The following is a 72,089-nucleotide window of genomic DNA, read 5'->3' on the forward strand; positions in this document are numbered from 1 at the left end:
GAGGGCTGGTCATCAGAAAGACTGAGGCATGATTTTGGAATTTTTAGCCCTATTTCTATCCTCTTGAAGAAGGGAGAAGGTCTATAAATGGAGATAATGATCAATCAGGGCTACATGATATAGCCTCCATAAAAATCCAAAAAGTGTTTTCCAGGCTGGTAAACACATCCATATACCAGAAGGGTGATGTACCCCAACTCCACAGGGACAGAAGCTCCTGAGCTTGGAACCGTCCCAGACATTGCTCTAGATATCGCTTTACTGGATAGTTCATTTGTATCTTTTATCATACACTTTAATAAACTGGTAAATGTGAGTGGTTCCCTGAATTTTGTGAGCTGCTCTAGCAAATTACTCAAAACTGAGGAGTGGCTCATGGGAACCTCAGATTTATAGCCAACGGGTGACAAATTTGACTTGAGATTGGCATCTGAAATAGGGTGAGAGCAGCTTTGTGGATCTAATCCCCTTAACCTGTGGAATCTACACTGTCACCAGGTAGATAGTGTCACAAAGGAGTTAAATTGTAGAACCCAGCTGGTGTTGCAGAGAATTGCTTGGTGAGGAAAACCCCACACACATGAGTGTGGTAGTAGTGTGAGAATGAAGGAAAAACACAGAAAGAAGACTGGGTTTTTCCCAAAACATATGGTTAACATCTATAATCATGTGACTTTAAGTAAGAGAGGCTTCCCTCCATAATGTAGGAAGGCATCCCCCAATCAATTGAAGGCCTTAAGAGCAAGAAATGCAATTTCCCAGAGAAGAAGATAATCTGTCTCAAGATGGCATCATTAATTCCTGCCTCAGTTTCTGGGCTGCTGGTCTAACAGATTTCAGACTTGCCAGTCCCACAATTTTATGAGCCAATTCCCTAAAACAAATTTCTTTACATTATCTATATTCAAATCCAAATCCAAATCCAAATCCAAACCTCTATATCTGTATCTTATTAGTTCTGTTTCTCCAGAAGACACCAAATGGTATGGATTTGGGTGCCAAAAATCAGGGTGCTGCTATAACAAATACCTACACTACACAAGTGACTTTAGAATGGGATAATGGATAAAGTCTGGAAGAGTTTTGAGGTGCATGATAAAAAGGCTTAGGTTGCCTTAAGGAGACTGTTGGTAGAAATATAGATATTAAAGGCCATCCTGTTGGCAGGTCAGAAAAAAAAATAAGGACAGTTGGAGAATAAGCATCCAGTCTTCAAGAATACATATATCATCGTGGACAGAAAGTTGGTAGAAATATAAATGTTAAAGTTGTGTCTGGTGATGTCTCATATAGAAATTAGAAGCATTGAATGAGAAATGAGAAATGACATTAATGGAAAGTCACCTTTTTTAAATAAGTAGCAGAAAAAAATTGGCTAAATTGTGTTCTAGTATTGGATGGATAGTAGAACTTATAAGCAATGAGTGTGGACTTTTAGGTGAGATTTCCTAGCAAAGTATGGAAGATGTGACTTGGTTTATCCTTGCTACTTATAGTAAAATACAAAAAGAAAGGGTTAAATTGAGGGAGAAACTGGCAGTCAAAAGGAATTAAAACCCATGATTGGAAAATTGTCAGCCTATCCGTATTGCAATAGGTGAAAGTCTGTGCTGCAGGCAGTACCTAGAGGGTCGCGAGGCAAACTTCTGCTGGAGAGATTAGGTTTGTGACTCATGGATCCAATCAACCAGTTTAGTAGAAGCTAGGAATGGAGATGGGGTTGTCCAAGAGGGATTTTGGAGAATCCTTATACACATGAATCCTCATGACACAAACAAATAGACCACAAGAGTTTTTAAAATGTTATATCAAAACAATAAAATAAAACAAAAACTACCAGTTTGGACTAAAACAAACCAAAAAAACTGAAATGAAATAAAATGAAAGAGGCTATTGAAATTTGGGGGTTCTACAGGCAGGAAATATGGTGTCGGAGCTACTGGGCTATGAACATGTATTAACCTTCAAGAAAAGAGAAGAATGACTTCAAGGACAGATGAGATTTTAGATTTTGAGTTAAAGTTGCAATAGGTTAAGATTTGAGGGGAGGTTGGGAGAGGGTAAGTGCACTTTGCATGTGGGACAGATATGCATTTGGGGTATGGAGCAGAAGGAAAACTGTCCTGGGTTAAATAATGTCTCCGTATATGTAATAAGGTCTCGCAGAACCTCAGAATGCCACCTTTCTTGGAAATAGAGTCCTTGCAGCTGTAATTATTTAAGATAAGTTTATACTGGATTAGAGTGGGCCCTAAATCCTATTGGCCAAGTGACCTTATATAGAGAGGGAACTTTGAAAACCCACAGACACACAGGGAAGAAGGCCATGTGAAAAGGAAAGCAGAGATTGGCATAATCTACAAGCCACAGAATACTAAGACTTGTAGTCTTAAAAGAGCCTTGAAGAGAGGCATCAGTCTCCACCTGAGCCTCCAGACAGAACCATCACTACCGACACTTGGATTTCAGACTTCTGGTCTGACCTGTGAGAGAGGAAATTTCTGTTTTAAGCCACTTAGGTTGAGGCATTTTGTTATGGAAGCACTAGAAAGCTAATAGATTGTGTAACAAAATTTAGTTTAATTTGAGGCCATGAGCAATAAATTTATTATCCAATGCTTTCTCAGATAAAAGAAAGTAAAAATAAATTTCTTATACTTACTAAGTCTTGTATTAAGGAAAAAAAGAATTCATGAAAAACAAAATTTTGTATTCTTAGTATTTGCACATTCAATGAATAAATATAATATTTTTAAATAATAAAATACCAGTAATGGCCATGCCAATTTATTGCATTTTGATGAAAGATCTCTTTACTTTGAATAGAAATAACTCAACATGATGTCTTTAAATATTATTCACCTCTAAACTGTTTTTACCTATAATCAATCTTTTAATATATGTTTCTTTTATTAAGTCTATAAAATCTAAATATGTTTGTATAAACAAAGCTTAGCGCTTAGCCCCTTGCTGGAGGCACAGATGTCAAATGTTACACTTTTTAAATGAATGATTATGAAGAGTTTTAGCTGTATTTTTTTAAAAAAGCTAATCATTAATTAGAGCAGCTATTACACAAGTAATAGAAATAATTACTGATACCAGAATGTAATATATTCAATAGGACATAAGGTAATAGTCACTGGGGAACTAAAGAGGCACTAAGGCTGTATTTTCTATTCAAATGAATTAAACTTATTAAAAATATGATTCATAATATATTGCATTTGTCTCTGAGTAAGAAAAAGGGCACACTTCATTATCAAACTTTCTTTTTATCTTTTCCAATTACCCTGCAGCATTAAGAAAACACATTTTCTCTCTTTTAATTAAAGTCACACATGATCAGCTTTAACTGGTAAGCACAAATAAACCTTTATAACTTTCATGTTGTTTAGTGCATCTACAAATATCCAAAGCCTCTAAAATATTTTGTTGCTGATAACAGACTGTTAAAATAAATTAGAACACTATACAGGGTGATCTATACTTTTTTTTTCCTAAATATAGATGTAGCTAGGTACTGAATTCACCTTACCGTAATTTCCTCGATGTAACAACTTAATGTTTTAAATTTTCTATGCATTACTTTCTAAGTAGAAGGGTCTTATTTTGACTTTAAACTTTAATTTTCTTTTGTATAACTTTCTTTCCCCCCTTGGATGCAGAGTTTACCTTCATATTCATTGTTAAAAAAATACTATCTTATTAATCACTTATTATATATCGGGCATTCTGTTAATCTGGATAAACTAATACAAATCTTCCTTCAATAAATATGTTTAAAACATAAGTCAGGTCTATATTACATTATAAATTAGATAAATAAAGCATGACAGAAGTCCTGGAAGCTGAGAAGAGTTAAAATGTACTAGGTAAGTTAGAAATGTTTACATAGGAGGAGATATTTCAATTAACACATTTGAGGTAAAAAAAATGGCACTCAGGTGGTAACTACTGTTGTAATCTAAACAAGATACGACAATGGCTTGGACCAGAGAAGGTGATGAAAATTGGTTTGATTCTGAAGGTTGAACCAACAGGAAATACCAATGGAACATATATGGATGAATGAAAGAGAATCAAGTATGGCTTTTTCTTTTTTTTTTTTTTTTTGGCTTTAACATTTATTGTCCTTTACTGAAATTAGGAAAAGTTTGAGTGGGACATGTTTAAAGAGAATCAGAAATTATTTTTGTTCATGATATTAGGCTTAGAATACTTATTAGTTATCTAAGTTGAGACAGAGAGTGGACAGCATATTTATGAGTCAGAGTCCAAAGGAGATTTAAATTTTGGAGTCATCAGCCTTTAAATAGTATTTATTTTCTTAATGTTTATGTATTTACTTTTTGAGAGAGACAGAGAGAGAAAGAGAGAGAGAGAGGCAAAGACAGAGGGACACAGAGAATCCCAAGCAGACCACACCATCAGCACAGAGCCCAACACAGGGCTGGAACCAGGGAACTGTGAGATCATGACCTAAGCCAAAATCAAGACTTGGGTGCTTAACTGACTGAACCACCTGCGTGCCCCTTTAAATAGTATTTAAAACCATGAGATTGAGTGAAATCACAAGGGAGTGAGTCTAGATCATGATTTCTCCACTTTGGCAATATTGGTATGGCAGGCTCAATAATTCTTTATTTTGGAAGGGTGGCCTGTTTATTGTGGGATTTTAAACAATATCCCTGGCCTCTACCTACATTCCAGTAGCAACCCTTAGTTGTGGCAATCCAAAATGTTATCAGATATTGCCAATGTCTGTGGAAGCACAATTGTCTCCATTGAGAATCACTGCTCTAGCTGAAAATAACACAAAATGAAAACAGGACTCTAGGACTAACTTTTAGGATCTGCAGTGTTTATGAGGTCAGGAGACCTGGAAAAACCAGCACAGGATCTTCAGAGAGGCCGGAGAGGAAAAAGAAGAATCAAACAGGAACACTCCTCTTAAAGGCAAGTGAGGAATTTGCCACATGAAGAAAAGAGAAGAAAACTGTGTCAAAGGCTGTCGTTTGGTTAAGCAATAGCTGAGCTGAGACTTGCCAATTGTTTTAATAACATCCAGATGACTGGAAATCTTATCAAGAACACTTTTGGTAGAGTCGTGTGGGAATCTGGATATTTACATTATGCCAGATCACATCCCACAGATTGCATGAAGATCATGGAATCAAAAGTTCAAATTTCAACAGAGAGATCAGACTTAACCACTTGAAATCATTAGTTAATCTTAGCATCACTGAAGGTGAAGCTGACAGATAGCATGTTCCCATGAGCTGATGTTATCAATAAAGTATTATGTAATATTCTAGCTACAACGTTGGGCCCAAATTTAATAAAACTTCTATTTTGGCAAAAGACAGTTTGCAGAAATAGTGGAACTAAAAGAATAAGATAAATGACAGCATAACAAAGCAATTAGAGAAATTTAGAAAATGGGGCACTCTGCAAAACAGTTGGTATCAGCAATAATTCTATGACATGGATATAAAGGGTAAAAGGATACTCAAGAATAAAATAGGCTTAAGAGACATAAAAATGCAATTTTAGACCTTGTTTGGATTCTGACTTTTTAAGAAACCAAGCATGACAAAAAATTAGACAACTGTAAGTATTTGAGTGAACAGTGAATATGGGGTGCTAGAAAGAGCTATTTTATTTTATTTTACTTTTTATTTTATTTTATTTTATTTTATTTTATTTTATTTTATTTTTGAGAGAGAGAGAGAGAGATAGGGAGGGAGGGAGAGAATCCTAAGCAGGCTCCATGCTGTCAGCACAAAGCCTGATATGGGGCTGGAACTCATGAATCGTGAAATAATGACCTGAGCCAAGATCCAGAGTCGGATACTTAATCAACTGAGCCACCCAGGTGCCCCCAAAGAGCTATTTTTTTTAAGTTATTTTTGTTGTTAGGCTTAACAGTGGAGTGATTGTGTCACAAAATGTCAAGTATTTATTTGTGTACTAAAAAGCCTGCCTCCGTTTCTGGATGTTTGACTACTGACATCTTCTAGGCCTCACCATTCCCTCTTCCCTTTGGGTCTCACTTCTGGGAATGATGATAAGAAAACCAGAGTACTCCGTCTTTGGTCCTGGTGGAAAATTCAAAACCTGTAAGACCACGAACACTGGTAAGCACCCTGATCACAATAAAAGAGATGCTAGTCTCTTGTCCTTCTCCCCTCAAGCTATTTTTAGGCCAGCATGGAACATGTGTGTTCTCCCCAAAATGCCTTATCGTGTGATTAATAAACTTTTCATATACTTTTGATATGTGTGTGTATATGTGCATGCATGTGTGTGCTGTCATCAGTCTTGACATCCGAACCAAATTTTGAGTCGGGGGGTCCATCCTGCCTTCCAGAGTGTCCACAACAGGATATAGTGCTATGACATCTAAAATGTACTGTAACATACTAAATAAGAAAAAAAGGAAGGAAAGAAAAAAGAAAGAAAGAAAGGCAATAATAAAGAGATGAATAAACTTTAAGCCTTGCCACATGTTGCTAATATGCTTTAATTTCATGATTTTTAAAATTTTGTTTAATATTTATTCATTTTTGAGAGAAAGGGACAGAGCATGAACCGGGGAAGGGCAGGGGAGAGAGAGAGGGAGACACAGAATCTAAGCAGACTCCAGGCTCCAAGCTGTCTGCACAGAGCCCGACACGGGGCCCAAACTCACAAACTGAGAGATCATGACCTGAACCAAAGTCGGCACTTAACGGACTGAGCCACCCAGGCACCCTTAATGTCATGATTTAAGTAATATTAGAGCGATGGTGAAGAGGGTACCATCTACTTCTTTCTTGAGTTCAACAGACTTCACTGCTTTTCTTTGGGTACTAATATCTGTTCTCTCTACATCTACTGGGCATGTCCAAGCATATATCATCTGTTCTTGTTACCTTGTGCACTAATATTAGAACACTTCTAAGCTCTAATAAATCACCAATTGATTCCAATGCCCTAGTCCTTTAAGCATAATCCTGGCTTAACCTCTTTCCTAAGGAATGGCTATGATTTCTACAGGCCATAAGCAGGTTCGACTCTCTCTACCTATAAAGCTACATAAGTTTTTCATCTCTAACTAGGTTTCCCAGGCTAGAGTGAAAAGCTCTGCAAGATATTCCCTTCCCAGAATTCCAATCAAGGGAGTTGGAATAATCCCACTCTACCCCAGAATATTCATAGCTACCCAACGGTCTATTTGTCATCACCAGAGCAATGGAGTGTTAAGAGTCACTCATCACTCTCTCAGTCCATTATTTCCTCTCTCACTAGGCTTCTCTCCAAGTCTGGAAAGGGTTCTAAAGGTTTTTCCCAGCCTGTTAGGAAGTTGAGTCTTATTCTATGCTTTATGGTAGAACTCTGTATTATGAGTTTAAATTTTAAATATAGTATTAGACAAGGACATAATTTACTATGGGAGGCAGCAATACACCTAGAGAAATTTATGTTTAATTGGTGGCCTGAAGAATGGGAAAGAATAGCTTGAAATGTTCTTCTTCCTTATATACTGAGCCCACACATTTTGCATGCAAATTCTCGGACACTCTCAATCTCCTGCAAGATTACTATTCTTATATTCTAACTGATTTAAAAATTAAACTTTGATTCTTGCTTCCACCAATCCCAACCAAGTTTTGTAAATAAGAACTTTGGCTTTCACAAATAGTCCTATCCAAGACTGTCTTTCAAGATTTAACTAGATATCAACTACTTTATTTTCTGCCAAGGCACCCTCTTTTACCTCTTTTCTCAAAGCACTTCAAAAGATGCTTTGATCTATATGGTCCCAGGTTGTAAGGCAGCAAGAATTACAACAAATTAAAAATACATTGGATCTCATTTAAAAATCTATTTTTTTTTAATTTATTTATTTTGAGAGAGAGATAGAGTGAGTGGGAGGGGGCAGAGAGAGAGGGAGAGAGAGAGAAGTGCAAGCAGGCTCCATACTATCAGCACAGAGCCCTATGTGGGACCTAAACTCACAAACCATGAGATCATGATCTGAGCTGAAATGAAGAGTCGGACACTTAACCAACTGAGCCACTCAGGAACACCTCGAAATCTGTTTTTTAACATATACTCTTAGGCAATCACATTTCCCAACTATATTAAAATTTTAAATATTCACCAATCTTAACATTATTCATGTAAACAAGCCTGCAAGTATGTCTAGTAAAAAGATCCTTCAATTATTTCCTCACCCATATATTAATTTATTTATCTTATTTAAGAAAAAATTGATGTAGTACCCACTATTTAGATATCATTTAAAAATTTAAAGCTACAAAATTAAATGAAACACCTCTTTTTCCTTCAAGGAACTAGCAGTTGGGAGGAAAAATAGTTTAATGAATAGATAATTATGAAAAAAACATAGAAATAGATATATTGTATACATAGGGTTTTGTGGGGATATTGACTATCTGTAAGTAATCTAGCCAAGAGGAATTAAGTGGATCTTGACCTTGAATTTAAAGGCCCTTGGCCAGTTGGAAGGAGAATAGGCAATCTGGGTAAAAGCTTATGATAATCAGTGGTGGGTAAAACTATAAGAGGATAGAAGTAAGAAATCAGGCACAGAATGATGACGAGTAAACTGAGTCTTGAGGAACACCAGCAATTAAAAGTTTAGAATAGTAATCTTGCAGGAGATTGAGAGTGTCTGAGAATTTGCATTCAGAATGTGTGGGCTCAGTACATAAAGAAAAAGAGCATTTTAAGCCATTCTCTCTCTTCAGCTCACCAATTAAACACAAATATCTCTAGGTATACTACTGCCTCCAATAGCAAAGTGTGTCCTTCCCTCATACTATATTTAAAAATTACCACAATTATGACATTTTCCTCCTAGAAAATAAATTTTCTGAGAGCAGCAACTAAGTTTATCTTTAGTAGCAGGCACAGTACTTCTCACTAAGATATTGGCTACAAATATATTTCTTCAGCTAAAGAGAGAGAGAAGATGACATGAGATTCAAAGGCATAAAAAAAGTCTCAGATCATAAGTTAAAAATGTAATATAGATTTATAGTAGGTGAACATTGGTGCCTTTAACATCATTTTTAGGATGCTGATGGGGGTTGGCTCTGGAACGGAGGATTCAGAGCATTAATAGGAAGTGAAGACTTGAGATCTAGAATGTAGACATAGATTGTGAACAGCTATATGAGAATAAGATGGCGGAACAGTAGTGGGAGGAAGTTGGGGATAAAGGGAGGACTTAATTTTGCTTTGTCTTCTTTTTCTTTCTTCTTAAGGATAAAGACTTAAACATACTACAGTGCAGACAAAAAGGAGTGAAGCCAAATGGGTGTATTGAAGATATAAATTATCTTTAAACCTGAAGTAAACATTATCTTCTCAGGCTAAAGGAAAGGAAATATGTATTCAAGTGGAGATGAAAGTTTTTTTGCTATGATAGATATCACCTAAGAGCTTCACTATTCTCTATAAAGCATGTGGCAAGCCAATGATCAGAGTATTGTGGAGAATGGTATTTATAATATAGACTTGATGAGAATAAGAGGTTGAGGCATTTAAAAAATAAATCAAAAGAAATCTTGGTGGTACTAAATTCCGGTATGTAGTCCACATATTTGCTTTTCACAATTCTGTATAACTGTATATTTTCCTCCAATAGTGATTAATCTTCCAGGGCTAGTAACAGAGAAGATTGGTTGCAGTGTTGATTCAGGGAAGTCTCGATAAGGCCAATAGGTTGTAGAGGGGAGAAAGGGCAGAAGGTATTTTGATAATAAGAGCTACTTATATTTCAAGTAATCTATGAGTTTTGAGAACAGTTTTGTGACAGACATAAATTGGTCATTAAATTGTCCTTAAATTATCATAAACTTTCATACATATGACAGAAGAATGTTTCTGATTATCTGAAAGATGTGGTGGAAGGAAGTGTACTAACTAGATTAGAGAAGACAAGGTTTACAGTCGGACTGCCCAAAACTCACAAGAGCATGTGCATATGACAGAGATCCAGAAAAATAAATGATGATGGAGGGAACATCAAAATCCACTCCTCATCGTGTGGGTCATGTTTGCTGGCAGTAATTCCACAGTGGAGGACCAAAGGAGAATGTACTTTTGGGGAGGACAAAATTTCAACAGAAAGCAAGCGGTTGGCAGAGCTTTGCAGAAAAGGTGGGGAGTGACTGGGGAAGTTTATTTACAATGGTGTAAGGTTTCTTAAAAGTAGAGGAAAGGGTTGGAGGGGAATCACTACTGGAACCTCAAGGTATTCAGTGCTTTAAGAAGATGAGAAAGTGAGAGAACATAAAAATGATTTGAGTCTCCTCAAGGACTAAAAAGATGATGGGTGCATGTTTAATCAGTGACTGGATTCAAATATTATAATTCTGGCAGAAGTCATTTTGGGGACAGAGTTGATCTCAAATAATATTTGGCTTGTACAAATGGGTGACAGTAAACATGTTCGTAACCAGGGAGGTCCTATTCTAATGGGAGAAACTTGATAAAGGAGTAGACAGACCCCTTTTTACTATAAGGAATACTTCAAGGTATTCAGAAGAATAGAGAGAGTGTTGTTTTAAGTGACTGATCCTGAATTGAGAGAAGATGTGTAACTGTGTCCTAAGATTGGGGTTAGGGACCTGTTTTGATTAAGAACCGTACTCTAAGAATGCTGATTATTTGAGGAAGTGAATATCATCTACTATATATCATAAATAAGGAAATAAAGATTAAGACGATACAAAACCTAAGTTGTGAGGGGTAATAATGTTTTTAAATAATAAAACTTCAATGTTTTATAGTGAAATTTCTATCAGTTTCAGTGCATGACTTTGCAGTGTGTACTAGTCAAGGTTCTCTGGAGAAACAGAGCAAATAGGAGATAGATAGATGGATAGATGATAGATGGATGGATGGAGAGATAGATAGATAGATAGATAGATAAAGAGATTTATTTTAATTAATTAGTTCACACAATTACAGAGGCTGGAAAGTTCCAAATCTGGATTGTGGGCCAGCAGACTGGAGATTAGGTAGGAGCCAATGCTGTAGTTCAAAGCTGAGGGCTTTCTGCTACAGAATTCTTAATTTCTCAGGGGAGGTCAGTCTCTTGTTCTATTCAGGTCTTCAACTGATTTGGATGAGACACACCACATTATAGAAGACAATTTGCTTTACTCAATGTTGGACAATTTAAATGTCAACCTAATCTCAAAGCACTCTCATAGAAACATTCAGAATAATGTTTGATCACATATCTGGAACTGTGACCCAAGCAAGTTGACACCTAAAATTAACCATCACATAGCAGAATTAGTCTACAATCACTGATCATCCATGATCAATATAATCCCTGATGGTAGTTTATGGGTACTTGAGAAAAATGCTATCTTTTAAACATTTATAGAGTATACTATATACTTTATATATATATATATATATATATACACACACACACACATTCTATATATACACATACACATATGCATATAGTACACTATATACATATATACATGTATATGCATATATACATATATACTATACTATATACATATATACATATATATACATGTATATATACATATACTATATATTTATATATAGTATGCTATATACAATATACTGTATTCTTACTGTTATGATGTAGATAATTAAATTTTATCTTTAAAACTGTATTTTAAAGAAAAAGAAGACTGAAAATTTATAGGACCAATTAAGGAACAGGTAGTAGAACTATTACCCTTACCAGGTTTAAAGATAAAGAGACGCACCTGGTTTAAAAAAATGTGCAAGGTAAAATATCTAGGAAATTAGCAGAACTGAAACTTGAAGGTCAGCCTTCTGATTACAATTCTAAGACATTTACTACATCACCACAGTTGTGCCATAGAGATAAATGTAAGCATAGCAGGAATCAATTTGAAGAGTCAGAAGGTAGAGTCCCTTTAAACTTCGGCAATACTGTTCTTCAGTGGAGAGCCAGCATGTGGTAAGAACTGATTAACTTATAGCTGCTTTAAAGGTACCCCCAGGTTTCATGTCAGCAATGTACTATTTACTAGCCACCAATCTAGAGGTGATCTTAATATGGAAATCTTTAATTTGAAAATAAGGATGATTTCATATTACATTCCAAAGAACGTAATTGTCTTTAAATTGCCCTTCTTTTCTCAGAAGATTTGATCTCTGAAGCCTGAAATGAAACTTTAACATTTTCAATTAAGTTCAAGCCTTCAAGGTTTGGTTGAAACTAAGAAAATGATTTGTGAAACTCTTTTAAAACTCCCTCTGAAATAAGCTTCAAGCTAGTAAAGTTCTAATTCTTAACATTTAGACCAGTTTTAAAAGAGAAGTTTCTTAATGGTGAACTTCTTTCATAACATTCAAGCTATGCAAAAAAAAAAAAAGATATTTTTCTTTAATTATTTTAAATGTTTTATTTATTTTTGAGAGACAGAGAGACAGAGTGTGAGCGGGGGAGGGGCAGAGAGAGACACACAATCAAAAGCAGGCTCCAGGCTTTAAGCTGTCAGCACAGAGCCCAACGTGTGGCTCAAACTCATGAGACTTGAGATTATGACTTGAGCTAAGTCTGATGTTTAACTGACTAAGCCGCCAGTCGCCCCTAAGGTATTTTTTTTTCAAATTAATCATTAAGATTTTATGTCAATATTTGAAATTGAAAAAAAGGAAATGGCTTATTGGTTGCATGCATTGTTTGGAAGGAAGAGGCAGTAAAAACAAAGAATGAAAAAACATTGTTGCCTTTTATTATTTGATCTCTATGGCTGAATATACCACAGTTATGATATACATGATGTATTTTCAGTATTCTCCAAATTTTGCTGAGCATTTTGAGATATTTCCACATCACGCATCCCAAAAATCACTACTCTAATGCATTTTCAGTTTACTCATTTTCCAAGTGATAACATAGTTTTCTCCCTTTTCAGGAATGAACTGCTATTATGGGGCATGTTATTCAAAATGTTTAAAATATGAGAATATCATGTAATCATATTCATCCCATCTGTTATTTTTCCTGTTGTAACAGGAAATTAGACACTACCAGTGATCATGGAAGCCCACAGTCTGTCTGCTACAATACATAGGTCCCCTTTTATTGTTTCCATCTTTGATACTTCATATTGTGTATTAGGGGGGTACCTGATTGGATCAGTCAGTGGAGCATTCGACTCTTGATTTCAGGGTTGTGAGTTTGAGCCCCAAGTTGGGTGTAGAGATTACTTAAAAATAAAAAATCTTAAAAAAAAAGAAATCCAACCATTCCTTTTTTACAAAATTGCTATAGAATTGATGAATACTACTGAAAAAGGACATATTCTTGAAGATATTTCTTTTTCTTATTCCTATTTTTTGTGTTCTTTAATTATCCCAGAACTGATAGACATTTAATCAAGAAAATTATAGAGTATTACATAAGTATAAATTTATGACTTAAATGGAACAAATTTCAAAGGAGAATGAAAAAAAAAGATTATTTAATGATCATACTTGGACATCATGCTAGGTTTGCACCTGGCCTTCCTAGTCAAGTTTTGGATTTTTATAGACTCACAAAAATCTTAAATCTATACAATATTTTGAAAGAATATGAATATAAAAATATCATGAGACCCAATGGATTCATCTTATAATTAAGTCTAGAAGTGATTTATTCTTTCACATAGCTCCCTAATACCAAACTTGATGTGATAACAATTTAAGTAAAGATGAAATACAAGTTTTATTTTCTGGTGCAAGGCAGAGAAAAGTAGTGCACAAAAATTTATGTTAAATAGAAATACTCAATTACTTGTAAATCAACTGAAATAGCTATAAGAATATTAGGTATGTATTTTCAGATTTATCTTATATAGACTAGGATATTATATATTATGACGCAATTCATTCTTCTATAATTCTAGAAATTTCTTATATTTATCACTGGTAGAAAATTCATAAATTTTTGGAAATAAATTAACAAATGTGATTGCACAGGTTCTAAGCTCCAGAAGCCATCTGCCTGTTTCAAAAAAAAAATCTTTATGATTATTTATTATAAGATGAAGAGTTGTGTAAGAAAAGTAACAACATATTGCAAAGTAACTAATATCACTAGAATTTTGTTAAATAACTCTGACACCACTTCTTTCTGTGACTTCATATTTTATTCCTTTATATTTTGACTATTGTTCTCTGATGCCAGTTTGTACCACGCTAGCAGAACTCACCTCAGAAAGTCAAAGCCTGGATATTACTGTTCTTGTTTAAATTATCAAAGAGAGGTGACCTTGTACTTCTTCCGACTAGCATATACAAAATCAACCTGATAATGGATGTATGCTGTTTCTAAATAAGGTGTTTAATATTCAAATATTTCCAGTGGCTGGAATAAATCACCCATTTCATATCTTAATCTAGTACCTAATGGATGGCCATCCATATTGTGCTTAAATATAGATCTATTAGAGAACCAACGATTTAACATGTTAGTTAAATATTCTGGTCATGTTAGCACTTATTTTAAGAAAGCTTCCACCTAATATATTTGCACATTCTATATATTATGACTTTGAATTGGTGAGTTTTAGTACCCTGAGATGAGCTGAAATTTAAAAAAATTGTGAGATTTGAAGTTACGGTGACTCCAAAATGTTTTCAAAGTGAGAAAAATCTTGCAATGTGAACTTCCAAGCTTTAACATGAATACTGTCTCATATAATTAATATTATGCATAAATTAACATACAAATGAATATACTTATCATGCATAATTTATGATCTCTTCAAAATCAATGGAGACAGTTTACCACAATCACACATACACTAGTACATTAAGAATAAAGAAGGACATTAAAATGTATTTCTCAATAGAAGAGTTAGTTCTTAGTAGCAAGGGAGGGAAAAGAAAATACACACTCAAAATTGAGGCCTTAACCTACCTGTAAGCATTTTGACAAATCAGGAAAGAAAAAAAAAGAGTGAAAATGGAAGACCATTAAAAAAGAAAGAATGAGTACGTAAGAAAGGAAGGGAAAAATATAACTGACTTTATTGTATTCATTTTTAGTTTAAAAACCCATAAAAACTTCAAAGAGAAAGTCTTTGGCATAGTATTTTAGGAATCATTGATCCCTGTTTTTGCATATATGTAATCCCATTTTCTTACTTTCATTCTATTCTTTCATATATCCTATTTTCCCAGGAAAGTTGTTTATTGCTATTGTCCCAGTGTAATTATAAATAGCTCCCCTCAAAATAGAAAAAGAACAATAAATTATATGGTCACCCTAGACAAACAGGAGATTGACTACCTATGGTATTGTCTCCAGCACATTTCTTTAAGAAATATGTAGATATTCTTTAAGTGATGACTGTAGAAAAAGCAGTGAAAATTTTAAGAACAAAAAGAAAGGACACCATGTGAAAGTATTTTTAAGCTAATTCAAAATATGCTGGTTTACTTTTACCCTCATTTAGATCTTTCTGATCTCTTATCTAGATTATTGGAATTTATTTAATACTACCTCCAATTCATCTATTACATCCAATAATACAGATATGATTATATTAATTTTCTTCTTACTAAAAAAAGAAACAGGAAAGAGAGAGGGAAAGAGGAAGAAACAGAGAGAGAAATACTGAACCAAACCACTTAAATTGATATATAACATTGAAATTTTAAAGGTGGAAAGTCTTGGGTCACCTGGGTGGCTGAGTTGGTTAAGCACCTGACTTTGGCTCAGGTCATGATCTCACTGTTTGTGAGTTCGAGCCCCGCATTGGGCTCTGTGTGGACAGCTCAGAGCCTGGAGCCTGCTTTGGATTCTGTGTTTCTGTCTCTCTCTGCCCCTCCCTGACTCACACTCTGTCTCTGTCTCTGTCTCTCTCTCAAAAATAAATAAACATTAAAAATACATAAATAAATAAAGGTAGAAAGTTTTTCACAAATTCCCTCACCCATCACACACTCTAGCATGCTGTCCAACTCGACCACAAGTACCACTCTTGATTTTCTAAACATGTTGTATAATATCTCAACTCCATGTTGTCCATGCTTTGGGGCAGATGGATACCACAGATTAGTGTCCTTATCTCATGCCACTCTCACTGCCACACATGTACACACCAACCTCTTTACCTATCTTGCATGTTTTTTCCCTCTTCAAGGACATCTTAAATGTTAGCTCCCCAAAATACAAATGGATATTTAATCTTGCCAAACAGCCTGCACAGCTTAATATGAACTGTTTTGGAAGCAGGCCATATCCTCCTTGGAGTGGAGGATAGAAAAATGGGAAAGAGAAGAGTCTGAAATCCTGTTTATTTCATTAGAAAGACCCTTAATGGATAAAGAATACTGAAGTAGAAACCTTGATGCTTTGTGGTATTTTGGGGAAAATAACCACACAAAAATCATTTTAAAGTGAAAAAAAAAAAAAGGAATTAGTCATCATCTCCCCATACATTAACTTTCAAAGGAAGACACATCAATTGTGATTCATTACAAAACAGATATTTGCTTAAAAAGTTTTATTAGCAGAAATTATGCAATCAAAAACCAATAAAATGATATGAAAATATATTTCGTAAGCAAAACCAGGAATAATAAAATAGTTTTAAGAAGTAAAATGAATATGACATTTTGGTATTGTTTTCCTTAAAAGAATATTAATAAATGAAATTCAAAGTAGATGCTAAAAATGATCACATTATAAAAATTTAAGTATATTTAAGAAGAAAAAAAGAAAGTTAAAAACAGCTGACATATAGCAAAAATTTAAATGTCATTTGTGTTGATCAAGCTAGAACTAGTAGACTAACAGATAAAAGTTTAGTGTCTTAAGAAAATAGAAATTGATGTCCTAGTCATGAAAAGTCCAAAATATCTCCTCCTGACCTGAGAAGAGCTCAACTACAAGAAGTATTTTAAAAACCTACACTGGGGCACCTGGTGGCTTAGTTGGTTAAGTCTCTGACTCTTCGTTTTGGCTCAGGTCATGATCTCACAGTTTCATGGGTTCAAGCCCCACATCAGGCTCTGCACTGGCAGCACAGGGCCTGCTTGGGATTCTCTGTCTCCTTCACTCTCTCTCTACCCTTCTCCCTCACTCTCTCTCTCAAAATAAATAAACTTAAAAAAAATTAAAAACCTAAACTATCTATCTTGTAGCTTCATCATCTTAATGCAAGAAGAAAGAACATGGGAAAAATAATGTGCGTGACTTTTTATTGTAGGTCATGCCTGGAGGGAGCATACATCCATTATGCACATGGCCTAACACTCACTCACTCACATGGCCTAAACACAACATGTTTAGAAAATCAAGCGTGGTACACTGTGGTCGAGTTGGACAGCATGCTAGAGTGTGTGATGGGTGAGGGAATTTGTGAAAGACTTTCTACCTTTATTTATTTATTCATTTATTTATTTATTTTTAATGTTTATTTATTTTTGAGAGAGACAGAGACAGAGTGTGAGTGGGGGAGGGGCAGACAGAGACAGAGACACAGAATCCAAAATGGAAGTACCTCACTGTTTAAAGCAAGGCAACAACAATTATTAGGTGAATCTGGAAAATATAGTTTAAGTGTGATGTCAGAAGAAAAATAAATTAATTGAAGAATAACTAGTTCATCTTTTCCATAGTATATAATTTAATATGTAATAAGATTGACATGATAACTTAAAAATAAAAGATAATTTTAAAAGGATGAACTTATTATGTTTTTAGATAAATAAATTCATCTGTAGGAAGTCCTATAGATTAAGCTTTGAAACAAAGGTTTTATGCTCCTAAGTTTTAAACAATCTCTTTTATTTTTCACATTAATTCAGTGAGACGGATTGGGCTGTAGATTACCAGTAAAGAAAGGATAACTCCCCTACAAAAAGAAAATCTTACATTTCAACAATTATAGAAGCCATATGTGATCAAGGTGATAGTCCAGTTGACAGTGTGGCACCATAGTAATTCAATAGTTTGGTGGCATGATATAGGAGATGTTGTGATGTACTGGATATATGTATATCCCTTCAAGACTAAAGAATTTATTTCTCTCATTGCTGGCATATATCTGGCTGATAACCCTCTGCCAGTAGCCCTCCTTGAAAATTGCCTTGGCCATAAAGAGCTACTTTGGCTATGTCCAAACTTCTTTACCAAAGATAGCCTTCATTCAAAGATTGGTTGATGCAGGGTATAAAAGTTCAAAGTCCTTGCCTCATCTTGGAACATCTCTGAAAGGCCATTTCAGTTTGGCTGACACCTTTCTGATGTATCACATCCCAAATTATACCTTGGCCTAACACTACTTCTTCTTCTTATTCCGCAGGCAAGCACTCCTGGTGTCAATCTTCCCAGGGCCTGCTTCCTGGCAAACCCTTATTGATACCACTACTCAGTACAAGGAATGGGAGGAAAAAAAGTAGTATACAAATTGGAATTTTCCAGCTCATCACTCATTGGCCAGATAACAATAAGAAGCCCACCACTGTTATTAGTGCATTTATTCAAATTTTCACAAGTGAAGGTCTTGCGTGGTATATATGCATTATCATGCATTTGTTATACCTGTAAGAAATAATAATTAGAAGGATAATAGAATTGAGTAGCTGTTGCAGGGGACAATTGATGTTTGGGGGAAAGATCTTGAAAGACTGAGAGTGACTAATTATCGTCTGAAGACTAGGTGACAAACTAGAAGCCTTTTTTGGCAGTATATAAAGAGACTCCTGTTTCACACAGAGGACACATAAAGCTGAAGAACAGGCTCAGGACTTGATAATAACAGTAGAGCTAGAGAGAAGGTTGACCTCTCATACAGAGTATCTGCTATTCCAAAGTTACGGCCCTAGTTGTACATTTGAAAATCTTGACATTCCAGATTCTCCTGTACCTGCAAAAATAGCCAAATTCTCTCCGTTAAAGGCTAAAGCTTTTCTCTACTTAAAAAACGTGTGACTGATGAGATAATGTACACCTCTCAGGATCTGCCATTATCTTCTCCCCTGTCCACCAGACCAAAAACTAGAATTAATTTACAACATAGCTTGTCAAGCTAAGCTGCACTTGTTAAAGCAGACGAGGTACCACGGTGGGAGTGCAGAACCTACCCAACATATTCTGTTAGGAAATAGTCTTATATATATGTGATGGGATATTAATATCTAGATCAAGAGAGGTTATAATATAAAATTAAATAAGAGAGCATTAATGTACATGGGAGCATTCTCTTAGAATTCAGGTTTTACCACTCTGGCACATAGCCCAGGATATAGTACCTACGAGCGGCTAGCTGGCTTTTAGAACCTTGGAAACAGTGAGGACCCAGCATAAGAACTGGCAAAGTTTCCACAGCAGATTATACTAAAAGAAATCAAAAGGTTTAGAGAAACGGGCAAGTAAATATATACCGTAGGGCCACAGAACCCAAGAAATGAGTATGCTCCCTTAAATTCTAGATTTACTAAAACAATAGGAATGTGCATAAAGTAGTAGCATAAATATTTCTGAGAGTGTTGGCTCTCCTCTGTAGACCAGGGCTGACTTTAGAAAATGGTGCTGTAAATCTGGACTCAACAGGTAGTAATTGGGACAATGTCAGGATTCCAAAACTGTAGAGGCCAGCTGGACGTATCTCACTGTTTAAAGAAAGGCAGCAACATTATACCGTGAGTCAAAGTCAGAATGACAAGCAGGGAGCCTAACCCACAAACAGCTATGGTAATGCTTAGAAAAACAAAGCATCCTTAAGGGCAAGGTGGATGGGGAGTCAGCACACATTTACTCTCTACAAACAAAAGATAATGGATGGATAATCAGGAATATGAGAAGAGCCAGCCTCATATTCAAAATCATTTTATCAGTTTTCAGATCTGAGGCTGTTTTCCAATCTAGATCCCATTGACAGAGGAGAGGTTAGGTCTCCAGAAGGAAGGACCCTGCAACACCATGGCAAGTATACAAGGTAATAATTCCCCAGTCCTTCTCTCAGGGTATCTATAGGCATTTATTCAGCTAATTTTATAGTGAGGGAAAGAAAAAAAAGGATACCTTCAAGTCTGGGGACTGTAGAGCATAAGATCCAAGCTAACGTTTATACCATGCATAAAAAGCACTAACATAACTACTTTATTAGAATGGCAGCATATGAGAGTCAAGTAATAAATAGAGTCTTGGCCTAGGTCTGGGTTACAATGTATCTACTTGTTTGATGGATTCACCTGGTGATCATTTTTTTTTGTTCCTAAATGTATAATTGAAAGGGGTATATTTGGGGATTTATGTAATCCCCCAATAGCATGTTAGCCAGGGAGGTAAGACTATTATACTGGGGTGTGCCAAATGAAAGTCTCTGAAACTCCTCCACTCACTGAGAGACTAAACCATAAATTACACATCATAGGGGTATGACAGATCAGAGCCACTCCTAAAGAATATGAAAGCCATAGTTAATTCCTTATCTTTATTTATTTAATGAAATTGGCCAATACAACTTCATTGGCTCATTGGAAATGGATCATTGAAGATGACTCTAGGCTTTCAAAATCTCAACCAAGTGAAAAACTCCATTGCAGTTGCAATGCCAGCTATGGTATCCTGACACGGTCTTAGATACATGGTAAATGGCCACTTATCCAACCAATGTGTTCTTTATGCTCATGTCAGAAAGGCAAATCAAAATTCACTGTTCCTGAGGTTTAATGCATTCACTGTTCCAGGGAGTGAGGGACGGACCCTATGAAGCCTCAGGGACTGCAATATCAATGAAATTTTCAAGAGACTAGTGATCTAGACCATGCTAATACATGCCCTGTTAAGCTACATTTCTCAGCTGGGAGAAGGGGAGATTTTTGTCTCCCAGAAGACATTTGGCAATACCTGAAAACATTTTTAGTTGTTATAAGCGGGAAAGTATAATACTAGCATCTAGTAGATAGGATCCAGGGATGCTTTTAAACATCTAACAATGTATAGACAGAACTTCAAAATAAAAACTTACCTTGTCCAAATTGTCAATAATGCCAAAGTTGAGAAGTTCTGCTTTAAAGTAAAGCCAATTTTTACTCCATCTCACACTTCCCAACACTAAGAAGTATGACTTTTGGAAGACTTCATGTTTTCCTGAGAACAATTCTAAAAGGCTATCCTTGTTTCAGAACTTCCTGTGTGATTTGCCACACTTTTGTTAAACCTATGTGGCAGCCATACCTCTCTTTCTGCCTACCCTACTTTCTCCTCTTCCCCAACAGGACTTGATTGCAAGATTAAACCCTAACAACATTTCTGCTCATTAATCTCCATCTCAGAGCCTCCTTCCAATGAGATCTAACTGGCAAGAATACCTAGACTCAGGTTCATTGTTGCTTGTCTATTTAGTAGCTGAATGATCCTGGGTTTATCATTTAGCTTCTCTGAGCCTCTGGTTTGTCATGAATAAAATGAAAATAATAATGGTTTTATCATGGGGCATCTGGGTGGCTCAGTCGGTGGAGTGTCTGACTTCAGCTCAGGTCATGATCTGACGGTTCGTGAGTTCAAGCCCTGTATGTGCTGAGAGCACAGAGCCTGGAGCCTGCTTCAAATTCTGTGTCTCCCTCCCATATCATCAATGAGATAATTTATTATGCAACATTAAGTTACTAAATAATATTACTAGATTTGTATTATCTTTACATATATATATTTACATAAATATATATATATATATATTTGTTTTGTTTTGTAAAGTTTATTTATTTATTTTGAGAGAGACAGAGACAGTGTGAGTGGGGGAAGGGCAGAGGCAGAGGGAGAGAGAGATAATCCCACGCAGGCTCCATGCTGCCTGCACGGAGCCCAACATGGGGCTTGAACTCACAAAACAGTGAGATCATGACCTGAGCCAAAACTAAGAGTCAGATGCTTAACCTACTCAGCCACCGAGATGCCCCAATTTTGTTATCTTTTAACCAGTCTTTTGGTTGAGAAAGAAGCAGTGGGGAAAAACCTTGAATATTTCAAAGTATAAAGATTTTGTAAGTTTACAGTAATAAGACATATAGTAAATTTAGATTTAAAGAACACTGCAACTCTTATGAAAATTCACAATTTTGTTTCCTTTAAACTAGTAAACCAATCAATCAAATTCTTTATAAAGCTCTTTAAATTTCTGTAGCAATTCTGTGTTTTCAACTTTCTGTTTCTATGGTGACAAGTGCCCATTAGTTATTCAATCACAGAACAATGCTTTATTGTGTTTTTCAACCACAAAATAAGTCCTTTTTAAAATAGCTATTTACAAGCAGTAATTCAAATAATAAACTCTAAACTTTAATTTGTCAATCTCTGAAATTACTAGCCAGTTTTTAAAGGTTTTGAAATATACCCAAAACATGAAATTATATTTATTTCACAACTTATCTAAATCAAATGATTAGACATTGAGAAACTTAATATTTTGCCACTTGTAAGAAAAGTATATATCCCAAACATTGCTGGTTTACATAATTTTCTTTAACATGCAAACAAAAAAGTATATAATTGAATTTAATTAAAATGAATGATACTCTAATAAAAATAAAAAAAGTAAATGAAAGATAGAATAAATCTATTAATCCTATTAAAAATAATTACTAAACTCAAAAATTGAAAATAATGTTATAACAAAGATCACTATAATTTTAATTCCTTAATGAAATTTTATAAGCATAATGGTAACATTTCAAATAAAGATACCATTGTATTGTATTAATAGATATGATAACCATTGTATAAATGAATAAAATGAAAAAAAAACACTTTATTTTGGCCAAAGTTTTTCACCAAAATGATTCATTTTAATAGAATAAATAAATTTGATAAATTTTTAAAGGTGTATTGAAAGCACAAATTGCTAACAATAAATAGTTGAAAAGTCTAGTCATGAAATATAATGATTTAAAAGCTGTATTTTAAATTTTGTTAATAATCCTTCAATATTTTTATTTTGTTTGGTTTGGTTCAATTCTAAAAATACTAATTATACTGGCATCTATAGCTTTTCACCAAAACAACTGGATAATACAATTCTCTGGGCAGAGAGGAGATACTGGCAGAAACCTCAGTAATATTGACCTAGCAGAAAATTGAACCACAGTACAATGATGCTGTGAACTTTTATATTCCATCCTATAAAGAGGAAAAGAATATAAAGTTGAAAAATGACATCTGCTGAGAATTCCATTAAAAGTAAGGAGAAAATGAGTTAAGCACTTACTGAGTGGCAAATATTACTTACCAGACACTTAACTTAATTCTTTTTTCATTTCTTACCAATAGTCACCAATAATAATCACATAGGTGTTATTTCCATTTTAGACACAATGAAATCGAGGTTGAGGTAACTCAATGTTACCAGATCAAATTTTTTAGAATTGACTTGAACAATCTTGATGACTTCAACAGTCCATGCTGTCTCTATTAGACCAAGATTTTTCCATTTTAGGTCTTTTGATTTTTTTTATAAAAATAACAAATTATTTTCAAAACCTAGTTACAGCTGAGTACACTCATAAGGGGAAAAGGTGAAACAGTACAATACGGTGTGATACTGCTCCACTACCTGGGGCAAAAAAAGAACCACTTTTAAAGTAACTACATTAATATTGTTGTTCTGTTCTGACTTTGACCATTAGTTAAAGCTTGTGCCTTAAATAATTCATAAGAGAAAAGAACCCAGGACATTGTGCTTTGGTTAAAGGTAGCTCAGTTTTGCTGTTGTACGCTTGATGAGCTAGTGTTTGTATAGCATTAATATTGTATTCAGTGTAATATCACAGATGACTAAAATTCTGCTTAGTTTCACTTAGTTTTACAAACACTATTTTCCTCAGCACACCCTCAGGGTGAGACAAATTTGCCGACTGACTAGCATTTCTTCCTTCTCTGAGTTTTCAAGACACTTACACCTTAAACATCTCTACTTCCCTTGCTTTGTCTCTTCTTACAGCCATCTGTTTATATGACATCTTTCATACTGGAATTAAAGCTCTTTGAAGATAGGCAGAAATTGAAGTTTCTTCTCTTGCGTGATCTCTCACAAAAATCTAGCAGTGCCTTGAACAAAATGGGACCCTAACATATTGTTGAGAGTTAAATTAATTGAAATTACATATTTTGTTTGCTTTTAACCACAAATCATCATAATAACATATAACACCATTTATTCAGTGCATATGATACATTAGAAAATAACAATGCATAATAACGCAAAGCCTGTTATTCAAGGCTTTGTTGATATAATCTTGATGATGCTAATAAAAATGTTGCATTATTATGAAAACAACTTCTCAAATAATGCTTTGTCACTTAGCTTATTAACTGTAATTTGAGCTGTTCTCCACATGAGCTCATAACCAGTATCAGCTTTTACCATTGAGCCATAGAAGAGAAAAATCAGTAAAATTTAACTCAGAAATTTTATTCAAAATATTTATATCAAGTTATGACCGTTGGAAAAGATTTTATTTCTTTAAAAATACTTTCTTATTTTTCTTCTAAATGCATTTATTATTTTTTGGAAATATGGAAGGAAAGAAATGAGTCTCATAAATTTTAATTTCTTATTCAAATTTTGCCTAAAATTTAAAACAATATTGACTCTTTTTCTGCCTTCTATATTATTTAAATTAAAATGAAAGAAACGTGAAAAAATAGAATGGAATATAAATATTGGCCTTTAAAATTAGAAGATGTGCTTTAGTTTATTTTCTTTTACTCAATGATAATGAATTTAGTTAAATATGTATATTATATATAATGCATATATATTTGCTTCTTTTGCCAATTTAACACAGTTCATACAGATTGTGAAAGCAAAAAAAAAATGTAATGAAGGAGAAAGTGATTTACATGCTATAAAAATAAAGCTTACAAATCAAGTATTTGATTACTGATATCAGATATTTGGTTATTATGCCTTGTGAAACTACACAGAATTTTAGCCATCTATGATATTACACTGAATATAATATTATGCTTTACAAAGAGTGCTACACTTCTAAGTTTGTGTTAGTTTTGGGCTAATTGAAAAATCAAGAATTTGATTCGGAAAAAAATAGGTGAACAGTATTCATGTTTAGTTTAAAGCTGTCACCTTTTCATTTAGTTTTTCCTACTTTGCAAAAAAAAACAGGTATTTGTCCTTTACCTCTTTGTAGGAACATGTTCTACTTAACTATGAAAATCAGACGACTGGGAGCAACATGTTCCCTTTCAAATTTTGACATTTTATAATAGAGTTTGAGACTGATGGGAAATTTTGCTTTCAATTCTTTCTTAGAATTGAAAACATTATGCCTGAGTAATTTCATAATATTTATAAGATTACTCATTCTGTGAAATTAAATCATTGGGGAATATGTGTACTTGTGTATTCTTTTTTATTAAAAGTTTGGAAAGATATTAACAATGCAAAACAGTCAGTACTTAGTTCTGTCCTTGAGAACAGAAGATATTCATCTTTCTAAACAGAAAATGAAATAAATAAAAGAATAACTGATTATACAGAGACTGAGAATTCTTTAGAAGTTGGTCCTGCAGAGTGCCATTAGGAAGGAATAAATGAGAGACAGGGCTCTCTCCCAGTGCATTTACAATTTAAAGACCAAAACTCAATAAATGCTTATTTTTTATCTGGCCATGACTAGGGTCTTTTAAAATTGCTACTTACTTTAGGATGATTTCAACATTAAATCATTTTCAATACATCGGACTTCAACATAATTTATTTTCTTCTTACAGAAATAGAAGGAAGAAGACAGAGTACTAATTTAATGATTAACATCTGAACAGAATAAGATGTACTACTTCAGAAGGTATCTGGCAATTTGTCAACAAAGAATCAAAAAGGAGGTCATAGAGATAATGCTTTAGATAACCCATTTCTAGAGCTCAGAAGGGGAAAAAATGTTTCATTTTTTATAACTCAAAAGCATTTTGAACAAAAGCATCTTATTACTTTCAGTGCCAGACCCAAGTAGGCAGGATTGTCTCTGAACCAATTTCTCACAATGGTTATTAACATTTTATTGTATTGTAGAACTTCCAGAATGGCAGAGAAAAAGCATCCAAAAATCCACTTTTCCATGAGAGCAATGAGAACACTGGTAAAACTTTTTAAAATCATCCTTTTCAGGCCACTTGAAATAAAACAAATCTTTCCTGTTTACTCAAAAAAAAAGTCTAAATATCTATAAGAATAGTGACTTTGGGCCACTTTAACTTGATCCATTTATATATATTTCTCCTCAACTACACAATACTATTGTGAAAAGCAGAAAAATAGTAGCCATTGGACAGGGGCAGAATGACCATGGAACTCCATAAAAAGTCCTATTCCCAGAGAATTGTCACTACATGAGCTAGCTGGCATATAGTGCCAGAACCCTGAAATGTGCCATTCTTAAAGCTTGTCTTTATTTGACCTAACTTAAACCTTGTTAGGTTCAAACTTTTCCTTGTGGCATTTGTCAAAAGAAAAAAAAAATCTGTTGTAATTGTTTAACCACATAGCTGCCTGAGGCAATAAAAAAATCTAACCAAAAACCTCAGAGGGAAATCAGAGTGGTGAGATGAAGTTAAGGGTCTTACAAGTCAGGATATATTCCCGGTGCTCTAGAAAGACATGTGTTATGTCCAGTGCTTGGAGTATGCTGGGAAAAATTCTAATAAGACTCTAATTTCTCACCTCACCTCATTTTTTACCTATTGTTCAGGCCAATATTAGGGTTCTGAACAAACAGAAACTTCAGTCTATGCCTCAGTTGTGAACTGCCAGAGGATTAAACACATGCCCCAATTAAACACAGAGCCCCTTAGTAAAGTGTAGGAGACCTATTGATTCAGAACTGCTAAGGAAATCTTCAGCTGAGCTAAGAAAATAGAGGCTTTAATGTTTGCACATGACAAAGAACACTGACTTTACAGAAATTTTCAGGAATGTCACGAAATAAGCCACCAGCAAGAGTGACAACAACAAACAGTAGAAACAAATACTGGTTGGGGGGAGAGACATGGCAGATTTACAGACAAGAGTCTCCACATTATAAGGGGTGCTTGGGTGGCTCGGCAGGTTGAGCATCCAATACTTCATTTAGGCTGAGGTCATGATCCCAGGGATGGAGGTCAATAAATACTGAGGAAGCCCAGACATTGGACTTATTAGACTCCAACTTAAAAAAAAAAAATAGAAATATGTTCAGAAACTAAAAAATATCATGTCAAAATTATTTACAAAATGTGTAAGAAATGGCTCATCAAAAAAAAAGAATACCAATAACAGGATAAAAATATTTTTGTCAGAAAAGTCCCAGAGCCAAACAAAAATTCTGGAATTGAGAAAGTATAATAACTGAAATGAAAAATTCAAAAAAGGTACTCAACAGCAGATTTGTGCTGGTAGAAAAGGAGTCAGGAAACTTGAATATAGGTCAACTGAGATTAAACAGTCTGAAAAACAAAAAGGAAAAAAATGAAAAGAATGAAATAAAATGAGCATCAGAGACTTGTGCAACAATATCAACTATATCAACATGTGTGTAATATATGCAGAAGAAGAAAGGAGCAGAAAGAATATTTGAAGAAAGGGTAAAAAAAAATTTCCAAAATTGATGAAATTTCCCATTCATCCCACAATTCAACAAACTGAAAGTTAGATAAACTCAAAGAGATCCATAACTAGACACATCATAGTCAAACTATCATAAGCCAAGAGAGAGAAATTTAAAACCAACAAGAAATACTCATCACAAAAAAAGAGATCAAGATCAACAATCAATTTCTAACTGGAAACTATGAAAACAAGATGCCAGTGGAATAACACAAAGTGCTGAGAGAAGAAGAATGTCAATAAGAATTGTATATCCAGCAAAACAAATTCTTTAAAAATGAAGAAAAAATGAAGATATTCCCAGACTGTCAAAAACTAAGATAATGTGTCACTAGAAGACTTGCATTATAAGAAATACTGGAAAAAAAAATGTTTCGGGCTAAAAAGAAATGGCACCAAAGAGTAACTGAAACACACACACAAACAGAAAGATCATCAGAAAGGGACATTGCATACATAGATATAAAGTACAAGATATATGTATCTTTTAATAACTCTTTTCTTCCCTTACCTGTTTAGAAAAACAAAAAACTTCACAAAGCAATAATTGTAGAATTAATTATGTTGATGAGCTTATAAGATATAAATATATAATTTTTATGATTTTAATAGAAAAAAAAGGAAAGGGGAATAGAATTATTGGAGCAAAGTTTTTGTATAATGGTAAAATTAAGTTGGTATTAATCTAAACCAAATTGTTTAAATTAAGATGTCAGTTGCAAAAAAAAAAAAGAAAAAGGATGTCAATCAAATTCCAAGGAAATCACTAAATATAATTTTAAAATAGTATAGTAAATAAAAAACAAGAAATTTAAAATAATGTGCTACAAAAATATTTATTTAACCAAAAAAGAAAACAGTAATGCAGAAAATGGAACAAAAAGAGCATAACATATACAGAACAAATCCCAAAACACCTGACACAAAGCCTACCTTTTCAGTAATTACAAGAATGTAAATGGACTTAACACTTCAGTCAAAAGATGGACATTGAAATAATGGATGGAATAAATGTTCAACTATGTGCTGCCTATAGGAGACATATTTGAGGATTTCAGGCACAAATTGATTTAAAATACAATAACCAAAATGACCTGACAAAATAGACTTTAGAACAAATTTATTACTATAGACAAAAAAAGAAGACATTTCTTCTGATAATGTCTGATTATGGTAATAATAAGAGGATCAATCCCTCAGGATGACCTCACAGTTAGAAACACATATGTACATAACAATAGAGCATAAAAAATACATGCAGCAAAACCTGACTAAACTGAAACAAGGAAAACTCAAAAAATAATTGAAGACTTCAATTTCCACTCTCAATAAAGGTAAAAAAAAGAAAAGCTGAGCTGAAGACAAACAAGAAATAAGAGACTTGAAATACACTAAACCAATTTGATTTAATAGGCACCTACAGACTATTTCACCTATGTACAAATGGAATATGCTTTATGATAGACCATATTCTAGGTTGTGAAACAAGCCTGAATAAATTTTAAAAGGTTAAAATAATGCAAAATAAATTTCCAGACAATGGAATTAAATTTGAAATCAATAGTAGAGGGGACGTGAGACTTTTATAAATGTATGAATATTAAATAACATTTCTAAATAACTAACGGATCAAAGAAAACATCACAGGGTAATTTAGAAAATACTTTGAGATAAATTTTTAAAGTAGCAAAATTTATGGGACGTAGCAAATTACTTAGAAGTAAATTTATGGCTATAAATGCTTAGTTAAAAAAAGAAATGAAATGAATAATATGATCTTTTATTGGAAAAAAATAGCTAGAAAAAAAGAGAGTTAACTGTACCAAAATCAAGCAGCAGAGAGGAAATAATAATTATTAGAGTGGAAATAAAATTGAGTATACTAAGACAACAGAAAAAAGTCAACAAAACTGAAAGTTTGTTCTTTCAAATGATCCACAAAGTTGAAAAACCTTTATCTACCCAAAGAAAACAAGAGATTCATGTAACTAAAAATCAGAGATGAAAGAGAAAAAAACACTATTCATTTAACAGAAATAAAAATAATTATAACAGCAGACTATGAAAAAGTGTATGCCGACAAATTAGATAAAATTTGTCCATTACATAAAATGGACAAATTCCTAGAAAGACACAAACTACCACCATTATCTCAAGAAGAAACAGGAAATCTGAATAGAGCTATAATAAACAAAGAAATTGAATTAGTAACTTAAAAACTTGCCACACACACACACACACACACACACACACATCTCATTGTTAAATGTTTTCAATACGTAATTGTACTAAAGATATAAAGAAGAATAAACATCAATTATTCACAAAACCTTCCAAGAAAATTAGAGAGAACCCTTCCCAATTAATTCTATAAAGCCATTGTTATTCTGATACCCAAATCAAACAAAGAAATCACAAGAAGAGACAGTTACAAAAAATATCCCTTTATGAAGTCAGATGCAAATATTTTCCATAATATACTAGTAAGACAAAACTGGCATCATATAAAAAGATTATAAGCCATGATCAAATGGGATTTATCTCAGGAATGCAAGATGAGTTTAACATCTGAAAGCCAATCAATGTAGTACACCATAAGATAAAACTAATGACAAACATAAGATGATCTCAATAGATACACAAAAAATATTTGAAAAAAAAACCAATAATATATTTTTATCATAAAAACATCCAATAAAATAAGAACAGAATGGAACTTCCAAAACCCAATAAAGGCATCTATTAAAAAATTCACAACTACTAACATTCTTATAGTGAAGGACTGAAGTATTCCCCTTAAGATGGGGAGTAAGACAAGTACACCCGCTCTCCTGCTTTGAGTCAACATTGTCCTAGAGGTGCAATCCTAGACAAGTAGATAAGGAAAAGAAATAAAAAGCATCCAGAATGGAAAAGAAGATATAAAGCTGTCTCTAATGGCAGATGATGTGATAATGTATATACAAAATTGTAAAAGATCCACAAAAACCACTAGGACAGGGGCACCTGCATGGTTCAGTCAGTTAAGCCTCTGACTTCTGCTCAGGTCACAATCTTGAGGTTCACGAGTTTGAGTCCCGCATTGGGCTCTGTGCTGACAGCTCAGAGCCTGGAGCCTGCTTAGGTTTCTGTGTCTCCCTCTGTCTCTCTGCTGCTCCCCCACCTGTGCTCTGTCTCTCTCTCTCTCTGTCTCTCTAAAAAATAAACATTGCAAAAATTAAAAAAATAAAACTACTAGGACAACTAATGAAGGACTTCAGCAAGCTTTCAGGATGAAAGATCCACATACACAAATCAATTACATTATTGCAAATAATAAAAACTCCAAATAAAATTAAGGAAATAATTCTATTTATAATAGCATTATGAAGAATAAAGAAATAAATTTATCAAAAGAAGTACAAGATAGTACATTGAAAATTTTACATTGTTGACAGCACTTACAGAACCCCTAAATAAAAGGAAAAGCATCCTATATTAATGACTTGAAGACTTAATATTCTTGGGGCGCCTGGGTGGCGCAGTCAGTTAAGCGTCCGACTTCAGCCAGGTCACGATCTCGCAGTCCATGAGTTCGAGCCCCGCGTCGGGCTCTGGGCTGATGGCTCAGAGCCTGGAGCCTGTTTCCGATTCTGTGTCTCCCTCTCTCTCTGCCCCCCCCTCGTTCATGCTCTGTCTCTCTCTGTCCCAAAAATAAATAAATGTTGAAAAAAAATTAAAAAAAAAAAAAGAATATTCTTAAGATGGAGATATCACTGAAAATAATCAATAGACTCAAGAATTTGCCAAAATTCTTGCTGCCTTTAGGCAGACATTGGCAAGCTGATTCTAGATTTCATATGGAAATGCAAGAGACACAGAATAGACAAAAATCTTGAGGAAAAACAAAGTTGAAAGACCACATACCTCTCTATTTCAAATATTCTATAAAGTCACACTAATCAAGATACTGTCATATTTACATTATCATAGCTATACATCAAGATCAATGGAACATAATTGAAAATCTAGAAATAAACCTTTATGCTATGGTTAATTGATTTTCACACGAATGTCAAGACAATTCAATGGGCTAATTATATAGTCTTTCCCATCATTGGTGTTTAGACATCTTGATATCTATATTCAGAACAAAGAAGTTGGGGTCTTATGTCACACCCCAAAGAAAAATTGATTCAAAACGAAAACAAACTTACATATAATATTCCAATTATAAATAACTTAGAAATAAGCATAGGAGTAAATTTTGTGACCTTGGGCTAAGGAATAGTTTCTTTAGACATGACACCAAAGCACACACCACAAAAGATATAAAAAGTTTAATTGGAATTCATAAAAATTTAAACCCTTTATGCTCCAAAAGACATCATTAAGGAAGTGAAAACACAAACCACAGACAGAAAATATTTGTAAATCATACATTTGGGTTTTTTTTTTAATTTTTTTTTACCTTTTTTTTTTCTTTTTGAGACAGAGAGAGACAGAGCATGAATGGGGGAGGGGCAGAGAGAGAGGGAGACACAGAATCGGAAGCAGGCTCCAGGCTCTGAGCCATCAGCCCAGAGCCTGACAGGGGGTTCGAACTCATGGACTGCGAGATCGTGACCTGAGGCTAAGTCGGACGCTTAACCGACTGAGCCACCCAGGCGCCCCAAAATCATACATTTGTTAAGGGATTTATATCCACAACACACTGAAGACATTTACAACTCAATCCAGTTAAAAAAAAAATAGCATTTTCTTTCCACACTTAGCATGTCAATTACACTTCTTCAAAACAAAAAGTGGTTGGCCTAGAGTTTACAATTTACATTTTTAACTATCCTTAAGTCTATCTTCAAATAACACTACACTGCTTCATATATAGTGTAGATAGCTAATAATGAAGTATTACCAATTCTTCCTCCCTGCCTCTTGTGTGATTGTTGTAATTAATTCACTTATCCAAATACATTGCTACTATTATTACATTAAAAACACAGTGATCTTCTAGATCAATTAAGAATAAGAAAAATACAAGATTTTTATTTTACTTTTATTTATTCCTTCCCTAGTGCTCTTTATTTCTTTATGTAGATCAATTTTTTTACCCATAAAATTTTCCTTCCATTTGAAGAACTTAATGTTAACATTTCTCACTCAGCAGATCAGCTGTCTGGAGAATTCCCTAAATTTTCATTTCCTACATTCTTTATTTCTCCTTCACTTTTGAAGGATAATTTTATGCAATATCAAATTTTACATTTCATTCCACTTGCTTCTTGCTTACATGATTTCAGTTGAGAAGTCTGGTCTAATTTTTACCCTTGTTACTCTATAGATAAGACTTTCTTGCTGTGGATTTTCTTAAGATTTTTTCTGTATATGATACATCTAGGTATAATTTTCTGAGCTTCCTAGATCCATGGTTTGGTATCTGTCATTAATTCTGGAAATCCTTAACCATTATTATTTCAAATATTTCTAATTCAGTCTTTCTTTTTTCTCCTTTCCCTATCTCAAATATGTATATATTACACCTTAAAAAAATCTCCATCAGATTTTGGATAGTCCATTCCAGTATTTTTCCTTATTTTTTTCCCTTTATTTTAATTTTGGGGAGTTTCTACTGACCTATCTTAACTTTAAGTTCACTGATCCTCTCCTTGACCATGGCCTGTCTAATGATGAGAGAAACTATTAGGGCATTTTTTTTAAATTTCTGCTTCGGTTTACTTTGATTTTTATTTTTTTGCTTTTGATTCTTCCTCAGACTTCCTGTCTCTCTCTTCATGTTGTCTACTTTTTCATTAGCATCTTTTACATATTAGTAATAGTTATTTTAAATTCCCTGATTCTGGTTTCTCAGATTTCAAATTTCTCTAGTGACATTTTTTGTCTCCCTCTTTGATTTGGGGATCCCTTAAATACTGTTCTCAAGGAGTCTGGGCCTTGCAGCTATTTCAGCTGTAATCTACTGGAAACCTGCTGTTGTAGGGATAAATTACAGGGCATAGAATATTATGATTGCATCTATTCTTTTAATGGGTCTATCTCCCTGTGCTGTGACTTTCACAAGTGTTTCTTGGCTTTCCTTCTTCCCTTAGATGAGGCAGAAAGTCTGGAGGGTTTTAGAGTGGGGTAAATGCCCTTCTCCATGATGGGATAAACTCTTGTTAAGTGTTTTCCCTGGAGAATAGGCCTTTGTTATGGAGAATGCTCTGGGTGTGTTTCAGAATTGTCTTTCCTTCCTCAGACAGAACTGCCAGGAGATCTTTCTCAGATCTTTACTGGGTGCCTAGAGAGAAACCCCATAAAAGTAAGCCCCCTCACAAGACTGCAACAGCCCCCAATAGTTTATTACCCATAGTCAGCTTCCAGCAGTTTGTTAATTTAGGTGTTCCTACCAGTTTACAGCTCCTGCATCATCAGTTCTGATTCTCTGTACGTGCTTGTCTCTCTAGATTTGGAGATAGCAGTTTGCCTTGCAATGTCAGTTCTCTGACAAGTGAGGAATATCACTGATTTTCAGTTTGTGCAATATTTCTTGTTATAATGGTAGGAGTCATGACTTCTAAGCTTTTTGGATTTGGAGCTGAAATTGGAAGTACTTTAACACTCATCAATAAAATGTTAACTTTATTCTTGGGGCGCCTGGGTGGCGCAGTCGGTTAAGCGTCCGACTTCAGCCAGGTCACGGTCTCACGGTCCGTGAGTTCGAGCCCCGCGTCAGGCTCTGGGCTGATGGCTCAGAGCCTGGAGCCTGTTTCCCATTCTGTGTCTCCCTCTCTCTCTGCCCCTCCCCCGCTCATGCTCTGTCTCTCTCTGTCCCCAAAATAAATAAAAACATTGAAAAAAAAATTTTTTTTAAATGTTTAAAAAAATAAAATGTTAACTTTATTCTTAAAATTTGTGCATTTACACACTTAATTTTTGTCTCTTATGTGGCATTTCCTCTCTCTGCTATTAAGTTTTTAGTTATTTGACAAAAGGTCTTGAAATATAATTCTTGTCTGCATCCATTTGTTGGCATTTGAAACATCTTTCCATTAAATTCTCATGTTACTCCTCCCCTCTTGACAACTGAGAACCTGCTCAGCTAATTTGTTAGGAAGCTTCCACTTGCTTCCATATCCAACCATCTATGCTTCCCTCTTCTTCACCATTACACAGGCACCCTTCTGCTATTTCTTTAACCCTACCTTTACCAGTCTTTGTTAGTGGGGCTTAATAGGGTCCCAGCTCATGCTGTGATATCTGGCATATAATACAATTTGATGTTCAACAGTAATAAAATGAAAATAATCAGTAGCTATTCATCAAAGCTTATTGAAATAATATAACTTTGTTAAAACAGGAGTATTTTTCAAAAAATTTTTGAAAATCCAGATGATGGGGGAAAAGTACATCTTTAGTTAAAAATATATGTCATTGGGGGAGCCTGGTGGCTCAGTTGGTTAAGCGGCCGACTTCAGCTCAGGTCATGATCCCGTGATCCGTGAGTTCGAGCCCCACGTCTGGCTCTGTGCTGACAGCTCAGAGCCTGGAGCCTGTTTCAGATTCTGTGTCTCCCTCTCTCTGACCCTCCCCCGTTCATGCTCTCTCTCTGTCTCAAAAATAAATAAAAAAATAAATAAATAAAATATATATATATATATGTCATTAAAGGGCTATTATTTTTCTGATGCTACAATGTTAAGTGTTCACATTGTGACGTTGAACTATAAAACTGAATAAAGTACAAGAAACTTCCTACTCAATTCTCAATTTTTAATTCACTCATTTTAGAGGTAGGAAAGTAAGCCCCCAGGAAGGAAAGTGAGTAGCACAGATTGTACAATCTACCAATTTACAGATCAGTGCTCTTTCATTATATTACCCTGTCTCTGACACCTCTGAATAATTTCCTCCTTGTAGACAGATAAATGGAGGCTATGGATTGCTACAATTTTCAGTCAAGGCAGACTCAACCAATAATGTTACCAACAATATCCCCCACAGACATATTTATTACAACCATTCCCTGTTTTGTTCTACATCAGCAGGTCCATCTGGCAGTAAAGGATTGACCAGGTGTTCTGGGGAAAAGTTGGCACACAACTGCCTTGAATATTGTGATACTAGCAGAAGGGAGAGATTTAGAAAATGAAAGGAAATTAAATTATTCTTGGTATATATGAGCTTACAAGACATTTTTAGGTGGTAACAATTATGGAACATCTTTTGCTTTATTTGTAGATGATTTTTGGCTTGGTTTAAAAAATCAGAATGAAGTATAAATATTCAAGAGAAACAGAGTGTCTTATCCATTAGTGTAGTGAATAAACAAAAGCTTAGGTAAGCAACTTTAAAATCTTTAGTAAAATGTAAAAAGAAAATAACGTACGGCATCTCTCATCAAAACTATTTATTATTCTAAACTGTAATGATAATAAAACCTGTTTCTTGATTAGTCTTGATTAGTTGTTACCTGACTCAGGTTTTTTTTCAATCAGATGATCGGAAAATGGTTTACAAGTGACCTCTGCCTTACTAAATTGAATTTCCTGGCTTGAATTACTTAATCCTTCCCCAAAGTGAACAATTTCCTGTGTATTTTAGTTTATCAAAGACAATGAAGGTATTAAGAGAGCAGATCTTATTCTAATACTACAGAACCCTGATTGAATAACAAATGTAGTGCATGTCCACTGAGGCTTCAGACAGCCCCTAGAAGCTTTTACCAAAGAGATGTTTTTGGTGTGGGGCACTAGCACACATTAACGAGAAATTTCTATTACTGGTACCAGCAACGCCCTTGACTTTCATTATGTAAGGATTAATACCATGGCAAAAGTGCTTTTATCAGTCTAGAATGTTCATATGCTATATTATAAAATGTACAACCATACTACATTTTTATGGTCTTTTTACCATAACCTTTACATTTTATTTAAATTATTTCAACTGAAAGTGTTATTTAGGGATTTTAGGAAAACAGAAAAAGCAACACTGAAAAGCAAAATTGATGATTACAGTATTTAGAAATAACATTTAAATATATAGTTCTTTTTTATATATTGATATATACATGTATTCTTTCACATTTTTATATGGATTCTACCAGAGTATTGTTTTCTAACTTTTCTCCAACAAGTTATTTACCATATATTCTCTTTATACGTTGTTGCTTGTGTAAATATATTCTCTTTAATCATTGTTGCTTGTGTAAACATTTTATATAGTCATTATTTTGGAAAATAATGTAAATGAAATTAAAATGGCACCCGATTACATGTATATAATATATATTCAAATGTGTACATATATATATATATATATGTAAAAAAATTTAATGACTTTGGAGGAAAAGTCAGGAGCTTACCATTAATGTATTTCTTTAACATCTCCACTGACCTACTAATTTTGTTGCCTACACTGTTTTTTCAGCTATCACTCACATTCCCTCCAGGATATATTCTTTGTTCTAAGACTAAATGCATTTAATGGTCATCACTAATAAATCACTAAAATCATCTTTGAGTTCCTCATTTAGTTTTGAGAGAGAGACAGAGAGAGTGTGAGTGAGGGAGAGGGACAGAGAGAGAGGGAGACACAGAAACCAAAGCAGGCTCTAGGCTCTGAGTTGTCAGCACTGAGCCCAACACGGGGCTTGAACCCATGAATGGTGAGATCATGACCTGAGCCAAAGTCAGACCCTTAACTGACTGAGCCACCCAGGGGCCCCATTACATTGTGTAATTTAATTACCAATGACATGTCTCCAGAAGTACTCATTCTTTATTTCCTAAGTCTTTTATAGAACGGGCCAGTGGCTTTAATTCTTTCATGACAATTGAGATGAGTCTCATTCTGAGATCATACTTTCTTGCAGAACTTGGCAAAGACTGCTTTACTTATCTTCTGGTGAATAGTGTTTTAGTGGAGAAATCTAAGGCAAGCCTGATTTTATGTTTACAGGTGATGTTTTCTTACTACTCATGGAATGAGAAATTACGTTTGAAATTCAGTGGTGTTGGTGTATATACTGTGAATCTCAATTTTCATTTTTCTGTGTCACCTTTTCTTGGTATATAGCATATCCTGGTAGTTTTTTCGTTTCTCTGTACTATTCTATATAATTAATTTGTGAACTTATTTCCTATACAATTTAAGATTTTTTTCCTATTATATCTCTTGTGAATATTATGTGTTTTGTTTACTTCAAGGACAAATTATTTTGTTGCATCATGTACGTCTTTATATAAGTAATTTTCTTTGTATTGATTTAATATCTTCGACTTTTCTTCTATGTTCACTATGACCTCTGAAGTGTTTTTTTCCATAACAGCAATTTAGTTTTCAACTGTATGCATTCTTCTTTCTTCAGTTTCTGATTTATTTGATTAGACCTAGTATTGGTTTGCATTTCAGTTTATTTATTTACTTCTGTTATTTACCTTTACATAATATCCTATCTTTTAGGTATTGGTTTTATGCTTTCATTTTATTGAAGCAATTTTACTATTAAGTTTTCCAATAACTCAATGCTTCTAAGGAAGTTTTTTATCCCTTTGCTGCTTGTTTTGTTATTGTCACTTCTTTTTTATGTGATACATTTACTTATATTTTGTGATATTCTTTTTTTCTCATAATCATGGATAGCATGATGGTCTTACATAAATTTTTTTTCTTTTAATCTCAGGACAAGTAAATTCTCTTTGACACACTTTCTAACTTAACTGGTATTTCCAATAGCTTAAGGACCTACAGTTGAGAGAGGATGAAAACTTGGCAAGCGTTGGTGGGGACTCTGTTCTGTATTCTGAGATCCTACGAGGCTCCTGGTTTTAGTGTCCCTCTACTCTGCTACATGTCTGTCTTACGCTACCCTCAGAAGCCTTCATTCATTCCCCTTTCTCAGGCCACTGACAGATTATGAATTTAAATGACCAATGGACAAATTTAGAACTCTGAAAAAACTGGGAAGTTATAGTACAATATATGATAACTACAGATAAAGAGATTGATAAAATATATGTAACATAAAAGATATCCGTTTATAAAATACACTTTAAAAAAGTGAAAATTGGGGCACTTGGGTGGCTCAGCCAGTTAAGTGTCAGACTCTTGATTTTGGCTCAGGTCATGATCTCCCGATTTGTGAGTTGGAGCCCCATGTCAGTCTCTGTGCTGACTGTGCGAAACCTGCTTGAGATCGTCTCTCTCCATCTCTCTCTGACCCTTCCCTGCTTGTTCTCTCTCTCTCCCCCCCCCAAAAAAAATAAGTAAACCTTGAAAATAAAAATAAAAAATAAAAGTGAAAATTAGCAGAAGTTATCTGTGTCACAATAACTGAGAGAATTAATATCAATTTTATAAAGACTTTATAGCATTCAATGAGAAAAAGCTTAACATTAATAGAATATTCATTAGTAAACATGAGTATATTCACAGAATAGTCAATACATGTGTTACATACATATATATATGTATATGCATATGTATGTATATATGTGTATGTATATATGTATGTGTGTATATATATGTGTGTGTGTGTGTGTGTGTGTGTATATATATATATATATATATATATATATAAAGAGATTACCGAAACTCAGTGGTTCTGAGGGAATTGAAAAACAAGACTATAATAAGATTTTTTATACCCATTCAATTGCCAAAAAAGGGGTGTCTGATTGGCAAAGGTTGCAGCTGATACAGACCAGGGGATTCTCTCACACTTACCAGAGTGCAAAGTAGAACAATCTCTTTGGATAAAAAATAGGGCATTATTTTATGGAGCTGGTGATTCATATGCTCTGTAAGGCAGACATACAGTACAATGTCCGCATTTTGACATTTGTAGGTGCTCGGTCAGAGAATATGTACCCCAGGCTTCACCCTAAGTAAGCACTGCCATGTATATCATCGGAATAAAAACAAAAGTGAGTGTATTAATTTGCTAGAGCTGCCATAACAAAACATCACAGACTGGGTGGCTTAAGAACAGAAATGTATTACTCACAGTTCTGGGGGTTCAAAGTCCTAGATCAAGGTGCTGGCAGGGTTAGTTTTTCTTGAGGGCTGATTGGCTCATAGATGGTCACTTTCTTACTGTGTCCTTGCATGATCTTTTTTCTGTGCATGCATATCCCTGGTGCCTCTTCCTCCTCCAGTAAGAATACCAGCCATATTAGATTAGGGCCCTACCCTCATGGTATCATTTTAATTTAATCACCTCTTTAAATACCTTATCTCTAAATACAGTTACATTCTGAGGTCCTGGGTTTGAGGACTCCAACATATGAATTTTGGGCATACACAATTCAGCCCCTAACTATTCGGTACACTGTTTCTGGGCCAAGGTTTCTAAGATACAGGCAAGCAACCTCTGTGTTCTTGTCGTGCTCTGATAACTATATGCATACAACTATATGGTACAAGAAAAAAGAAACTGGATGGAGATTAGCTACCTTCCTTGACCTGCTAAATAAGAAGGAAATACAGGCTTAATGTATTTGAATCATTTATGTATTTTGAACCATTTGCTGAGTGGTATTAACACACAACCATTAATATAATCCAAGCCCCATTGTATCACTCTTACACAAAAGCATATTTTGCACTTAGTAAAAGCAGATACAAAGAATGTCTAGTGAGGAGATATTACACATAAGAGGAAAAAACTGGAAACAGTGTAAAACTCATTAACTTGAGAATGGATAAATAAATTGTAATTATTGAAACAATGGAATATCACTCAGCACTAAAAATGAATATACCAAGGCTATATACTTCAATTATGATAACTTTCAGAAATATAAATTTGAATGAAAAATTCATAGAAGACTGCATGCATTTTATATTCTTTTTTCTAAGCACACAAAAAGGAAAAACAAGATATATATTTTAAGTATGCACATATTTGTGATATAACTATAAAGAATTATAGGAAGATGATGAACAGAGTATCAGTATCATTATCTCCTCTTCAGAAAAGGAATGGAGCTTTTCCAGAAATTATATAGGAAGCTTTTATAACATTAGTTATATTCTGTTTTATTCCATTTTGTGTTGGATTCTATTGGTTTTATAATGCTTCCTAAGTTAAATGTGATCTACACATATATATATATATATATATATATATATACACACACATACAATATTGCATCTAATATTACGTATTAAGAAATTTTATTTACATAATTTTAAACATGCAAAAATAATTAATTTTTAGTATTAAATTACAGTTTATATGGTCATATTTGTTAAACCAATAAAAATTCAAAAACTCAAGTTGTCCTTAAGGCTACTCAGTAATACACCATTTCATGATGATTATACTTTTGACCAAAACAAAGAAACTTGGCAAAAAATAGCATTAAACATCATCTTTATACATGAAAAGAGAATTAAAAACTAGGGTGAGTTTCAAAAGTATTAAATTCCTTGAATTATTTTAGATCACAAGAATAGTGTTTGATGATTTAAAACACCATAAGATTTCATAGACTGTCTTTGTAAAGAACATCAGTTAACCAGTAGATAAACCTAAAATTCTTCTACTTGAGATTCAATGATTTTATAGGTAATGCTTATTGACTAATGGTTTACACAGGTTAAATGCTTTTCACCCTTACAATTCTAATAACTATATAATCAGTTGGGTATGTTGATTTAAATTAAAAAAGAAAGCAATCATAACTAAATAATTATCCAATTGACATGGGCATATCTCTACTGGATTCAAGTAAAAGTACTAATGCATTCAATAATATTTCATGTGTTTCAAATAAGAAATACATCTCCAATATATTAATTCAAATCTTGTGTAGAAAAGGATCCTGTGATAATTGGGATTTAATGAGTAAGAATATTATAATAGTTTTTACCATGAAAGACTTTTCTAAATAGTAATGATATGCACTTGGCTAGTTCTTTTATTTGAAACCTTTAAGCACATGAATTTTTTAGTTAAAGTTAGTCAACATATAGGAACTGGATATAACTCCTGTTTTCTCATTTCTTTGTGAGGTAGTACAGAAGAGTTCAAAAAAATGTTTATAGAGAGGATTTGCCTTAATTCTAATTATCAGAACACCATTTCCATTATACTTTTAAGAAATGTGGCTGTTTTTCAGGCTTATAGTGAAACTCTGATCAATTTGCCATCTAATTCATAATATTTGAGGGCATATTTACTAAAGAATTAAGGAAGACAGTTAATTATTTCTTTAAAATTATGTATGCATATATATTATGTATAAATTTACACACAGATTTATATAAAATATTATATATCATACAATTATATTATAAATTGCATAAATAAATAATTTATATATAAATTATATAAATAAGTGCATATTATATATATATATATATATCTTCATTTATTTGCATATGACTATGGCCTCTAAAAAGTACTCTCCAATACTGATATTTCTTGAACTTTCTGTCCAATATTATTTGTTAATTTTTATTTTCTCTGTTCTTAACTTATTTTTGTTTACTTTCTTCATTCGATCTCTCTTCCTCTAAAATGTTAAAAGGAAAAAATGAGAAAGAAACAGCACTGTAGGGGCCATAGCTATTATTTTGGTTTTTTTTACAGAAAACATTGTATCTTACTGGAAAGAGTGAAGATTTGTGATAAAACTGGTATTCATTTACGAAATTGGCTATGTTTTATATAAATTTGAACTTCAATTTCTTTATCTTTAAAGTAGGGTCAATAATGTTGAATTAAAGTTATTATAAGAACAGAAAGAATATATCTAAATCCCTGGTATCTATTACATATTCAATTACTGGTGGCTACTACCAATGATATTGGGCTTGGTATTACTGAGGGCAGAAATAGAAATATATTATTTGATGGAGCGTTACAATTCAGAGATCTACATGGATGATATTCAGATTTGGATATTTTTCTAATTCTGTAGAATTTATCAGAAGCAGGGATTTGAAGATTATAATTCTTTCAAAAATTAAGAAAAATACTGGATCTTCTAATGAGATCTTTCACTAAAATCACTTGACCATGAAGCAAGAAGATAGATTGATCTTATCCACATGATCAAGTGCAAATCTCAGGTGCCTCTGGGGCACTGAAGGCCCAGCTTTTGGTGTGCCATGTCTAGTTGTAGTGAAGTTGACTGAAGTAATCACAATGACTATCAATGTTATTTCTGTTCTCAGAAAGCTTTTAAGAACTGAGTCAGCTTCAGAAGCCCATTTGTTCATCAAGTTCAGTAAGAAGAGAAGACAAAGTTTAAAAAGAGGACAAGTCTAACCCAAATAACACCAATTCATAACTAAGTCTTTCTTTCAATGAGGATTTCTTAATAAAAATTTCTGAATTTATACCTAACTGAACTTTACCTGAACCTTGAATTCATTTTTACATTGCCGAAAATAAGTGTGTATTAAATTTAATATTATTCCAGGGGCGCCTGGGTGGCGCAGTCGGTTGAGCGTCCAACTTCAGCCAGGTCACGATCTCGCGGTCCGTGAGTTCGAGCCCCGCGTCGGGCTCTGGGCTGATGGCTCAGAGCCTGGAGCCTGCTTCCGGTTCTGTGTCTCCCTCTCTCTCTGCCCCTCCCCCGTTCATGCTCTGTCTCTCTGTTCCTAAAATAAATAAACGTTGAAAAAAAAATTAAAAAAAAAATAAAAAAATTTAACATTATTCCAGATGAGAACAAGTCTTTCTAAGATATACAAGGAGATAGGAGGAGTTAGATATGTTGCACCCAGATATGTAATCCTTGCTCACAATATTTTATGTGTATCTGTTGGAGAGTGAGGCCTGCCTTTAGAGAATAGAAATTAGTATGTTATTTCCATAATCATTTTAAAAAATAAAGCTAAAGTATTTAGATGATAAAAATTGTGGGATTTTTTTCAAATTATAGAAATATAAATTATGTGTTCAATTCATATTAATTTATGAGTCTCAAAACTTAGGTTTACCATGTAAACATAAAAATCACTAACAGATACAGCACACAAAATAAAAATCTAGAAAATAATAAGTGAATAAACTTGGAAAATAAAACAGTGACTTATTTAAATTATTTTGAGGGACAGGGTTTTTTTTTTCCTCATTTAACACTAATGCATGAACATTGAATAGAAAGGGAAAAAGTGAAAAAGATGAAAAAAAATAGAAAACGATACCACTCAACAAATGGAATTATATATTACATGCTGGCTTTCTTTTTCTATTGTTAGTTTTACTTCTGAGCTTATTATTTTTTAAAATAGTTGCAAAATATTCAGAATGCAAGCAGGTTTCAAGAAAATATTACCATGCCCAATGTGAAGTTGAAGAAATAAAACATCACATGAATGATTGAAGCCCCTTTTGTTTCTCTACAGAGTCATTTTTATTCTTTCTCCCACATAGTTAAAAACTGGACAGAATTTGATATTCATTGTTGCCATGAATTACTTTGTACTTTAACTACGTAGTATTATCTGATTATGTTGTAAGTCCTCTGTAATTTATTTTTTTATATTTAACATTATGTTTGGGATTAATCCACATTGCTATGCGTCATTTTAGATCATTCATTTCTACTGTTATATCACATTCTGTTAGGTGAATATTCTCCAATTTTTCCATGTTCATGTTAAAATGTAATCCTTTTTATTCCAAATAATTTAAAATCTTATTAGATAGCCTTTAGAAAGAATATAGTAATGATTGTTTAACATTTAATAATATGCATATACCATAATGCACCTAATAATTCTTTGATGGGTAGATATTCTGGGAAGGGTACTCTCTCCAGTTCTCCCCCAAATCTAGACTATTGTTAGTACATAACAGGTGCTGGATCTTTAACAATTTTTAATAGAATGACTTTCCATTTAATTGTTCATTGTTATAATTAATGATTCAAATAGAATGAGTTTTCATCTAACTTCCCGATAATTTTTATGCTATATGACAAAGATTTTTGTAGAAAAAAAGATTTGCATGATTAGATAATTTTCTTTCCTATTCTTACATTTTAGAGGTAGGATTTGGGGTACAGATGCAGCCCTACTACAGCCCGAAACTTTGGAAAAGAGAAGTTGGTTGCTGACCACTGGGTTATCTTGCCCTTTTGAAAGATGGGTGGCAAGTAATCTTTGGCTCATATGTGTTGCCCTTCTGTTTTGAAAATATAGCATGAGATCACATTTCAGTTTGAAAAAACTGAAAGCTCTGTTACTTTTCTAATGTGCTCAGGTCTTTATATTGTAGCAGGGAAAAACAAGTACCAAACTATGTCGACTTGCTAAAAATAAATTGAATAATGTTGGAGATCTAATTTATAAGAACACTTTTTATCCCTTGTGGGGTTTAATAAAGCAGTTATTTTCACTTAGGTTGGGGGAAGGGCTGTTGCAAATAATTTTATTTGTCCAGAGTTGATTCTACAGGGAGGAAAAGGTCCCCTCTAGAAGAAATGCTAAAAGCCATTATTGTCCAGCTGAGCCCAGTATCTTAGGAAAAGAAAGAAAGAGATTCATGGAAAAATTCCAATCAGGGATTATCAATGTGAATTTTCTTGAAGCAACTTTCATCTCCTGTTTTCCATTTGACTTTCTATAATAAATGATAGGCGGTGGATGTAGTAGCTATCTAGTCAAGGTTACAGAATCTTAATGAACACCATTCTTGCCATTATTTTTTGTCAGTGTTCTATTAACCATTTGACTTACTTTTATTCCAGCACTTACTACATTCTGAGAACACTGTGACATTATTTGATTTCTTCTCCATTTTTTCATATGTAAATGGTAAGTTGCATGTCTACTGGGCTTGTTCATCACAATTCCATGTTTGGCATATGGACTTGAAGTGGACCACAATGATTCTCCCCTCCTTGTGTTTGCACCTGTAAAAATCTTCTCTATTTGAATGTGACTTTGTTCTAGCAAATAGGATATGGCAAAAGTAAAGACAGTTTTTCAGATAATTAAGGTCTCAAATAAGTTGAATTTGAATTAATCAAAAGATTATGTAGGTGGGCGTGGTTTAATGAGGGGAAAGACCTTACAAGAGAGAATGAGCCACTTTTGAGTAAGAATCTCTCTTTGTTGCTGGTTTTGAAGAAGTTTCCATATTGGGAGAGGTCATATGGATACAGCCATGTAACAGGGACCTGTGGGTGATCTCCGTGAGCTCAGACAACCCCTGGCCAACAGCCAGCAAGAAAAGAGGGACCTCATGCCAGCCACAAGGAGACGAATTCTGCTAACAATGTGAGGGATCTTGCAAGTGGATTCTTCTCAAGTTCAGCTTCTGATGGGACCACAGCTCCAATCAACACATGGGTTTCTCCCTGGAGAGACACTGAAACAGAGAACCTAGTGATGCTGTGTCCCAACCTCTACATTCCAGAAACTTTGAGGGGAAAAAAAGCATTCTAGTTTTAGCTGCTAAATTTGTGGTAATTTGCTAAGCAGTATAGAAAACTAATACACTATCACTTCTCTTTCTGTAATGTTTTCCTCTGTTAGTCAAATCACATTTTGAATCAACAGATACTTCATGAGCTTTTTGTTTTGTAGCAGGTCCTATTAAGAATTAATCTCGGGGCGCCTGGATGGCGCAGTCGGTTAAGCTTCCGACTTTAGCCAGGTCACGATCTCGCGTCCATGAGTTCGAGCCCCGCGTCGGGCTCTGGGCTGATGGCTCAGAGCCTGGAGCCTGTTTCTGATTCTGTGTCTCCCTCTCTCTCTGCCCCTCCCCCATTCATGCTCTGTCTCTCTCTGTCCCAAAAATAAATAAACGTTGAAAAAAAAATTAAAAAAAAAAAGAATTAATCTCGCAATCACACGTCCCTAAATAATGGAACCCAGATGGGAGTTCAAGCCTTTTTATTACTGACTCAGTGATCATTCACCTACAATGAGGAGCTATAGATTCACTAATTAAAAAGCCAAGTGTGTAACATTCTTCAGTATTTTAGTTATAGTGGATTAGAATTATCCTTCATATGTGAAGGATATACATACAGAATATACGTGTGTATATATATATATATATATACACACACACATATTCTATATATATATTCTATATATATACATATAGAATATATGTGTACATATATACATATTATATATATATATATATATATACACATATGTATAGAATTACCCTTCATATGTGCCTATATATGTTCCAAATTTGTTGTGCTGAGTTTTATGAAGTGGTAACCTGGATATAGGAGATTACGTAAGCAATCCTTTTCATGAATTTTCATCAATGTTTATAGAAAACATACATTCAATTTTTTTTTATTTGCTTAAAAGTCAAAAAAGAAGTGAGAATCATATGGTAAATATAACTTCAGGAGCACCTTGGTGGCTCAGTCGGTTAAGCATCGAACTTTGGCTCTGGTCCTGATCTCATGGTTTGTGAGTTTGAGCCTGGCTTCTGGCTCTGCACTGACAATGCGGAGTCCACTTGGGATTCTCTCTCCCTCTCTCTCTGGCCTTCTCTCTCTCATGCTCTCTCTCTCTCTCTCTCAAAATAAATAAATATACTTAAAATATATATAAATTATTATGTAGAAAGACAATTAATGATTCCCAGTTACAAAAAATAACTAATGTCTTTGAGTTCTGATTCAAAACACTTCTGGATATCATCATTTAAATTTTCCTATAAATTTTCTATTTTATTTTTGTGGGTTTGGTAAATTTGGTTATTTCAAGTTGTGACAGAAGCTTAGATAAGTTGACTTTTTAGTCAAAATTATCTGAACGTTTACAGCCAGAAAATAATTTGAACTACATTAATGGAGCTGCAATAAAAATAATTGAAAATTTTATGGACAATAAAAACATATACGAAAAGTCAGTTAGATTTTGTTTTAATATAATAGCTTCTTTAGAAATCTATAATGTTGTAATAAAATACTGTAAAATGACTGATTTGTATTCAATTTGCTATTTGATAGGATCTAAAGATTATGTGGTGTTGAATTAAAAAGTACATTACAAATTTCTTTTACTTTTAATCTCATTGAGAATTACATTTTAGACTGTAATAAACCAAAGGTCAGATTCAGAGAATAATTACATCTTACTCGTGGTAGCAGCAAAAATATTAACCTGAATTCACTGCAGCTTTAAAAGCTTTTATTAATATCAATGATGGCACTGGTGAAACAATGATACCAATCGAAGTACTTATTTTCACCAATTGAAGGGAGGAAAACTTTTCCTTTCTTCCCTTCTAGGTTCTTTGGTTGGTCTAATAATCTAATTGACACAAGACATAGTAACAGGAGGAAAAACACCACAAATTTTAATTTCACATGTATGGGAACTCACAGAAATATGAGACTCAAGTGACTTAAGAAGGAAGCTGTTATACTTTTTAGTCAGACAACAATACATTCGTGAAGAATTAACAAAACAAAGAAGTTTGGGCTTGAGGTAGGAGGTTACTGAGGAAGTAACAGGACCTGTTTACATAGACTTCTTGGCCTTGAATTCTCTGTCTCTGGTGATAATGTCTCTTACAGAGAGGGTACCTTTCACATGGGAGATTTATTTCCTGCTTTCATAGGCATGAAAGAACTTCAGAAAGTCCTTCTTGCACCACATGTCTCTTAAGTAACTTGAATGCAAAATAATCAATATGCCATATTTTTGAGGAGACTGCCCATATTTGATGTTTTGGAATCAATGAGATTATTCCAGGAGTAAAAGTATGTTTATTTGGCTTATTTGGCTGATGATAATAAGATCTGCTTCACTAATTAATAAATTGGGATACCTGTTCTGTTATTAATGAAAGTGGAAGCTGAACTATTTTATTGACGGATAAATGTTTTATAATGGTTTACTTCTGCAACACGCAAAAACAATGCATGTCTTACATTCTGATTTCTCCATTGTGCAGTTTGTACTGCATTTTAATTTCAGCATTGCTATTTATTCAATCACTTCTGATTGACTCAATCATAAGAACAGAGTCAACTGGGAAAATGACGGTATTCTGACCAGGATATCGAGGTTGTCCTAACAGAGCGAGGGCAAGAACAAATTGAAGTCAAGCTGTCAATCACTAAATTTTTTTAGACTATCTTGTACTCCATCAACTTTTAAAATAGAGTAAACTAGGTTGCAACAAATTTTATGTCTCTGACAGCATATAATTTTTCATCATTACCATTTTCTAGCTGATGATTTCAGGATGAAAAGTCCATACTCTTTTAGAAAAATACTATTAATCTTAACTCTTGAGAAGTTATTTTGAGATAAAGAGATAAAAGTTTAGTGATACTCTACCCGTAATAAAGTGGACAAAACCAGTAAATTTATTTTTAAAAAAAGATAATTTTCCCACATAATAGACAATTATAATGTTTTCCAGCTACTTGTTATTTTTGTCCCATCCTACAAGTTTCTGGAGGTCAGAACTACATTTATTCTTGTATTTTCAGCTAATTAAGACACAATCTGACTTTAATTTTTTTTATATTAGATATGTATCTGATTAGGGGCACCTGAGTGGCTCAGTTGGTTAAGCTTCCGACTTCCGCCCAAGTCATGATCTCACGGTTTGTGGGTTTAAGCCCCGCGTCGGGCTCTGTGCTGAAAGCTCAGAGCCTGGAGCCTGCTTCCAATTCTGTGTCTCCCTCTCTCTCTGCCCCTCCCCATCTCTCTCTCTCTCTCTCTCTCTCTCTCTCTCTCTCAAAAATAAATAAATATTAAAAACATATGTATCTGATTAGAACTGGATCAGGTTTTTAAATTCCTGAAATGAGCCAAGTTCCCATCAAGATTATGAAGTACACAAATCTGTGTCGTCTTTACAAGATAAAAAATAAGGGTCTGATGTTAGGGGCTCTGCTGCAAAGTACTTAACTGTTCTTTATGCTCATGGCCTCTAGCTATTCGGAGGAAGGGTATTTTCTTAAATGTCATAACATGACTCTATCGAACATGACAACCTTCATTCAGTCTAAAGTTTTATTTTTGTGAATCCTAAAAATTTCCAGCTCCTAAACAAATAAACGACTATTGCATATTTCCCCAGCCAATGAGATCGGTGCTACTGACTCAGTACTAGAATGTTCCCTAGGCTCCAGGGGGTAAGGTCCAATGGAAATGGCAGAGGAATATAAATTTTGGGGTTTGCCAGGTTGGGTTTGTTAGCTTCATATCCATTAACTGTTCAATTAACTGCCAGTGTGATGGACAAAACCTTGATTTATGCCAGTCTCCACCTTTTCCAAAACGGTATGGCAAAGCCGTACTTACCTTACAAGTGTTGTATAAAAAATAAAATGAGACACAGATCATGGCATTACAAGAAATTTAAAACGTAACAAAACGTACCTTATTAATATTGTGTTATTATGATGATTAGCAATTAAGGTAATATATATATAAAGCAATTACGATTTAGTTATAAAGCTAACAATTAGGTTGCTATAATGTTAGCTTAAATCACATTTAAAAACACATTTGCAGAGTTTTTGGGGTTTTTTTTAGGTTTAAAATTTTTTATTTTTTTAAAGTTAACATGTGCATAAAAGGAAACAGAATAATACAAGAAGCAAAGAACAAAGTCATCCATAATCACAAGCAATTTACAGTTTGACTTCTAGGTCCCGTGTGTCTACACAACTTGGCATTTTAATGTAATTAAGATCATAGTTATGTATCATGCTTTTTTCACACACCATGAATTTTACCATTTCAGAGTCCCAAAACTAAGAGTATTTTGATAACCAAGAATACACTACACCAACACCATCTGAAAGAAAAAAAATGTAATCCTGCCTTTCTTGGCGACAATAATGGCAACAGGCCTCTAGATAAAGATATTGGCAGAGCAACGATTAAAATGCTGAACATTCCCTTAATGTTCAATTAAAAATGAGACATAAAGTAACAGAGTACACAAAGTATAACAATTCTAAAAGAATTCATTATCCAATCTATACTATTCAAATATTAGCAAGGAGGTATATTTCCACTGAGTCACTTAATGTATTCCTATAGTACAACCAAAGAGATGCACACACATTAACTGTTATCACTAGAATGTAGTGAACACATCCACACGCATCTCTCCCACTATACTTCCCTCTGCCCCTCTGTTGCCAGTCTAATGAGTAAGTCCTGACATACATTTCTCAGAGACAGCCTAGCACTTCCATGCCCAAGATGCTTCCTTCCTATCAATTACAACAACAAAAACTTAGAAATTGGTTAACTCAGTAGCTGTACATTGTATCATACATTGTCATCTCAGGACATCCAAAAAGCTTAGATATTACAAAATAATTAACTTCTCCACAACAAACACCAGTCTTTATAAAAATGCACATATAGACTTATGTTTATAACCTAAAACTGTCTTCTAGATGTGGAGATACTAGCAAAAAGCCCTTCCCTTCACCCCTCCTCTGCTCCCTCCACCATTTCAATGATTAAGTACAAGACTACATCTAGCTCCAAGAGGCAGATTAACAGACACTCCCAGAACAGTCCTTCCTAAAAACTAACAAAAGGGCATTTATAAAGGGATTATTTTACTACTTCTACTTTTAATACACTTTGGGCATTAGGACTTGTTTTACCCTTTAACACAGCAATATTAACTAAAATGCACATACAGAATAATGGTTAGACAATCTGAATTTGTCTTAAAGACTCATGGGCACAGAACCCTTCTCTCATTTCCCCCCACCCCCACTCCCCGCAGTGAACACTCTCCAAGACATCAAGTTTAACACTTTCATTCCCCAAATACAACCATTCCTGTAAATTAACAGAACTTAAAGGGTGTTGTTACTTTAATTCTCTACTTCTAACATATTGTTCACTTTCAAACATCTAGAAGACTAGATGTTCCAAAATTTGCCCACTACATACATACATAGTAGCACTGAAGGAACATTCTGGCCTAGAACCCTTCCTCTTTTCACCTCTTGTCAACCCAGTGGAAAATATAAGCATCCATAATGCTTAGAGGGGATTTTAACAATTTCACTTCCTCTAGTTTTCAGAACAGTCTCTCCTATGAATTTAAACACAAAGCGTATACAATGTATTTGTTTACTAACTACTTTTGTCATACACTAGCAACCTCTTTTAACATCTAGGAAGACTAGATGTTGTAAATTAGGGCTCATTTGTCCTTTATATACACTATATACATAGCTAAGTAAAACTGAATGCAGACATAGGGGACAATGGTTAATCCTAACTATAAACATACTGGTATCCAGCCCTTTGCGCTTTCTTCTTCCTCCCTGAACCAGCACAACTATTATATAATGTGTACTGCTCTGAGAGGTGGTTTGATCATTTTGATCATTCCATTTTCAAAAAGACAATATTTCACATGAATTTTAACAAAAGGATGTCTACAAAATGTGTTATTTTTCTAACTCTACTTTTGACATACTTTGTGCACTTCTAAACATCTAGAAAGGCTAGATGTTTCAAATAAGGACTTAATTTTGTCCATTATATACACAGTAGTGTTGAACAAACTACACACATGTAACAATGGGTTATAGCTGAAAGTGTTTTCTGCATGGGAACATTCTAGTCTAGAACCCTTTATTTCCCACAGCTCCTCTCCACCACCAACCCACTGGGTGGGTACAGATAGGCACATGTGTCACTTAGATGTGACTACAATGTCATCTCTAAAAGTTCTTTTCAGAAGACAGCCTTTCGATGAATTTTAACACAAAGTGTACAAAATGTGTTAGTTTACTAACTCTACTTTTGTCATACATTGGCAACCTCTTTAATATCTAGAGACTAGATATTATAAAATTAGGACCCATTTGTCCAGTATATATACAATATATACAGTCAAGTTAAATGCACATAACATATAGGGCAATGGATAAGCTGAAATTTCCTAGCACATGCTAGCAAAACGTCTTTTGCAATTTCTTCCCTCCCACCTCCCACAACCAATGAACAAGTAAGCACACTGTTCAGAGAGGTGAGTTAGCAATTCCATGTCCAAAAATAGTATTTCCCATCAGTTTTTAAAAGCTATTTACAAGAAGCGTAACTCTACTTCTACTTTTAAACACATCAAGCATTTCTAAATATCTAGAAAGACTAGATATTTCATATAAGGACTTAGTTGTTCACTATGCACAAAGCACTGTTAAATAAAATTGCACACACCTAACAATGGCTATAATCTGAGGTATCTCCTAAATCTGACCACTCTGGCCTAAACTATTCCCTCCCTCACTTCCTTCTCTCCACCACTTCATATTCAAAAATCATTTACAGAAGAAAAGCTTTCCTTTGAGTTTCAACACGTGTACAAAATGTGCTAATTTTACTACTTTGTCATACACTAGCAACCTCTTTAACATCTAGAGACTAGATGTTGCAAAAGTAGGACTCATTTGTCCATTATATACACTATATACACAGCAAAACAACGCATGTTAACATACAAAAAATGGTTCTGTCTGAAAATGTCCAAGTATTAACACACCGGCATATTACCTTTTGCAATTCTTTCCCTTCCACCTCCTCCAGCCACTCAGTGCTCAGAAGTGGTTTAACCGTTCCATTCCCAAGACAATTTCCTATGAATTTTAGTAAAAAGGTATTTACAAAGTGACATTTTACTACCTCTACATTTAACATACGTTGGGCACTTCTAAACCTCTAGATAGGACTAGATGTTTCAAATAAGGACCTAATTTGCCCCCTACATACAAAGCAGTCTTGAATAAACTCCACACATGTAACAGTTATAATGTGAAAGTGTCTTCAAAATAGGAACATTTCAGCCGAAGACCAACCCTTCTCTTCTCTCCCTCCATCAACCCAGTGGGCTATAATTGTCAAATTTTCAGAAGACAATCTTTCTAGGCATTTTAACACAAAAAATACAAAATGTATTAGTTAGTACTCTATTTTTTTTTTCATACCCTGGCAACCTCTTTAACATCTAGAAAGACTAGATGTTGAAAATTGGTACTCATTTGTCCAGTATATACACTACATACACAGCTAAGTAATACAAAATGCAGGAACATAAAGGACGATGGTGAATCTTGCCTCACTATGAACACACTGGCAGAGCTCGTGGCATTTCCTTCTCCTCTCTCCTCCTCTGAACCAGTGAACAAACACAGTGCCTACTGTTCGATGAGGTGGTCTGGCCATTCCCCAAAATTAAACAGTATTTCATATGAATTTTAACAAAAAGGTATTTACAGAATTTCTTTTTACTACCTCTGTTTTTAACCTATCAGACACTTAAGAACATCTAGAAAGACTAGAGATTTCAAAAAAGTACTTAGCATTGTTAACTATACAGTAGCTGAGGAATAAAAAGCACACACACACACTGGTTATAATATGTAAATGTCTTCTAAATATGACCAGTCTGGCACAGAACCTTCTTTTCTTCCTCAAGGTCTTCTACTTCATGTCCTCTTACCCACTGAACAGACATGGACGTGGTCGCTCCTGATGTTGCTTCTAGAGGTGGTCTAACAATTCCATTTCAAAAAAGTCATTTCCAAAGACATTTCTTTTCCATGATTTTTAATAAACCAAACAGGCATCCACAACACGTGTGATTTTCTAATTCTATCATATGCCGGCAACCTCCTTACATCTAGAAAGCCCAGACTTTGCAGAAGCTTTCTTTTGAAAGGTTTGGGGTAAGTTGAGAGCAGTTTTTTCATATTATATACACAAGCCTTCTATCAACGGCCAGGAAAATCTTCCCAAAGGGTGGTCTTCCTATTGGTCAAATGTGGTGCGTAATTCTTCCATTTCTATCTTCCAATGTCAGCATCTGGTCGAACGAAGACCAACCACCTTAGGGCCTGTTAACCGGTACACCCGGCGTGGACTGGGGCTTCGCTCACCTTCCGGGCTCCTTAGGGCCTCTGTCCATTGTCCGGAGGTGAGGTCCCGTCCAACTGGGACCGAGCGGTCATCCCACTGCCTGCATCTGTGGGGCTCCGAGGCCCAAGGGTGGCCGAGCTCGCGTCCACGGAGACCCGCCTTCTCAGGCCCTTGGCCGGTGGGGAGAGCTTAGTGGCTGCTTCAAGGCCTGGGCCCAGCCAGTGGACAGCCGCGGCGACGGCGCTGGGTCTCTGCAGGTCAGAGACAGCGACCTGTCCCTGGGCCCCCCAGTTCACCTGCTGGCCCGAGGCCGGAGGACCTGAAGGGCCCCGGGACAGAGGGCGTCGCTGCATTTCTCACCTCACTCTCTGCCGGAACTCACATTTGCAGTATTTTAGATTGTATTTTGCTTAACATTGAAAGTCATGGTTAGAGAGAATTCCCCCAAATTAAAAAAAAAAAAAAAAAAGAAATTATCTACGGGTATTATGATGTTCTCTTATATTTTCTGGAAAAATGCTGGTGAGCCTTGAGCACTTAGTTCTGTTACTCTTGCCTGGGATTATAAGAATATATTTAGTAAGATATATAAAATGCTTGATTCGGTTTTGCATACACAGGCATTGACTGCAATGCAAAGACAGGTATGTGAAAAATATGTTAACATTTTTTAATATTAGAGATATTGATTACAATGTGTCTTATTGCTGTATGATTTTACTCCATTGAACATTACTGGATTGTGAAATATGGAGATTAGGTTGTTAAAGGGAACTGAATATAAATCAGGATAATTGTTATAATAAGATAAAGTCTTAGTTTCAAAATAATTCAGAAGACGAATCTCCCGGTGGCAAACGTTTATAGAAATGTATTTGTTGTTCACATTGTTTGAAAAGGGTGATGGTTAAAAGCCTTGTTGAGGGAGGCAGTCCTCCAAGGTCCCTGAGCATCCCTGGATTTTCTCCCTGGGCTTGTCAGACTTCCAGTTTGTTGCCTGATACTGAGAGGTTTCTATAGTCACAGTCAGAAAGGCAACAAAGTGGTTCAAAACGACCCCGTTGCCTTGTAACTGCTCCTTCCCTGGGCTTGTTTGTTGTTTGCTACAATAGTTGCTGCTTGATCAAAAAGTGCTGAGCCCTTGGCCTTGCATTCCTCATCCTGCACATGCTGTGTGCATAGCATCCATCTGAACTTGCGGATCTCCCTGGAAATTGGGGGGTGGGGAGTAAGTACAACTGTGCCGAGGCTCCTGATGTTGTCTGAGTTTTGAGTAATAAACTATGTGGCTCTGACCTATTAAGTCTCATTGTCCCCTTTTCTTGAAGCAACCAGGCCATAGGGGTAAGCCAACCTTGTGTGCCTAATTATTTGCTTTGTAGTCTTGTCGCGCTTGAGCATTGTCTATGAGGTTGGGTTTCTTCCTGGACAGTGCTTCTGAATTTTGCTCTCTTCTGTGTCAAGATTCTATTTATCTTTTAGTTATTTTGATTTTCATTGCTGTTTAATTATTCCTATCCTGTATCATATATATTTCACTTCAAAATTATTTTTACAAAAATATTTACAGCAAATTGTGGAAAGGTTAGTGTGTGAGCTCTATTAACATCTATTTTAGCACTCAGAATAATGTTAACAGAGAAGCCACAATTGCCTTCAAATATATATATATATATATATATATATATATATATATGATAGCTCCATAAATCAAACTGTGAAATGTGGAAATTTGTGGTTTAGCCGCTAACTAGCTCTCTGAATCTGTAACACCCTGTAGTCCAAACCTTTTTTGTCATTGTTTTGTTTCCAGTTTCCTCAAGAGGTTGCTCACAGCTTAATGGGGACTCATATACAAGCGTTAAAGAGTAACTACTTTGTGTCAGGTGCTGTATTGTGCCCTGCACTGTGGGCAGCTGAATGAGTAGGTCTCAATGTAGCACTTAAAATTTTTATAGTCCCAGACTTCTCTAAAAAATGTCAATATTCAGGGGGCGCCTGGGTGGCTCAGTCAGTTAAGTGCTGACTTTGGCTCAGGTCATGATCTCAGGGTTTGAGAGTTCGACTCCCGTATCGGGCTGTCTACCGTCAGCACAGATCTGCTTCAGAGGATCCCCACTTCAGATCCTCTGTCCCCCTGTCTCTCTGCCCTACTCAAGCTCTCTGTCTCTCTCAAAAATAAAGAAGCATTAAGAAAAGAAATGTCAATTCAGTAATTTTAGAACTCTATAAATAGTATAATTGTTTTATAAACTACTGCATGTTATGTATTTATGTTTCATACTGATATTAATTGAACCCTGATCATGTGCCAGCACTGTGCAAGGTGCTTGGGATCCAGTCATCATCAATATCAGCATGATGCGTCATCTCAGTAAGCTTCCAGTTCTAACGGAAGGAGACAATTATTAGCCATATTGTAACCATACTAATGTGAGTTTGCTTCTTGGTGAGACACAGACAGAAACCATACCTCATAAAGTTGTCCCACAAAGGAAATTTTATTTGCAGCAAATAAGGAGATTACGGAACTAACTTCCAGAGCCATGACTCCCCTAGCAAGGGTGAATGGACATTTTTATTTAGGATTAGGATGAATATTCAGATAGGGCAGATTGTCATTGTACGTAGAAGTGACATAATGTGGCACATGTGCCTTAAGGAAACATGCGTATGCATACATTGTATATTATATCAATGAGTATTGTGCTTCTCTTTGCACGGAGATTTTAGTATTACAATGAGGTAAAGGTAACTGTCAGTCACTCATGGGTCACGCTATGGTCCATCTGCACAGGTGTGAGTTATAGGTCAAATTTGAACTGATCCAGGTGGACTGGACCAGTTGGAACTCTTTGTTCAGAGGCTCATTATTCCTTGAGGGATAACCTTGGTTTCCAACGTGGGATACTATGCCTCTTGGGTCTTTTGCTGGAAGTAAGACATAAGCTGGAAAAAACTTAAGGAAAAATGTGGGACTAAGGTTGGTGCGTCCAAGCAGGTAAAGAACAAAGGCTAAGTCTTGGGGTCTAGAGCTGGTGACAATATCACAAAGCTAAGTACTGCATGAAATGATAAGAGAAGTGCAGACTATTATAGCAACATGTAATGGAGATGTCACATATTTTGACTTTTATTTATTAAATATGTTCATAGGTGCATGTAGAATATGCTTCTTTGGGGCTCACTTCCTAATGTTTTCCCTATAGTTGTGTAATACAATGGTTTGCTACAATCAGTTGATATTTAGTGGTTTGTGTGTGTGTTTTTTTTAAGATTACTGTTAAGATTTTGCTTTTCTCTAATAGGATCTTCAGAGACATTTTAAAAAATGGTGATGTTATCATTGGGAGGCAACAGTCCATAGTCTCTTATGTTTGTAAATGTCATTCAAGCAGAGGCACAACTGCTTTTGTTCTTCTCTATCTTATCAAGGATGTCTGTACAGCAAGCAGCTGTGGATAATAAAGACAGTGTGCCCTGCTTCCACCATTAAACAAGAAGTAATTTGTTCAGAGCCTTGGAGGATAAAGTACCTCTCTCTGGAGCAAGGAATAGGCCTGCCTATTCCTTGGTATTCAAAAATTCTTTAAGGGGCAGCCTGGGTGGCACTGTTGGTTAAGTGTCCAACTTTGGCTCGGATCATGATCTCACGGTCCATGGGTTCGAACCCCGTGTTCGAACCTCTCTCTGTCCTCCTCCCCTGCTCATGCTCTGTGTCTCTCTGTCTCAAAAATTAACATTAAAAAAAAAGTTTTTTAAAGTTCTTTAAGCTCCTCATGCTGCTGTGTCAAGCCCTTGGGGTTTGTTACATATGTTCAAGAACCTGTTGGGAACTGGTGTTAGGAGAGTGGACTGCAGAGCTCTCAACCAGAGTAGTTCTGGATTTCTTCACATACCGTATTTCGAAAAATACCACAAAGAACACTTCAAATAAAAGAAGTTGGCAAATCACTACCTTAATGTCTCAAACACTCAACTTTCTTAAGTGAATCTACCTATTGCTAGTCTGACGACATCGGCCACATTGGTAGTCACCACTATATGTATTCATTTCTTAAATTTGTAAACTATCCACATAAAATTTTCACCAAGAAGGTAACAAGATTATTTCTCTTTGAAAGAGTGCAATTCTCAATTAACAGCAGGCCTCTTTAGAGGCACCTAAATTGTGGAAGGGAAGAAACAATATCTTTGTATGTTAATTCTACACTTTTATTAGTATTCTGGATGTGACAGCAAAATTCTACTGAATGATAAACATTTGGGCAGAGAGCCAATTTTCAAAAAAAATATCAATTCCATTGAGATTAATCTGTGAGCTGAGGACAAATGAAATGCATGATTGTCTCACCCACACTGTTAAGGTTGATCTGTTTTTGAGAGCTTATCAGCATTTACTCTGTCTTGTCAAAGGCAGTCATGATTAAAATCCAATAATGTGTGATTTATAATGTTCACAGCAGTTGCTTCTGGTTGTCTTACAGTTATCCTTATTTCAGATTCATTATGAATACATTTTTCTAATATTTTGTAATTTTATTTAGTACTTTTTCTTAATAATGTAAAAATCTTATACCAGCATTAACTTCTAAAGCTTGATATTTTATTAGGTCTATAATGCCCACTTTGGAATGTTTAGCAGTTGTTTCTTTTGCCATCATAATTATTCAACTCTGATTTCCACCTGCCTGCCAAAAATTCAGGATTACTCTGAGACCTTAATCGACCATAAATGAAAGAAGAGTTCATTTTTCATTATTCACTAGAACCATGGATCGTACTGTATATTAATCATTTTTTCCATCATCTTCTTTTAAAGTTTATTAAATTCAACTAATATTCAAAACTTTTGCAAAGCATGAAGTTTGTCCCAAATCATTAATAATTTCTAGTAACTTTGACCATTATAAATAACGTGTGTGTGTTTATATATATATATATATACACATATATACATATATATATCTGTATATATATATATCTGTATATATACATCTGTGTGTGTGTATATATATATATATATATATATACAGAAATACAGTAAATTGATTTAATGGTTAAAAGTTCTACATGGGAGGGGTGCCTGGGTGGCTCAGTCGGTTAAGTGTTCAACTTTGGCTCAGTGGGTGAGTTCAAGCCCCACATAGGGCTCTGGGCTGACAGTTTGGAGCCTGGAACCTGCTTCAGATTATGAGTCTCCCTCTCTCTCTGCCCCTCACCTGCTCACACTCTGTCTCTCTCTCTCTCTCAAAAATAAATAAACATTGAACAAATAAAAAAATCTTTATATGTGAAACATGCTCATTTAAGAGAAAAATTGACAGATGAAATCCCAGTTATGCTAACTGATGGCCACTAATAACTATACATAATCACCTAATATTCACAAGACAGTTCTCCGATTTTTCAAAAGCACTATTCTACATAAAGCTAAATAGATTTAATATATTTATTGTAACCATTTAACCTGTAGATTCTTCTTGAATACCTTAAACACTTCTGTTGTTACTAGTAACAACTATACCAACCTCTTCTTTTTAAAATTATGGAAAACTAAAGTGATTTGCTTCACTCCCTCTAATTAATTAAGAAGAGAGTCAGGAGTAGAATCTAAACTTTTCCATTTATTCCAATATTTGGGGGGGGCACTTTCCCACCTGTATAGTAGTCATGTTAGCACGGCAAGTTTTTGTCATCCAACTAACTAAGTCTTGAGTAAGCCATCTCAATTTGTGCTAGTCCAGCTACTTCTAGAAATGGGAGAAAATGCCAAGACCAATGAATGTCATGATAGTAAGCCAATTCTCTTGCTTCTTTGGATGAAAAATTATTTCCTTCTTCTGAAACAGTATTGTGCAAATACTGTAATGTTCAGTGAAGTTTTCAATAAGTCCATTGAAGGTGATACAGAAAGAGTTTGGGGCAGGAAAAAACATCTATAGCCTAAAGCACCATTTTAATGAATATAAGTTACTGTATCTTCTCCTCGATGTGATGGAAGGGATTGAATATAATTTAACTACCATCAGGTATCAGGCTGGTCCTCTTGGGAAGTGATATTCTATTAGGAATTTTTTGCATCTGGAGATTGGTCACTCAGCTAGATAGGCCCTACTTTAGGGAAATCCTTCTTATTGGCCTAAGGATTGGAAATCCTTAAGGCATAACATTCATACCTTCTGATTTTTCCTGGAACTTATCTCCCACATTTGGCATATACCTCTTACAAATATTTCTGGATATCATTTGCTGTATCTTGACTACCATTATTCAGTCTCTATATTATCAATATGGTAAGGTAGTACTGTGTTCAGAGGGACAGTGAAACAATCAAAGTTTCTGTGTACTATGCAATGACATAGAAGAGAGCTTACATATTCCTAAGTTAATACAGCAAAGACATTCCATACTGTGTGTAAGCATATTCTCTAGGGTTCCTCCCTAACTGATGGCATAGATGCAAGCATTTACCATAGTAATAGCTTTATAACAGCTGCCAACCTTCATGCTATTTGTTCTAATGTATAGATCACATCTACAATTACAGCTGCCTTTGGAGGCAGTTCCTAATTGCATTTACTGTAATTCCCTTATATTCTCCAGCACTGGTATTTCTTCACAGCCAAAGTGGCATTTTAAATTGGATAAGGTATAATTCTTGTATTTTTTAAGCCTTTGATAGTGGCATAATTCTTTGAGATTGCATCACAGATGATGTACTTTTTCCCCCCATTCTGGACATAATGGGATAAAGACTTCCACTTTTCCTTAGTACCATAGCAACCTTTACCCCATAGGCCACGTAACCAATGTGGGAATGCTGTCAGCTGTGGAGAATGAATATTTCAATTATGCATTTGGAATTTGGAGAGATAACTACAGTGTATTTTTTGAAGGTTTACCAAACCCTCTAAGAGATGGATTCAGGCCAATATTTTATTTCTCAACTGACCTTCTTAAGCACTCTGAGTAGAGGAGTGCAGTGGCCTTTTGGTTGATCAAAAATTCATGTCAGTTCAGAGCTATGCATTGAGCAATACTTAAAAGGTCTGGACATTTCTTTTTGTCCAAAGGAAGCTACCCTGTAAGTGTTCATAGGTCCCTTTTCGGAAAACTGGAAAGATTAATTCCATTGGATATTTACATTTTTGTTACTAGGATCCACCTTTAAGGGAACTTAGTTTCTGCTTTATTTCAGCAGCTCTAGAGTCTGTATATTGGTTCAAGTCTGGGAATTAGGTTAGAGACCCTTGATTCTCCAACATGATGGCTCACTCAAGTGTGTTCATCTCTCTTAGATTTGTTTGTATATTTTTATTTATTTCTATTCTCTATATTAAGAAAAAATTCACTAGATTTCCCTTTGTTTTAGTCAGGGTTCAATCAGAGGAATAGATCCAGTGGAATGTTTATTATTGTAAATGGCTTGTGCAAATATGAGACTTGACTAAATATTCTTTGCAAGGGTGTTTCTGCTTCTAATGCTAGATGCTGAAGTCTACAGGCAGGAAGAGAAGATAACAAGAAGGCTAGAACCATAGGAGAACAGACTGAGAATCATACCTTCTCTTGTTGCTTCTGACCTTGGTGATGAGGGCATTCTCCAGAAACCAGAGCTCTTTGTCATGGTGTTGAACATACACACAGTGCATATAGCTTAAGAGTTAGAGAAAATGAAGGAAGATATAAGGAGAAGGGAAAGCAATTAAAAGACCTCTTTTGGGAATATGATTAGTTTGGATGAGTGAATAACCCATGAAAAATCCCCTGTAGATAGCTTTTCTCTCTAAGCACTATCATTTCCCCCTGCATTATGTACCAATTAACTTCCAATATCTCAACTTCATTTAATAGAGGCCAATATTGAGTCCAGTTTTCAGTTATCCACCAAGTAACTTTTTAGAGACAGTTATTGCTGCCCAAGCTACAATCCAGATAAATAATTTAGCCTAATCTAATGCTATTAATTTTCCTTCCTAAAATAGCACATAGGTAATTCTTTCTTAAATAAAGTCCCAGGTTTTATTTGACATAAATAGGGGGGAAAAACTCAAATGATTTGCCAGATTTTTGTCGATCTCTTTTCAGGTTATAATTCATTTTCATTATTCTGGGGATATTCTTCTTATTTAATTCTGGGTCATAAAGACATGAGAGATGGTAGTTGTGGATCTTAAATATAATCAGTATTGCTTTGAAAGGCATCTACCTCAAATGAGGTCTTCAGGCAAAAGAATGCTAACATTCTCAGTCAGAACCAGAGGTTTTTTTTTTCTTAGAAGTAAAATTAAAAAGGATTGGAGGTGGTGATATAAGTAATCATATCTATCATAATCCATACAAATCCTGCCATTCCAATTTTTAGGATTCTACATTTTTCTAATCATCATTCTCACTTTTACTTAAGAGCTGCAGAGAAGTTCTGGATTTCATGTGCATTGTAATCTTTTACTTGTAATGCCAAAATTTGTTCTGCATTTTCTTTATATCAGCCCTATGGCGGTAGGAGATTAAAAAATATTCTTTAAGGGGTGCCTGGGTGGCTCAGTCGGTTAAGCGTCAGACTTCAGCTCAAGTCATGATCTCAAGGCTCATGAGTTTGAGCCCTGCATTGGGCTCTGTGATGACAGTGTGGAGCCTGGAGCCTGCTTCAAACTCTGTGTCTCTCTGTCTCTCTCTGTCTCTGCCCCCGTCCTGTTGCACTCTGTCTCTCTCCTTTTCTCTCTCTCAAAAATAAATAAACATTAAAAAAATTTTAATTCTTTACATCTGTTATAGGAGCTTATAGAATCTTTCATTTACATAAAAAATATCTTCTCTTGTCTTTATTCTCCCATGCATGCTTTCATGCTCTTTCTTCCACATCAATTTTCACAATGATTTTTTTTATGAATTTCCAGGTGGGGTATGCATTTAATTCATTGTTGAAGAAAATGTGGAAGAAAAATTATCAGAGAGGTGATAATATTAGAAAATACAACAAGGTGGGGATGGGGATGTCATATTTTAATATTGTTGCAACTATGTTCTATAGTTGCATTTACAATAACCTTCTCTACGAGTTATTCTTGAAAGTACCTTTCCTTTCATAACTATAATCATGGAGTGTTTTATCTTACTTCAAAGTTGCATACTGATGTGTGTATGTAAGACAGAAGGATCACTTTAAAAATTATTGTTGAAAATCCATTAAATAACTTATTAATTGCTAAGACTTAGCACATGGACACTCAGAAGCCAAATATCAGCTTCTTTTGTTTCTCTATGGCTTTGAGTTTTGGTCTTCGTGTCTCTAGAATCATGTAGGCCTAACTTCTATTTACCAGAAGAGAAACTTAAGGGAATTTGAATTAAATAGTTTTTCTGTTTCTCTGAAACATATGGCTAAATTTGATATAGTAAATTAAATGCATGTGCAAAACACCTGTTGTTCAAGGTTCTTCTGTAATAGATTCATATCTGATTCTCATGGTAATAATTCATGTATTAAGTATATTGATTATCAGTATTATTGGCATAATTACAAATCCAAGATGACTCCCAAGATTTCTATTCTTTTGTGTACATGTCTGTGCATGCCCTCATCTTGAGTGTGTTCAGAACCTGTGAGTTTGGTGGAATATCACTTTCATTATTTGTTATGTTAGATGACAAAGGAGATTTTACAGATATAAATATAATTAAGATGACTAATCAGTTGACCTTGAGTGCATCTAAAAGGAGATTATATCAGTGGGCCTGACCTCCCTGAGCTTTATAAATCTGATCTAGAAGTCAGAATGAGAGAAATAAGTTTCAAAACTTTAAAGGAGCAATTACCATATTGCAGAGAGGTCAGGAAAGAGCAGGCAGCCACTCCGTGTGAGAATGGCCTCTGACCAACAGCTAGGAAGAGAGTTGGAACCTCAGTCCTATGATCCAAAGCAACTGAGTTTTAATTAGTATATGAATAAGCTTGGAAGAGGACTTTAAGCTTCAGATGACAGAGCAGCCCCACCAAACACCTTAATTTCAGAACAGGAACAAAGGACCCAACCAATAATGCCAGGCTTTTGAGCAATAGAAACTGTAAGATAATAAATGTGTGTTGTTTTAAGCCACTTAGTTTGTGGTTGTTTGATACATAGCAATAGTTAATGAATGCAATTAAAGTATAAATTATGATGCTAGGCAAAGAAAATTACTCAAAGATACTGCTCATATATTTGCTTAAGGGAGTTACTGCTTTAGTTTATTCTACAATTGACTAATTGCAATCCTATGAGATTTTAGAACATTCACATTGTCAACATGTTTTGGCCAAACAATATTGTTTAAAACATATGGAAAAGTTGCTAACACCAGGGCAGATATTACTTAGGATACTGTCTTATCAGAAAAAATGACTTTAGACAAACTTAAAAGATGTGTAAAGTTCTCTTATGTCTTTCATCAATTTGTAAATGGAAGAGTCACTTTCTGCCAGTTTTCCACTGATTATCCCCTGATTTAAACCTATGTTCTCCTATCTTTTTTCTTATTGCCTCATCTCCAAAATTTGTACTGTATCCTCTGAAAATATAACTTCGTACCAACCACTCAATATCTCATTTAACACAGAAGGATACTGCCTTCATGATTATCTTGTATTAATTTACCGTATCTAAATCCTGGTTCTTTCCTTAATTCCTTTCTCTCTATCCTCCATAACTTCCTTTCTAGGATATCTTTATGGTTAAAGCTTTGTCTTTCCGTGCACTTTCCCCATCCTAAACCCTTCTCCCTGTTTGTTTTTTCGGCCATCCCATCCTGGCTTTTGTAGAAAACAGCTTCATTGATCACTCCCTTCCTTTTATGTGTGTAGTTTCTCCCCCCATTTTAACTGGCTTCCTTCCCTTCAGGTCTACATTCCTGAATCTCATCCCTGTCAAACTGGACCTTGTCTTTATAGTTCCCTGGATACACTCTCCAGTTTCTCGCCTGCCCTTCTAAAGTTTATAATGTGCAAATGACACATCTTATGTTCACCATATCACACCTGGCAAGCTCACTAGTTACTTACCTCACTAGTTCACAAACCTGTCCTGCAGGATCACAATGGACTTTTGAATGAATACTAACAGTTTTTTAATGAGGTAAGATTTGCTGTGGCGTTAAAAATTCCATCAAAACAATAACATTCATTCAGCTATAAATAACAGACAATAACCAAGGATTTTTGAGGCTCCATCTCAACAAATGCTTCTCTAAGTAGCATGCCAAAGTTGGGGGTGGGGGGGACAGTGGCAAGGTGAGTTGGACAATTACTGGGTTTCATTTGGAAGTAATACATGTCCTGAGGAAACCAAGATTGTTGAACATGCCTGGCTCATAGGGAACAAGGAGTATAATTCTCTTCTGTGCTCAGCGGAAGAGGAAACTGGGTATTAGTAATATCATAAACAAGTTCCAGCATTATTAGATATCTCTCTATATTTTTAAAAATGATTTCCTTCATGATAATTTTATTTGCTTACCCTTTAGGTGTCCTTACTACCATTATATCTAGCATGGATCTCCACCACCTCACTCTATAATTTACCTCAGAAATTTTCTCCATTTCAACGTTTTTTATTTATTTTTGGGACAGAGAGAGACAGAGCATGAACGGGGGAGGGGCAGAGAGAGAGGGAGACACAGAATCAGGAAACAGGCTCCAGGCTCTGAGCCATCAGCCCAGAGCCTGACGCGGGGCTCGAACTCACGGACCGCGAGATCGTGACCTGGCTGAAGTCGGACGCTTAACCGACTGCGCCACCCAAGCGCCCCATTTTCTCCATTTCAATGGCTCCACTTAAATGTGTGTATGGTTGTATGATTCAAAATCTATATTTCCAAGCCAGCTATCTCTTCCCAGCCTTACATATGATTATCTACCTGTCAACTGAGAATCAACTGGGAATCTTTGCCATATGTGTTGGATTGACCAACACATAAAAATCAAGTTATCTAAAACTTGACTTCATTCTATTTAAATGACATAATTTTAATATTATGATCTCTTCCTTAATCAAATGCAACAACCTCCCAAATCTTTGTTGTCTCCAGTCTTATCCCCCTTGGATCCATTTACACTCTCATATTTGAGAGAGTGAATGACCTAAAAAAATTAAAAAGTAACCATGGTTCTGTCATGGGAAAAAAAAACCTGTAAATATTTCATAGCTCCTCACTATGGACAAGTTCATTCTCAAACTTTCTAAAAAATGTATTCATGATTTGACACCTTCTGACCCATACAGACTCTTTCTTTTTCAATGGATGAGCTAATTCTCGATTAATGGGAAGGATGGAAGTAAACTAATACCAGAGAGCAGAAAGAACTTTTCCATGTATCAGTACAGTGGTGACAACCTGTTTTTAACTCACAGATCCCCAGACAAGGAGTCCAATTTGCCTCTGAGACCTTGAGGATTCCTGATGTGGAAGACATTCAAACCTTAAAATCTAAGTCTCAGCTCATTGGCAGAGTAAAATTGCAACTTATCTGATAGGCCTCAGGAGGTAGAGAGAGAAAGATAAGATGGCAAATTTGAAACACATGGCAAGAGAAAAATAACTGCTGAAGAGACAGATGGACACCTGATTTGTTTTATGCACTTAAGAAGACACATTCAGAAACTGGATTAAATGAGAAGAAATTGAGGCTGAAATTAGTGCTGTAACAGGTTCAGGAAAATCAGCAGGGAAAGAATAGGAGTCTCAAAGGGAGGAAAATGGACAGATGGAAGATCAAGAATAACAAAACAATTGATTGAAGAAAATTTTCTGAGCTGAATGAAGAACTGTGTCTTCATGTTGAGAGTGCTCACTGAGTTCCAGGCTATACTTATGAAAAACAACACCTTCCCTGATAAAACCGTGATTTCTAATGATAAAGATGTAACTTTACAATTCTCCATCTGTAAAGATAAGTTACCAGCAGAGGAAAATATATCTGACTGACACCTTTGCATTATCAACATTAAACACAGGATACCACTAATAAACTACAGAAAAGAAAGAATTTCAGCCCAGAAATTCTAAATTTACTCCAGATGCTATTTGTATCTCACATGCAGAAGAAAGGTGTTTGAGTATATGCAAGAATTCAAGTGTATTCCTTAAGTATCATACCAGGGGAAAATACTTGAAAATAAAAAGACTGCCATCAAACAAAAAATTAACCAAAATTGAGACCTCAAAGTGTAAAAATGAAGAGAAGATGGAATAGTGGAACAGTAATGTGTATGAACCGTCTTATATATAGGTTGATAGATGTAGGCACATATATCATGTGTCTGCATAAATATATATGTATTTATAAAATATATAAAATATCTAATATGTTTTGTTTGCATTTACTTATATTTTACTTTTAAATTATATATATTATAATTATATGCAAGTAAATGTAAATTTATCTCTTAATGGGTAAATGTATACTTTCTGGTATTAACTATTTAGACTCATGGAAGAATAGTTTTAATAAGAACTACACTATCTCAGCCAAAATCCAAGATAAACATGAAGCATGAAAGAAGAGAAGTTCAAGTTTTTTTCACAGATCTCATTGTGTGAAAGGGCAAAAGAGAAGAGCTTTAAAGTGCAGGTGGTTCCTGGCTTATGATGGTTTGATGATTTTTCAACTTTTCAATGGTGCAAGAATGATATGCATTCAGTAGCAAACATACTTTGAATTTTGAATTTGGAACTGGGCTAGTGACAAGTGGCATGATTCTCTCTTGTGACACTGGGGAGTTACCATAAGCTGTGGTCTCCAGTCAGCCATGCGATCACAAGGGTCAACCACCAATAGACTGGCAACCATCTGTTTTACAGTATTCAATAAACTTCACAAGACACTCTTTATATACTTTATTATAAAATAAATACACACTATTACAACATAGGTTTTGTGTTAGATGATTTTGCCCAACTGTATGCTAATGTAAGCATTCAGAGCATGCTGAAGGTAGACTGGGCCAGGCCGTGATGTTTGGTAGGTCAGGTGTATTAAATGCATTTTAAATTCATGACATTTTCAAATTACAACGGGTTTATTGAAATGCAATCACATCGTAAGATGGAGAAGACCTGTATTCTAAATGTATCATCCTCCAGATGTAAGAGGGAGTGAGAGGGAGTTAGAGCATGAGGTGGTACCATGCCTCTCAGTGAGAGAAGCAACTGTTATCTTTTAACAAATAAAGATAAAGTCAATTGACAAAGAAAGAGGAATGGTAAACATTAACTCAATGGGAAAGAAATTTAGTAAAAAAAAAAAAAAAAAAAAAAAAAAAACCAAAACCTAAATTAACACAAGCTGAAAATAAAATGTTTAGGAACTGTGAAAGCACCGATAATATAAAATAAGAAATTTTATAAAAAATATAAATTTATTTTATAAATAATATAAAATAAGAAATAACAAACCTAAAGAAAATCAAGTACACGAATACCTAAACTAAAAATGAAAAACCTGAAATAATAGATTGATAAGCTTTATTTATGATGGTTTCAGCATCCTCGTCAATAAAGAAATACATTTTCAGTTAAAAGAAAAATAAGTCCACAGTAAAGCAGATTAGACATAATGATTCCTGTAAGGTATTTTATGTATTGAGTGAAAACAGACATATGTTATAAAATATGTGAACCTACAAGAAGCAGATGAGCAAATAAGTAAGAGTTATAGACAGGCTATCGGTTTTTTGAATAAAGTACAATGATACAGTGATAATATCACCTGACTTTAGGATTATAAAACCACTATGTCTGTATGGTAATAGAGTGTGGAAATATTGCTCTTAAAAGTTGTCTTAAAAAGAAAAAAAGTCCAGCAATCATGAACATACTAGAGTTACTAAAAAAAATATGTTGGGGTACTTCACACAGTTCATCAGCTTGGCATTAACAGTGATTTGAAACCTGTTAAATGTTAGGTAACTGATGGAATGCTAAAGTGAACTGATTTTTTATATTGCAAAACATATGCAACCAATCAGCCATACAAAAGTATTGTTAAAGATTCTATGGTTGGAACAGTCTACAAGAAGCAATAGAAAATATACCTTCCTTAAGAAAAATGGAATCAGGGGTGCCTGGGTGGCTCAGTTGGTTAAGCCTGCAACTCACTTTCAGCTCAGGTCATGATCTCGCGGTTTATGGGTTCGAGCCCCACATTGGGCTCTGCACTGACAGTGCAGAGCCTGCTTGGGATTCTCTCTCCCTCACTCTCTGCCCATCCTCAACTCGCACTATCTTTGTCTCTCCCAAAATAAATAAACTTAAAAAAAATTAAAAAAAAAAAGAAAAATGGAATCAAAATCAAATATAAGCCCCCCCCAAATATGCTTGGCTTTTAGGATGCATTCTCATTCTATGGGAAAATGTATATAAATATAATATAAATATAAATACTGTTTATAACATAAATATAAATAACATTATAATATAAATATATTTATAATATAAATATATTAGCATATAAACAATCAAACTTCTAACCCGTATGCCACAATTTATTCTAATCAAAAAGTCAAATTTCTTGATGTTAGGCAATTATCTTTAAGAGATACTGAAATGTGATTTAATAAGGGAATTCAAATAGAGTTTATCCATTTCTAAGTTCCTGGTGTAATGTATGTTCAATTTCATATCCCAAGCTAATGAAATAGATAAGGGAACAACTAAAGAAATAAAACATATTATGCACCAACTTGTTGGTACCAGTTCTCCTAACTCCAGTTTGAAAGCTATTAGAACTTGAGTATATTAGAACCTTAGAACTATTAATATATAGAATATTTAGTATGTTAGTGGTAAAAGTCATGATTTCCCTTCATCATCCAAGCCTTTTGAAAAAAGATGTATAAAAATGGTGTGTAGTCAATCATAGTCTATCAAATAACACCTATAAAAATATTGGATTGTTGTACTCTTGATCGTTTTTATATATCTGCTCTTAAAACTGACTGCACTCTGAAACATTATTCTAATAGATAATCCCCATAAGAAAACTCTAAAAATAGCAACCACTAATGGTACCATATGTATTAGTTCTAGATTTGTTTTTTACTGCTTTATACTTTACTGGGAATCTAATGTCTTTAATGTGATGTCACATTGGAATAAACATTGGAAAATTGAAAAATTGGGGAAGATTATGTAAATAAAGTTTTGTAGTATAAGGTGAAACTAAAATTTCAAAGAAATATATGAGCAAGAAAAAAGAAGGGAAGAAGGAAGGAAGGAAAGAAGAAAGGAGGAAGGAAGGAAGGGAGGGAGGGAGGGAGGAAGGAAGGAAAGAAAAACGGGAGGGGGGAAGAAAGGAAGAAATAGAGCCACCAGAAGACAAACACTGTCCTAATGCATTAAGACCTAACACCTAACTGTATTATATTCAGAAAAATCATCCTCAAAACAAAGGGACTTTTTAAAAAGTTGATACAAAAGGAATCAGCAAAGAAACAAGAAGGACATTTTTTAAAAAATGGCTTGTGGAGTAGAAATACTGACAAAGTAACACTTAAGATTATAAATAAATAAAAATGATAGAAGCATCACGTATTAATAAAATGCAGTAGGGACATAGATTTTGCACTCAAAAATCTATTTGTATGAATCACAATAGCATGGAAACACATTGAAAACAAATAGTAGAATTAAGAAAAGAGCTCAAAATATGTTTTTAATACTTAGATCATGTAAGAAATAACAATGGTAAATATCTATTGAATAATGCATAAACATGATCTAATAGTTCTATGAAGAATTTTAAGTTTTTCAATTGCAAGGTTATACATACTTTTTCGTATGTCCACATAGCATTTACACCCCTCTATTATCATTCTTTCACACAAAGAAGCATTTCTAAAATAGACGTTTTAAAAATGTTTGTTCACAAGGTGTTAGTTTATATTAGGGGGAAAGTGTTCTATGCTTAAATTACTTTCAAGAAAATTCGTACATATTTCATATCCTCTTTTGGAAGTGTTATATATGTGTGTGCATACATGTATTTATACATTATATGATTTAATAGATTCATTCAATTTATGTATATTTGAAAGTATGTTCTTTCTTCTCCTTTGATTTTGATGGTGAAGGCAATTTCTTATCTCAGTCTACTTAGTCTCTCTCCTTATGTCCATCTCCTTCCTCAGAATCTTCAATTTTTTTTTTCCTATCTTCTACTACTACTCACCAGCTTTAAGATCTAGTAGCTAATAACTGAATGTGGATCAGTAGAAATCTGTCATCCATTCCAGAAAACCAATTATGGTTCAGCAGTGTGAATTTGTTGTACTGTAGAGACATTTATACAACTTTGCTATTTAAATGTAGCATGTCATAGGTTTCAGGATGTTTTTTAGAAAATAGATCATTTTAAACAATGTATGCATCTAACATTAGAGTCAACAATCTCTTTTTTCACTTGATTATATTAAACGATAAAACTTCCTTAAATGTTAAGAAACAAACCTTATTTAATACTTATTGGTATTTTTCTTCACCATTTTCTTTACTGCCATATAACAGGTGTGATTTTCTGACAGGTGTATGGGAAAGGTGATAAGTATTGTCAAAGAGCCAGTGAATTTA

At 34.6% G+C, this 72,089-nt stretch overlaps 1 long non-coding RNA gene across 1 annotated transcript; it reads left to right on the plus strand.

Moving 5' to 3' along the window:
* Window positions 1-9,312: 9,312 nt before the first annotated feature.
* Window positions 9,313-46,214, plus strand: LOC125175305 (uncharacterized). Its single transcript, XR_007155748.1, has 3 exons — window positions 9,313-9,514; window positions 45,332-45,398; window positions 45,714-46,214. It is a non-coding gene; the product is annotated as an uncharacterized LOC125175305 (long non-coding RNA).
* Window positions 46,215-72,089: the final 25,875 nt, after the last annotated feature.

Source organism: Prionailurus viverrinus, chromosome C2, assembly GCF_022837055.1.
Source record: "Prionailurus viverrinus isolate Anna chromosome C2, UM_Priviv_1.0, whole genome shotgun sequence".
Lineage (NCBI taxonomy): Eukaryota > Metazoa > Chordata > Mammalia > Carnivora > Felidae > Prionailurus > Prionailurus viverrinus.